General features: G+C 36.5%; 2 protein-coding genes and 1 pseudogene across 2 annotated transcripts in view; all 3 read right to left on the bottom strand.

Moving 5' to 3' along the window:
* Positions 1 to 45620: 45620 nt before the first annotated feature.
* Positions 45621 to 47288, bottom strand: LOC131611901 (uncharacterized). The gene is made up of 7 exons (XM_058883734.1): positions 47214 to 47288; positions 46800 to 46941; positions 46622 to 46690; positions 46428 to 46539; positions 46272 to 46323; positions 45790 to 45859; positions 45621 to 45702 (listed from the first exon to the last, which is right to left on the bottom strand). The coding sequence occupies exons 2-7, from the start codon at positions 46908 to 46910 to the stop codon at positions 45694 to 45696; spliced, it is 423 nt and encodes a 140-aa protein (XP_058739717.1). The 5' UTR covers positions 46911 to 46941; positions 47214 to 47288; the 3' UTR covers positions 45621 to 45693.
* A 2384-nt stretch (positions 47289 to 49672) lies between these two features.
* On the bottom strand, positions 49673 to 57870 carry LOC131614166 (cuscuta receptor 1-like; annotated as a pseudogene).
* A 13491-nt stretch (positions 57871 to 71361) lies between these two features.
* LOC131614165 (uncharacterized) overlaps positions 71362 to 72089 on the bottom strand; it is a 1265-nt gene continuing 537 nt past the window's right edge. The window contains exons 3-5 of the mRNA XM_058885790.1: positions 71816 to 71998; positions 71718 to 71741; positions 71362 to 71439 (exon numbers count right to left, since the gene is read on the bottom strand). Of these exons, the coding sequence (XP_058741773.1) occupies positions 71362 to 71439; positions 71718 to 71741; positions 71816 to 71998 (285 nt within the window). The remainder of the gene's footprint in view (positions 71440 to 71717; positions 71742 to 71815; positions 71999 to 72089) is intronic.

Genomic DNA, 72089 nt, shown 5'->3' with positions numbered 1-72089 from the left:
GAAGAATGTGGTTCTGGTTTTGTAGAAGCTCAAGATGAGGAAGATTCAAGGTTAGCTCCACTATTCCTTTTCTGATTTCTGTTATATCAGTTAGAATTCTGTTACAAAACGGTTAGGAATGGTTATGATTCTGTTATGCTGTTAAGAATGAGTTGGGAGTTAGTTAAGGGTAGGTTATTTCTGTTACAGGTAGTTACAAGTTAGGATAGGTTATATGATGTTATTATTTGGATGCTGCAGTTCTGTTTAATTTAGATGGCTGGGCATGAATGGTGTAAATATAACTTGCCCCTTTTCTGGTTTGATTTGCAGGTACAGTTTAGTTTATGGCTTGATGAATATATGTGTGCAGCTTGGTGAATTTCCCTATGGTTTGAAGCATGACTCAGAGGTAGGACCATGGAAGGCGAGACTCGAAGAAAGGAGAGCAGAGTGAAACCGAAGGAGACTTGGTAAAGGAAGATGAAGAGTAGGGCTATAGGTTTAATGTGTGTTCTGCACTGTATAATTTTGTACAGTATGTAACATGGCCCTTTTTTATGTACATGGCAATAATAGTTGAAATTTGAATGAATGTATGATTGTACCAAAATATGGAATTGCATAAATTTGTAATTTCCTTTGTAATCTCCCTGGCTTGTATCATAAACTTGGTCCAAAATCAAAGCTCTTTGTTTAAGTAGTCCCTTGAATCAAATCAACTATGTGCACCATGATTGCATAATATCTTGAATTAAATCCTTGTATGCCAACGAAACCACTGTTCAGTACTTGAATCTAACCTTTGAGTTAACTTGCGCTTCGAAGCCAAACATTTGACCAGTAAAGCTCCTTGACTTTGAAGTATTCAACCCACCCTTTCTTTTTTCGAATCTCCCATTCTTCTTTTGAATGTTATTTTCCAATTTTCTTTGACTTTTGTAAGAGGAGGTTTCCAAACCAATGAATAAACTATATTTGTATCTTGAAGAAACCTTGATCCCCGTGCCGCATTATTGATTAATGGATGCATGAGTTGTGTTAGATGACCTAAAATGCAAATGATGGGGCGATAATGCAGATGAAATGAAAAAACATAAACCAATTAGAAATGGAATTTAGATGAGCAAATTTTGGGGTGCAACAGCTGCCCCTATTTAATCGTCTTAAACCTGAAGGTGAGATTGGCGCTAGCCTTTCGATCATTCAAGGTTGAAGAAGATTAAATACCAAGAGAACCTTAAAATTTGCCTGATGAGATAAGATCCACCGGGGAAGAAATGGTGTCAACTCCATTAGGGAAGATTGTATCAACTCTGGATTGATCATATTAACTCTGGGTTAGAAATGAAATAATCGTCAACTCTGGGTTGAAAAAGAAACGTGGGTCAACTCTGGGTTGGAGGATGAAGGGAAGTCAACTCTGGGTTGGGGACAATAGGTAGACATCAACTCTGGATTGAGAGAAGGTAATTCAACTCTGGGTTAAAAGAGGAAAAATGATCAATTAGGAATAGTCATCAACTCTGGGTTGAATGGGAAAGAGAGGGGATAACCGTCAACTCTGGGTTGAGAAGGAAATAAGAAAAGGTAACCGTCAACTCTGGGTTGAGTGGAAAAGACAAAAGATGACCGTCAACTCTGGGTTGAGTGGAAAATTAGAAGAGATAACCGTCAACTCTGGGTTGAGAGAGAAACCAAAGATGACCGTCAACTCTGGGTTGAGTGGAGAAAGACAAATGATGACCGTCAACTCTGGGTTGAGAGGGAAAGAAAAATTAACAAGGAATAACCGTCAACTCTGGGTTGAGTGGGAAAAGGAATAGAAGTCAATTCTGAATTGAACAAAGGATGACCGTCAACTCTGGGTTGAGTGGGAAAGGAAACAATAAGAAATATCCGTCAACTCTGGGTGAGAGGGAAAGAAAAATTAACAAGGAATAACCGTCAACTCTGGGTTGAGTGGGAAAAGGAATAGAAGTCAATTCTGAATTGAACAAAGGATGACCGTCAACTCTGGGTTGAGTGGGAAAGGAAACAATAAGAAATATCCGTCAACTCTGGGTGAGAGGGAAAGAAAAATTAACAAGGAATAACCGTCAACTCTGGGTTGAGTGGGAAAAGGAATAGAAGTCAATTCTGAATTGAACAAAGGATGACCGTCAACTCTGGGTTGAGTGGGAAAGGAAACAATAAGAAATATCCGTCAACTCTGGGTGAGAGGGAAAGAAAAATTAACAAGGAATAACCGTCAACTCTGGGTTGAGTGGGAAAAGGAATAGAAGTCAATTCTGAATTGAACAAAGGATGACCGTCAACTCTGGGTTGAGTGGGAAAGGAAACAATAAGAAATATCCGTCAACTCTGGGTGAGAGGGAAATAGAAGGATCAACTCTGGGTTGAATAAAAGATAACCGTCAACTCTGGGTTGAGAGGGGAAAGATAATTAATTCGGGGTTAAAAGATGAAGGGAAATCAACTCTGGGTTGAACATAAAAACATCAACTCTGGGTTGAAGAAAGGTGAACATGATTGACTTTGGGAGATGACACCACAATGGTAACTCTGAGTGATCCAGTGGACTATTAGTTGATTGCTTGTAGGGACCTCATCTGATGAGAAACTTGGCTTATGCTTCACATGCAATGTTTGATTTATCTTATGCACTTCTGAAGATGCGATGCAATGATTTCTATATGCAGTGTACTGATTGATCAGGGTTTCTGCTTTGATGTGGAGTAGATCAGGTGGAGTTCTGACACTCTGTTTGAGATTCAAGGTGAGGTGGATGCCCCTGCTTTATTGATGATTGGGTTATGTGGGAGAAATGATAATGAGAATGCAATGATATGCATGATGTATGTATGATTATGAATGGAATGATTGTTCCCAAGATACAAGGAGTTGATGGAGGATGCCCTTGCGGAAAGGTTATTTCTTGAAGGATAGAATTTGTGAAGGCGAGGTGTTTGGCTTGACTCCTCGACACCTATCTTGATATCTGACACTTGATTGAAGATGAAGAAAGGAATTGTTACCAGCCTGCCCCAGCTTGTAAGATCTCTTAAGAAAGAACTTTGATATGCTTGAATCATGGAGATTTACAATGGTCTGCCCCAGTTTTGATCATGGAATGAATGCCCCAGATTGAAAGGAATTGTTCCACCAGATGGATGCTTCAAGTATTTGCCTTGTGGATGACCAAGCTTTGCCTTTGTAAGATCGCTCGATGGAATTTCAATGTTGAACTTTCCTTGGTATCAAGTACTTACTTTCAAGTTGGAGACAATTCTGTTTTGAAAAGGATAATTAGAATGCAATGCACATGTTAATCTCAAAGAAAAGTTTTATTTGTCAAAATGTTGTACTGATACTAACACAAGTGACAAGCAACATTAGGAGTCAGTTTGACATGATTTTACAGTTTGTATGCTTTCGGAACACACCCTGCTTCAATTAGGACTTTAGAGGGTTGTAACGTGGTCGGGTTCACGGTTTGAGAAACAAAGGATAAAGGCTCAAGTTCTACTTAACCCACCCCTTCTTCGTGATGTTCTCCAGTCCTACGTTCAGCTAGTTTGACACGAGTGTTCACCTTTCAGGAAGGATTGTAATGGATGAGGATCCTTTGCAACTTTGATGGAGGTGGCAGCCACCCTTTGGTGCTTTCGTTGATGTTTATAACAACTTGTCCCTTGGAGAATTTTTGTTCTTGTTTTTCTTTTGCTTTCCCTAACTTTTGCCTGGACAGAAAGTTTCTTTTGATTTTGGTTTTCGTTGTCCAGCGGGATATGCCCTAATTTTTGCCTAAGTCAATTGCTTCAAAGCTTTTCTTTTTTCTTTTTTTTTTTTTTGACTTAGCGGGCTTTTGTTTCTTTCCTTTTTTATCATGATTCATAACTTTCTTTTCATTCTTTTTTTTTGTCTCATTCGGGAACAAGTTGTATGACTTTTGTGATTGACTTGATGGAAAGGTTGTGACTGCCTTCTTCTTAATGAATGAGAGACATCTATTGTGGATTGTGCTCTTTCGCCTTGTTGTGAGATATGAGATATGATTGATCCTCTGAGGAGATACCTGAAAGTTGAGCGCTCGGTCACACTAACTGAAGACTACCCTGCCCCTGGTTAAGATCGAGGGTTTTGCATTTTTGAAAAGAAACTACTACTCCATAGGCTCAAAGGGGTTTACGAAGGTTTCACTCCCTTATAACTCCGGTGTTTAGGAATTGAAACAATGCCTGTACATCCTCAGCAGGATCTTGTTCCAAAAGCACACAATTAGTGATTCATGTGTTTTTGATTTTCATCATTCTCCTTTTTTAGTTGCTTAAGACAAACGAGTGAAGTATCAATGAACATAATGACAAAGATGAAATGATTTGAGAAAAACATGTATATTACATTATTTTTATTTATTCAAACAAAATGAGTTTCTTACAATGAGAAGTACTTGATAACAACAAAAGTAATACAATTGAAAATACTAAAGAAATCTATACAATGGCAAGCTTGGCCTTATTCTAATGCAAATGAAATGTTCTCTGACAAACATAAAAGTCTTCATGTTCCACTGGTGGAAGCTCCATTGTGAGGTGGCATGGGATTGTTGACCACATTAGGTGTCGCAGGTGTGAATGTAATCTCCTTTGCATCAAGCAGATCCTGAACCTTGTCTTTGAGAACTCTGCACTCTTCAGTGGTGTGACCAGATCCTCCAGAGTGGAATTCACACTTGGCATTAATCTTGTAATTTGGAGGGAGAGGATCAGGAGGAGGCCTCGCTTCAGCTAATTGAATCAGTTTTTGATCAAGCAAGGCGGCGAGAAGTTGGCTATAGGTCATTGGTACACGATCATACACCCTTTTAGGCCTATTCTGCCTCTGTTGACCTTGTCTCTGCTGATAACCTTGTTGTTGGAAACCTTGTTGTTGTTGTTGGACATATTGTTGATAAGGGACCCAAGGTTGTTGACCAATGGGCGCCACATAAGCTTGAGGGGCGGTGGCGGCCACTTGATAGCGAGGAGCTTGATCTTGAGCATAGGTGGCACTGGTCTCGCCTTCTTTCTTCTTGACAAAGTTACCCTGAGGTTTCTTGTACCCATATTGGTTTGCAGCAGCAGCATTGGCGGGATTCTGGATCTTACCAATTTTCAAACCATTCTCAATTCTTTCACCAATCCTGACTAGATCGGAGAAACCAGAAGAAACACTACCAACCATTTTCTCATAATAATGTCCTTGAAGAGTGTTCATGAACATGTCAACCAGTTCGGATTCAGAAAGTGGTGGATTCACTTGAGCAGCCATTTCTCTCCACCTTTGAGCATACTCTTTGAATGTCTCATTGGTCCTTTGCACTTGATTTTGAAGTTGCAACCTAGTCGGTGCCATGTCAATGTTATACTGATATTGCTTGAGGAAAGCATCAGACAAATCCTTCCAAGATCGGATTCTATTACGCTCCAGATTCATATACCAGTTCAGAGATGCCCCAGACAAGCTATCTTGAAAGCAATGGATGAGCAATGGTTCATTGTGAATGTGAGAAGCCATCTTACGACAATACATGATGATATGGCTCTTCGGACAGCTCAAACCCTTGTACTTCTGGAAGTCGGGAGTCTTGAACTTAGGAGGGACAACCAGATTAGGAACTAGACACATATCCTCAGCATCCATCCCATAGGCACTAAATCCTTCAATGGCTCGAATTCTTTCCTCAAGAATCTTATACTTCTCAGCAGATTTCTCAACGGGTCGAGCTCTTTCAGCGGTTGGTATTGTTTGCATTTCTGGATTAGCAAACTGAGTACCACAGAAAGCAGGAATAGGAATCTCTGTTTGAGAAGGTGGAGTAGGAAATGGGAAAACAGGCCCGTTCGTGGTTGGCACTCCAGAGGTTAAGGGCATGGACCCTCCTTGGTTTGAAGCTCCAAGAGTATCAGCAGTCATGAAGCTAAATGGCATTCCAAGAGTAGCATTAGTCCTTGCTTGGAACTCAAATGGAGTAGAAGAAGGTGGAATGACATCAGGTTGACTAGCAGCAGCTTGATTAACAACAACAGGAATCTCTTGCGCAACAGGAACTCTTTCAGCCCTTAAAGCTTGGATAGCTTCCAAAATAGCATCAACCTTAGTTTTCATTTGATCCATCTCTTCTCTAATGGCAGCTTGATCTTGTTCATAGTTCTCCATGATTCTTCTTCTGTGAGCTCTTGTCAGATATCGGTGTGGAGGAATCGTCTTGATTGATCTGATGGAGAGGAAGAGTGGTAAGAGTCTTGGTAACCATGGATGCACATGCATGAATGCAAAAATGTTAATGAAGATGCAAATGTATCAGGATCAAGGATCAAGGCTTCTTGGATAACAACTTCTCATGGCCAATAAGATATGGTCGAACCCTCCAGATTCAGAGGTTCGACGTTGCTTTCTGGATAAACAGCTTGTGCACAAGTCAAAGGTGGTCGAACCCTCCAGATTCAGAGGTTCGACGTTGATTCTGATAGATAACCTTTGCATAAGTCACATAAGGTCAAACCTCCAGATTCAGAGGTTCGACGTTGATTATGATAGATAACTGATGTATAGCTTCTGTATAAGTCAAATGTCCCAGGATCAAAGGTTCGACGCCTTTTTAAATACCAGGAGAACCAATAGTCACCAACGGTACCTGTCATGTATATCCCTCCCCACTCACGGGTGTAGTCTAGGTCAGGGTAGGTCAAAATGGCAACCAGCGTTATCAGTTCTCCTGAGATACCACCATTGTTGCATCTACATGCCAACGATGATACCCCATTTGAACCTCGACTGGGCGTGGGTCTCATGATCGCACTAGACAAGACCTGACATCTCATCGGCGTCATGACTATCCACTCTATCCTAGGTATCCTATGTGTCACTCTGGCCTGGGTATTGGGCCTTTTACCTCATAGAAACAACCCACCCAACCTGCAAGCAGAGAAAATATGCGGCCCCCACGGGGACCCATAATATAGTCCAGAATGCGAGAAAATAAACATGATATGCGAGCAGTAAATAGTCATGATATGCAAGGCGTAAAGAAATAAAGCAATAAAGCAGTAAAGCAATAAAGCAATAAATCAATAAATGAACACCCAAAGAAAAGAAAACAAACACAAGCTAGGATCGACTCGCTAAGAATGGACCAGCACAGGTCTATCACATCCCCAGCAGAGTCGCCAGCTGTCGCACGCTCGCGAAATGATGAACAGAGTCGCCACCAATATATTTATCCCAAAGAGGGAAAGGAATATCAGAAAACCTAGAATAAGAAATGGATAAGAAAGAGGTCTTTCGACCAGAGATAGGGTACGGAAGTCGGTTACGCAAGGGGAAGGTATTAGCACCCCTCACGTCTGTGGTACTCCACAGGATCCACTTATGTTTGTTCTATTCTAAGGGTGTATAAATCTAAAGCTTAATGCTAAGGGAATGCATGCAAATGAAAGAAAAGAAACACGGGGAAAATAAGGTTTATAAATAGTTGTGCTCGTTCAAGCCCCGCGACTTGATGCCTACGTATCCCTTTCGGGAATCAGAGCGCCGTAGTTCGGCTCTTTAGTTTTTGTTTGTTTTTGTGTTTTTAGTTGAACAGTTACATTCACACTCCGCTGCTCGACCTCTGGAGTCTTAAGCTGGGAATGGAGCGGAAATAACGTGTCCGATTAGGAGAAAGAATGCCATGTAGGCAAGAGAAAGAATGCCTCGGAGGCAAGAGAGAGAAGAGAGAAAATTGGTTTGTGTCTTTTATGTGTGATTCCATGATGGATGAAAACCTACTACAAGGCATCGCATCACTTCCTCACTTTGATTAGCTCTGAGCCTTTATTAGATATTTTGAAATGTTTTTGGTTAGGTGTCTTTTAAGGGAAATTAATTTGTGACTTAGATCATACCAAAAAGAGTTTTGTTTTGCATATTTAGAGAATGCACATCGAGGCCTACACCACGATCGTTTCTCTAAATAACGGTTAAGAAATACATCGAGGCTTCACACCTCAATCATTTCTTCTCCGCTAAGTAAAGGAGATACGAAAAGAGTTCTTTTGTGAATATTTAGAGAATGCACATCGAGGCCTACACCACGATCGTTTCTCTAAACAATGGTTAAGAAATACATCGAGGCTTCACACCTCAATCATTTCTTCTCCGCTAAGTAGGAAAGAACATACATCAAGGCCTACGCCTCAATCATTTCTTTCTTACTATGAAATATAGTAACGGTATGATCTTCATCGATATTTATTAAGTATTTTAAAAGTTGAAAACAAAAGAAGGAAAACTAGCCTAAGATGAAAACTAGCCTAATATGATGGGAGCCTCTAAATCCTAAAGTTGTCATGGTTTCTACCTAATGGTTAGGAGCAAAAAAGCGGCATGAAAGTATAAGCATAGGCGGAGATCGAAATTACAAGTAAAAATTACAAGTAAATAACGATACAAAAATTAGTGTAAAATGGCTAACGTAAACACTTGAAAATATGGTACAAAACATAGAAGCAAATGATGCAAAATATAGTACCAAAAGTGAATTAGAGGACTATTATTTTTATTGATTTTTATATGACAAAGAGCAAGAATTCTAATCAAGCAAAAGAATTAGAATAAAAGCCTAAACTAATATTTTCATGTACATCTTTATGTGTCAAAAATTGGATTAAAGTTTAAAAATGATAGTGAAGATTAGTATTTTTATTACCTAAAAGGAATAGAAAAGAAATCTAATTACAACCTAAATCTAACAATGATGGAAACAGGGGGTGTGAGATGAATACAGTAGTGTGATTAGCAAACAGGGCGCAGGGCCCAAAGAACCAGCCCACACAGATTGTTTTTATTACAGACTTATTCTTATGTGCCAAAAATGATGCAATGGGCCACAGGGGGTGGTGTTTACAGCAATTCGGGAGAAAGCCCAATGCAATCAGATTATTGATCCATTTAATTATTGATTCAAGAATAAATAAAATAGAAAAGAAATAATTGAATAATAATAATTAAACAAAAGACTCAGATTGGGAATTAGGGTTCGGAAAAGTGTGACCTTTGGGATTTTTGAAGGTCAGACCTTCTTCTTCACGCACTAAACACGGCGGCGGCTCCTTCTTCGCTTTTTCCGGTGAGCTCTCTCCGATCACGCTATTCCTCTTCTTTTCGACTCAATTGCTTCACGCTCTTGTTCAAACATAACTCCGACGAAGTTTAACGGCGCACCGATCTCTTTTTCTTCTGTTTCTGCGTTTTTGTTGTTGCTAACTCAAAGGAGATGATGTGGTGATTCGGTTATTCTCCTCTTTCCCTTGAACATGACTCAGACGTGGCGAAGAGATACTGAAGGCCTTTGTGGTTGCTTGTTGAAGGTTGTGGTGGTGCTGCGTGAAACTCTTCAGAGCGCAAGGTGGAGAAGATTCAAAGATGTCGTTGGTGGTGATTTTCTGTGAATCGTGATGTGATGAAGAAGATGATGCGAAGAAGATTAAAGTGATACAATTCAGTGGTGAATGATATTGAAGTATGAGCTTCTTTTACGTGAATTTGTGAATCCGGTTCTTGATTTTTTTTGTTCTTTTGTATTTGCAGATTGAAGGTGATCATGAGGTGAGGCTTTAATCTGAAGTGAAAAAGATGGAGAAGAATTGAAGGAGATGGAAGATGAATTCTGTGTAAATGGTTCAGAGGGAGAGACTGTGAGCAATGAATGGGGATGATGATGATTGATGATGATGATTGAATCGTAGAGGTGAAGAGAATTGAAGGTGAGGTGAAAGTGAAGAATCGAAGAAGATTATTGAAGAATGTGGTTCTGGTTTTGTAGAAGCTCAAGATGAGGAAGATTCAAGGTTAGCTCCACTATTCCTTTTCTGATTTCTGTTATATCAGTTAGAATTCTGTTACAAAACGGTTAGGAATGGTTATGATTCTGTTATGCTGTTAAGAATGAGTTGGGAGTTAGTTAAGGGTAGGTTATTTCTGTTACAGGTAGTTACAAGTTAGGATAGGTTATATGATGTTATTATTTGGATGCTGCAGTTCTGTTTAATTTAGATGGCTGGGCATGAATGGTGTAAATATAACTTGCCCCTTTTCTGGTTTGATTTGCAGGTACAGTTTAGTTTATGGCTTGATGAATATATGTGTGCAGCTTGGTGAATTTCCCTATGGTTTGAAGCATGACTCAGAGGTAGGACCATGGAAGGCGAGACTCGAAGAAAGGAGAGCAGAGTGAAACCGAAGGAGACTTGGTAAAGGAAGATGAAGAGTAGGGCTATAGGTTTAATGTGTGTTCTGCACTGTATAATTTTGTACAGTATGTAACATGGCCCTTTTTTATGTACATGGCAATAATAGTTGAAATTTGAATGAATGTATGATTGTACCAAAATATGGAATTGCATAAATTTGTAATTTCCTTTGTAATCTCCCTGGCTTGTATCATAAACTTGGTCCAAAATCAAAGCTCTTTGTTTAAGTAGTCCCTTGAATCAAATCAACTATGTGCACCATGATTGCATAATATCTTGAATTAAATCCTTGTATGCCAACGAAACCACTGTTCAGTACTTGAATCTAACCTTTGAGTTAACTTGCGCTTCGAAGCCAAACATTTGACCAGTAAAGCTCCTTGACTTTGAAGTATTCAACCCACCCTTTCTTTTTTCGAATCTCCCATTCTTCTTTTGAATGTTATTTTCCAATTTTCTTTGACTTTTGTAAGAGGAGGTTTCCAAACCAATGAATAAACTATATTTGTATCTTGAAGAAACCTTGATCCCCGTGCCGCATTATTGATTAATGGATGCATGAGTTGTGTTAGATGACCTAAAATGCAAATGATGGGGCGATAATGCAGATGAAATGAAAAAACATAAACCAATTAGAAATGGAATTTAGATGAGCAAATTTTGGGGTGCAACAGCCTTTAAGAGCGCTTTTTTAGGAAAAAGCGCTCTTAAAGCCCACCCTATAAGAGCGCTTTTAGAGAAGCGCTTTCGTATGTTGCGTTTTTTTTTTTTTTAATTCTTTTTTATTAATCTTTGGCAGCGCTTTTACTTAGAAGCGCTTTAGTAGGTTTGTGAGGTTTTTTAATGTGCAGCCTGTAATTTAATCCTCCCAGTCGACCTGTAATATTTTCGACCTGTAATATTTTCGACCTGTAATTTATTTTCGACCTGTAATTTATTTTCGACGATATTATTTCAGCCATCAGTAAGACAATATATATACCAAAATAATATCCAAAATTATATATATACATCATATATTACAACATCAATAATGTTATATAAAATTGTAAGTAAATCGACACAAATCCTACATGAAAAAGTGCTTAATGTAAAAATGACTCAAATCCTCTTTTATTTCTTCCAACTTAAGTTTCGGGTATGAAGCGGCACGGAATTCGTCAAGGTACTACAAAAAAAAAATATGAATGATACATTTAGTTAAATGTAATAAGTTATATGAAATTATCTTAAGTTATAAATTCATACCGTGAGCGGAATCTCTAATTGATTTGCCTGAAGGATTTCTTTTATATACCGCAATACAAAGTATCCGCAATCGTAACTGTTTCGCTGTTGCGGACACTACATAGAAAAACAAATAAGATTCTATAGTTGTGCATTGTTTTATCAAGTAGCATAAATATATTATAAGCAACATTGTGAAAAATAATGTACCTGCACTTGGATCCAAGTAATGTTGCTAGATTTAGTTCGGGATACCTGTGCGTCCCGTTGACTTCGGAACACTTGTATTGATCTAATTAACAAATATATAAAAGCATATGTTTAGATCAATCCCACAAATAAGTAAATATATATATATATATATAAATATACACGAATATATATTTAGAACGATCCCACTTACAAATCAACGATGTCCTTCATGGCCTGATAATTGGTCCATTCACCGTTTACCGAATTCAGATAATACACGACTTCCCTTATAGGGTTGATAGCAAGCAGCAACCAGTGTGCTCTATAAATAAAAACAATAGGTTATATGAAAATTTTGCTATACACAAAAGAAACAGAGATTAGATGAACAAAGAATGAGAAACTAACCCTACTGGTCGGGTATTATACGCCCAAAGATGCAGACTTTCTGTGTTGCCGGTGGACATGAATCTATCGACTAAGTGCTGTCTAACTGATTCCGGTTCCGAAGCAATTGCCATTCCGCTGCAGTGGGCGGAAGACACGAAACGGAATCTGTTAGACAACGGAGTCCCGCGCAACACTCTGTCATACAACAACCTTAAATAAAAACATAACAAACATTAGATTATTTTCATTGAAATGTGTAAATAAATTATATTGTGAGACTAATTAAATAATATATCGGATGAGGGAATATTACCGGATGTATGAGTGCATGTTATTGACGCCTAGTTGATCATGCTTAAAAATCTCCTCCAAGTCATCAAGTTCAATAAGTGACTTGAATTCAATACCGAAGACACTCTCATCCATAACGATTTCACGTAAAGCACCGTCCTTCAAATCGGACATATCAACCATTGTTGCGAGCGTCGACCGGTACCGAGGCACAAAAGCACCGCCTTTTTTTCCCGCTGGCTTCGGAGGACCAGTGGGTGGTACGGTACGAACATGCTGCGTCACTTGTTGTGACTCCCGAGCGGATGCCTAAAAATCATATAAGTTAGGTAAAATATAAAATCATGCAGATTTAGATTCAGATTAATTATTAACACTTTAAATGTACCTCTTTTAGTGATGCAACAGACTCCTCCTCCTGTAAAATCCCTTTACCCTTATTTGCGGGTTTTATAGGAGCAATCTAAAATTAAAATGTAAAAAATAGTTAATAAACGGTTTAGAATTGACATTCGAAAACTAAATGATTTCTTAATCGTTTTCAATATACCTCATCACTAATGACAATGAGCTCCGAGGGCCATGCAACAAATGATCCTATTGCATCTCGCAGCAATGTCGTCTCTGAGACCAAGTCAGGTACCGGTAGCATCGCATCATGATCTACTACAACATCCACCGATACTTTCAGGTGTCCATCCGGGAGCGGTCTATGGTGAAGTAAATCTCCCACAGTGTTGTGCACTTTTCCCTTGCCAACTAGGCGATAACACGGTGCCGATAAGAATAGTTGGCAAGAAGAAATGCCCTAAACCAATAGTAAATATAAAGTCATTATCGTTAACAAAATAGAACAATTTGTAAGGAAATAGAACAATTTGTAAGAAATACCTCGGGAAATTTTCTTTGACCGTTGAAACTAGCTTTATCACTAGTTTCTCTCACCGATGCAGTATTGCACTTTTCTCTCATATACAAATCTTTATCTTTTTGCAATGCAGAGACTTGTGCTTGCAATTCCGCCAACTTTTGCAACACTTCTTCATTTGAAGGATTTCTTCTCCTAGGATTCTTGTAATAAGAGGTTGGAGTCACACCATGACCCTTACCCCTCACCCGACCGGGATACTCAGGAGCATGCAGGGCTCTACTAAGTACGCTCCTATCATCATGATCCTCACCGGTGGACACCGATTGCGACAAGGTCTCCTGTAATTCATTTATATTTCAATAATTATTAGTGGAGATAAAAAATCATTTATATATTAAAAAACATTTGATTTAAATAAAGACACAGTATTATACTTACACATTCAGTATACACTCTCTGAACTTCGGGATCGACGGCTTGATTCTTGCCCACCCGAGCTTCCCTCCACAACACATGTACAGGAAGTGAGGTTTCCTCACTTTTAGACTCCTCCAACTATGCATTGACACAAATCGCAAAATCGTCAAATATAACACATTTAGACAATTAATTAAAACGCATTTCTATTTACTTACGATTTTATCCTCCAAGCGTGCATATCCCATACGCCCTTTTTTGTATGGATATGCGGGTTTTGATGCTCTCGCGCTATTTGTGACACTCCTTTTCCGAAAAGCTTCATCTCTTTGATTTACAAACTTAACCCAATCTTCTTCATCAATGAAGATCTTATACTTTAGTGGTCTTCCCGGCGCCTCTTCAAGAAAGTTTCCATCTTTATCCTTAAGATAGTTATTTGTCAAAAAAGCTTTCCACCCTCTATATCTTTTTCCGGCCAAACTAAGTATGTACTTTTTACGCTCATCTGGTATGTCAAAGGTCCTCTGCAAAAAAACATACGCATAGTGTGTTAGTATAAGTAATGTAAACAATTTATCGTCAATATAATAACAACAACCATATATGGTATATACCTGAAGCTCTTCCCAAATCGCCTTTTTTTTATTATCCAAGTCGTCACTCTTCATATTCCATTTAGCTACGGAGATTGGAATATGCATACGAACAAGTGTACCAATGTAACTTGTCAACTTTGCAGAATTAGGACCAATTGGTTGGTTTTCAGAATTCCATTCCAAAGGGTATACTAATCCTTGGTCTCTATGTCGTATGATTCCCTTCATAATCGTGATGCCTCGTGCAACTTCTTTTGCTTCAGTATCAGGTGGAGCATTTGTATCCGGAGCATCTCTTTCTTGTGAGTTTTCTTGTGAGTTTGTAGGTGGAGCATCTTTATCTGAAGCCATTGAACCTGTATCAAACAAAGTAAAGCACATTAGTAAAGCACTATAGACCTGTATCTGAAGCCATTGAACCTGTATCAAACAAAGTAAAGCATTCAACGGAAAGTTGTCGGAATTGAACGAAATTTACATGGCTATGGTAAAACGTCCCCACGGACTCAAAAATAAAGTCGGTTTTCCGAAATTCAGACCCTAAGCCCGACTTTTGATTACGGGCAGAAGCAAAACCGATAAAAAAACAGTCCCGAAATGTAAAGATAAGTGCATGAGCAGATCCGGAATCGTCAAAATAGTATATTTACATGTAAAGAAGTCGACAAACGGATACATGGTTCAAAACAAATTAGTCGGTAAAAATTGAATAAAATAATCGGTACAAATTGAATAAAACAATCGGTACAAATTGAATAAAACAAATTGAATAAGTACTATACTATTGAATAAAACAATCGGTACAAAGTGAATAAAACTATTACCTTTATCACTAACGTCTCTTTCTTTTCTTGGTAGGATTGTGTTCAACGCGTCTCTTAACAACGCGGACGGTTGGATTAATCCAAATACCCTCATTATGATCATTTCTAGTACAAGATTCATTCTCATTTTGATCGCTTCTTGTACAAGAATCAATGCCAACACCAATATCACCTTGATCTTCAATGTTTTCATCAACTATTTTGTTAGATAAAAGCACTATAGACCATTTCGTACTTGAAGGATCATTGACATAGAACACTTGTTTAGCTTGAGAGGCTAGAATGAAAGGCTCATCTTTGTACCCTACCCTATTGAGATCCACTTGCAAAAATCCTGACTTATCCATTCGTATGCCACTATTATTTTCAACCCACTTGCAACCAAATACAGGAATCTGAAACTTCGCGTAATCAAACACCAAAATGCGCTCGATAACCCCAAAATATGACAAATTTGCAAATTTCGGATTTAAGTCATTCGCACTTGATATGTGCATTGCTTCAGCCACCAAGGTAACACCACTATTTTGCATAGTACTTTTATCATCCTGTTCTTTGGTATAAAATGTGTATCCATTAATTGCGTATGCGCTATAAGAAAGCACAATTACAGTTGGACCATAGGCTAAGCATCTCAACCTTTCTGTTACTGAAGCAGGATCTGAACGATACTTTGAATAAATATGATCCCTAAACCACGGTATGAAACTTCGATTGTGCTCTCGTACTATCCAGTTCTCATTTCTATTTGGATTTAAATCTCGGAGAACAATCTTGTGCATTTCAACATACGGCTCAACCTCAATCTCATTGTGCAGAACATACAAGTGCGCTTGATCCCGTTCGACCATTGATACTGTCACAACTTTATTTCCAATTAGCCTTTTTCCTTCTTTTTTTTCGACAATATGAGACTTAGGGAGTCCAATAGATTGAACATTTGACAGATATTCAGTACAAAACTCAACCGCTTCTTCAACAACGTATCGTTCCGCAATACAGCCCTCCGGTCGACTTCTGTTTTTCACGTACCCTTTTAATATTTTCATATAACGTTCAGCAGGGTACATCCATCTCATATAAGCTGGTCCGCACAATTGTGTCTCTTTCACAAGATGCACGACTAGATGAACCATTATGTCAAAAAACGAGGGAGGAAAATACATTTCAAGATCACATAAAGTAACAACTATCTCTTTTTGCAATGTTGGTAAGATCGCGGGATCGACCACCTTACTGCAAATTGACCTGAAGAAGAAACACAACTTAGTTATTGCGCTTCTTACTTTTTCTGGAAGAATAGAACGTATACCTATTGGTAAAAAATGTTCCATTATAACATGACAATCATGCGTCTTCAAACTCTTTAACTTGAGGTCTTTCATGGACACAAGTCTTCTAATATCTGAAGAGTAGCCTTCTGGAACTTTAACTTCACTGAGAAACTTACACAATGTTTTCTTCTCCTTTCTAGATAGAGTGTAAACAGCAGGTGGCAGATATGTTCGTCTTCCTTTCGTCACGGGTCCCAATTCAGTTCTCATTCCCATGTTTACCATGTCCTTCCTTATGTTAAGGCCATCCTTAGACTTTCCTTGTATATTGAGTAACGTACCTATGACGCTGTCAAATACATTTTTTTCAATATGCATAACATCCAGGAAATGTCTTACGTACAACGACTTCCAATATGGAAGTTCAAAAAAAATTGACTTCTTCTTCCACCCACCCTTGACAAGTGAATGTGCAAAAGGCTTGCCAAACTGAGTGCTCACATCTTTCACCTTTTCAAAAATTTGATCACCTGACAAAAAAGGCGGGGCTGTACCGTGTTCGGCCTTTCCGTTGAATGCTTTTCTCCACCCACGGTAGTGATGATTAGAATTTAAGAATCTACGATGGCCGAGAAAGACATTCTTCTGACAAAGCTCCAATCGTGTCGTATCGGTTTCATCTTCACAAACGGGACACGCCTTTTGACCTTTATTGCTGTACCCGGATAGATTTCCGTATGCTGGAAAATCATTAATTGTTCCAAACAACATCGCCCTCAAGTTGAAACTTTCCTTCCTATACCCATCGTAAACCTCCACACCGTTCTCCCACAAAAACTTTAAATCTTCGATTAAGGGTGCCAAGTATACATCTATGTCATTCCCTGGTTGTTTAGGCCCAGAAATTAGCATAGATAACATCATGTACTTACGCTTCATACATAGCCACGGAGGTAGGTTATAGATCATAAGAATCACAGGCCATGTGCTATGCGAGATACTTTGAATACCATGCGGGTTCATTCCATCAGTAGACAATGACAACCGAAGGTTTCTTGCTTCTTTTCCAAATTCAGGATATTCAGTATCAACTTTCATCCATTGTGGTGAGTCTGCCGGATGTCGCAACTTTCCATCAATAATTCTTTCATCTGCATGCCAAGTCAAGTGTCTTGAATCGGTCTCACTACGATACATGCGTCTAAATCTCGGAATTATAGGAAAATACCATAAGACTTTAGCAGGAGACAACTTTTTCTTATATCGAGGGGCACCACATTTAGGACACTCATTCAACGCTGCATACTCGTTTCGAAACAAAACGCAATCGTTTGGACATGCATGTATCTTATCATAGCTCATGCCAATAGAGGACAACATCTTTTTGGCTTCATACGTTCGATTGGGAAGAACATTATCCTCTGGTAGCATATCTTTCATAAGGGCTAATAACTCTGTGAAACTTTTATCCGACCATCCATTGTCCGCCTTTAAGTTGTACAACTTTAACACCGCAGACAATCTTGTGAATTTTGAACAACCATCATACAACGGTTTCTCTGCATCGCTTACCAACCTCTCAAACATTTTGGGACAATCCGCAAGATCTTCTTCAAGCGCTTCTGCAATCTCTTCGACTCGATCGCAATCGTATGTGTCTGTGCAATCGTCGTTTGAAGCATACTTCCTATTACAACTCGACCCAGCATTCCCGTTACTTTTCTCACCATGCATTGTCCAACATGTATAACTTCTATCAATTCCAAACCGTAGTAAATGGGATCCCAACTTTTTCCCGTCAACCTTATCCCCATAACAGCAACCCAAGCAAGGACACGGCATTCGAAGCGGGTCTTCGGAGTGCGCAACCGCAAACTCAACGAATTCCCATACCCCTTTCTCGTACTCTTTCGACAATCGGTTTGATCTCATCCATGTCTTATCCATGACTTAATTAAGCTAAACAAATGCTTCTTGGTTTCTCTATCAGGTACTAAGGAATTCTGTCAAGATAATAAATAGCTATCATCATTATGTTTTGATCAGAATACTTAATGAGATCCTATAAAGTGTGAATAATAGAATACCTAATCAGAATACCTAATTAGAATACCCGATTTCTTAAAGAAGACATTACCTTATTTCAAGGTAATATAAGTCCACAAACCAAAAAATGGATTGAGAGACACTAAATTGAAATTAAATAGAACCATAAACAATAAACTACAAGCAGAAAACAACAAACTATAAGCAAGAAGAAAGGGATAGTAACCTGAGTTAGACTTGATGTGGGAGACGGGTAGGTTTGAATCGGCGTTGTACGAGTAGAAACCAAAGCCTTCAAAGTAACTGTAAAATTAAACACACACGATGCAGTTAAATACACCACTACTAACACAATATCAAAAAAACCCCAATCTAAATTGAACATATTAAAGTTAGTTTCTATACTGCAAAATTCATCATAATACCAGTAATTTGAGAAAGAAATTTACTAATAAGCCAGATTCAACAATTTAGGAATTTACTGAATAAACTATTTAGGAACTCCTAACATTTGCAACACAAAAGTAAAACAATAAGGGAGACCACATGTACCTATATCAAATGGTTAAACCAATGAAACCAGTATGACACATCCAAGGCAGATAAGTTGGTAACTATTGTTTTTCACTTCTAACTCTTCTTTTTTATTGATATTCAACTCTACTTGTTTGTGATTTTTTCTTTTTGGTAAACTTTTTAATTAAATTATTTACTTTTGATAACTTCAGCAGAATGAATGCATAAAGAAAGTTAAGATTATATCCCTTTCTTTTGTATATCTCTCAACTCTCAAGTATATTCCAAGTTAATATGACAACTCATCATTTAAAATTATCTAACAAATTCTACAAGAGATAAAATAGTAATGAAGAAAATCTATTTAACATACTTTCATCAAACAAAATCTATTTAACAAATTCTACAAGAGATAAAATTATCTAAATTCTAACAAAATCTAACAAATTATCTAACAAATTCCTCAAACAAACTTTCATTTTCAAATTGATATCAAACAACACAGCAGGAAGTAGTTTTCAACATACATAGTTACCTTGATCCATTCTATTTCAACAAACTTTCTTCATTACTATTTTATCTCTATCATAAATTTTTCTACTGCAAATTAAATGTGACAAATAACAATCATCCGTATCAGAAAGCAACAATGTGCAGTTCAAATTTCGCAACACTATAGCTCTGTACCATTGCTATTTGACAAACCCTAACGCCAATTGCAATGACTGATAAAACCTTTGCTGATTAAACAAACCCTAATGCCAATTGCAATGACTGTATTCAAAATCAAAGTCGAGCATATATAAAACCCAGCTATGCAGAATCAAAATCAAAGATACCTGTGAAAATCAGAGTCGATTCGAGGAGACGAAGATGCCTTCGCGTATGAACTTTGTTGCTGAGCTACGGTGGCGAAGAGAAGAAGATGATTGTAGGATGAATGTGGTTGCAGTGAAGAGAAGGAGATGAACGTATGGCTCTACGGCGGCGATTTCGCGTGGAACAGTAGCAGAGCGAAGGGAGATATGGGTTTCGTTATTAGCTTAGAGAAGAACAGTACTGAAGGCAAATAGCGTCTTTTGTTAATTTTGTTTTAGAAATTTTAATTTTAAATTAGCTACTAGAGCGCTTTTCAAAAGCGCCTTTGTAACCCCATCTACACCAGCGCTTTTTGAATAAAAGCGCTTTCGTATCCCCCCCCTTTACCAGCGCTTTTGAAAGCGCTTTCGTACCCCCCCCCCCTTTACCAGCGCTTTTTGAAAGCGCTCTCGTACCCCCACCCTTTACCAGCGCTTTCTAGAAAGCGCTCTCGTACCCCCACCATTTACCAGCGCTTTTTTCCCTTGTTTTTTTTTTGTTTTTAGCGAAATCTTTAAGAGCGCTTTTTCCTAAAAGCGCTCTCGTAGGGGTGCTGCTAAAGATTATATTTGTTGTAGTGCCTAACATAAAACCTATGTTTAACAACATAACTCTGGAGCTTATATGAATGGGAAAAATCAGAATTAGGGCATGTTTCCCATCCAAAAATCTTGTCAAGGTGATTCAAGGCTACGATAAACCTTGTGTTCCGTGTTTGTAAAAGATTGATGGATTGAATTGTTTGATTAGGTTGTAATTTAATAGTAATGTCAAGAACCAAGATTGCAATATCATAATCAATGTGTTAGATGGAGATTTTGACTGGAGAATATGTTTCTCGAAGGATTAGAGTTCGAAGAAACAAAAATGGCTTTCAATGGCCATTTCCGAGAATGTTATTTGTGGTGAAGATGGCTGAAATCAAAGCTGAATCGAGATAGGTTATCTTCCAGACTTAAGTGTTTTCCTGAAATACGAGAGTACTGAAACTTGTAGTATTTCGTTGCATTCTCACTAAAGAACGCGTTGCCACGTATCGAAAGAGGATTCAGGCGGGAGGATTTGAAATTCGAAATATTCTGTATAACCCAACGAGGACAGATGGCGCCACAGGGATTCGAAATGCATGCATGTAGGCAACGTGGCATTTCGTTAGTGTAGGACCGTTAGGGTCGAATTAGTATAAATAAGAATCTTAGTATCAGGATCTAGGATGTTCATTTTGTACAAATCACTCACAAATCACTCAAGTATCAAGTGTTAAGAGAAAGAGTTCGCTAAGAAATGTACGTATGACACCAACACTTTAAATATGTTTGTATTTCTATTTATAGAATCGAAATGTCTTTAAATTTCCTTTACTTTTTCGTCTAGTCTTTCCTTTGTTTCAAGTTTCTTTATTTTTTCCGACAAGTTGTTACATTCTTGCACTTTACATTTCTAAAGTTTACGTTTCTTTTATATCCTCGTCAAAGTCCCATTTACGTTTATCACCAGTTTATTTTCGGTTGTGTATTTTGTTAGGTGGATTTTGATATTGCTCAATGATGGAACTTGTGAAACTTTTGTTATTTTCAAATTGATCACCCCATTCAGTTGGGGTAATGTCTTCCATAGCAATAAAATAACTCTGAGGTGCGGTATACTGAAAATTATACCCGCCGCTTGGTTCTCCCAAAGTATCCCAAACTCCCATGGGAAGGGGTGGAACTTCATTTGGATATGGCTGAATGATATGGTTCAAGAACACTCCATCGTCTTCAATAGCATTTACTCCTTGGCTGATGAAATGTGACATTAATCCTCCAGAACAAGGACTTTGATCGTTCTTTTGATTTCCATTAGCATAGCCCAGGCCTAGCTTGTCGGACTTGTAAGGTATATCGAGGAGTTGTCCCCATACTGTGCAACCACCTTTTTCGATCACAGCTTTGGCATCTTTGAGAGAAGCCATAGTTGTAGTTGGAGTAGCAGAAATATGCTTGGTAGTAGAGATGTCTGGAGAGACCACCTCAAAAGATTGGCAGGGAGTTTCGATGAATTCGTCATCCAACTCAACATACTTGGAGTTACTCAGGTGGCTAACCACATATTCTTCTTCGCCGTAAACAGTGACAATCTTTCCTTTTACTGGATACTTCAACTTCTGATGTAGGGTAGAAGTTACAGCATTTGCCCCATGTATCCAAGGGCGTCCCAGTAAACAGGAATATGCTGGGTGAATTTCCATTACGTAAAAGGTAGAATCAAAGATCTGAGAGCCCACTCTGATTGGGAGATTCACCTTTCCGTACACTGTTCTTGTTGACCCGTCGAAGGCTCTTACCACAACATCGCTTGGTTGTAACACAATTCCTTCAAAGTCAAGCTTTTCTAGTACTGTTTTTGGTAACACGTTCAAAGAAGAACCGTTATCTACCAGCACATGAGATAGAGTGGTGCCATTACATTCAATGGAGATGTGTAGGGCTTTATTGTGATTCTTTCTAGCAGGGGTTAAATCAGCATCAGAGAAACCGAGGCCATTATTTACTGTTAGAATGGCGACACAATTTTCAAATTGATCGATTGAAATCTCTTGTGGCACATGTGCAGCTTTTAGGAACTTCATCAGGGCCTTGGCATGAGCCTCTGAATACTTTAGCAGAGACAGCATTGAGATTTTTGAAGCAGTGTGCCCCAGTTGTTCGACAATATTGTAATCACTCTTGCAGATGATTTTCAATATTTCCTCCATTTCTTGTTTTGATGGATCCTCAACAGTGACTTCCACCGGTATTTGAACTGGTTCAACTTGTGGCTCTTTGCCTCGAGCGTTGATATCTTGATTAGGAACTGGGACCTGGACTAGATTAGTAGCAACATTTGGAGAAATTTCTGGTGAAAAGATCCTTCCACTTCTCGTAATCTTACTGGTACCCACAATATTATCAACAGTTGGAGTAGTAAAATTCATGGCCTCTTCGGCCAAGGTATCCTGTTTAACTCCATGGACATAAACCTTAGTGTCATAACTCCACGGGACAACTTTGTCTGAGGAGTATGGAAATGGAGTCGGACTGGTAATGATTACCGATGCCACTTTGGGTGTAGCAGAAATTTTGAAAGGAGCTTTGGTAGGGATTTTCAAGGGTATGTTAGAAACCACTGAAACGTCCTCTATTCTCATCCCGTTTGCAAAAACTTCGCATAAAACATCCATGGAAGGTAGCCTTTCAAAGATAATGATACGGCGATCCATCCACTTTTGAATTCCCATTTTCAAATTCTCACAACCATTGGGTAGGTGTGCACAATAAGAGCAATCAGGGTCACAACCTGGAAAGTAACCAGCGTGGATTAGCTTTCCTTTGACTTCAAGGAGCGGAGTTGACAATTCCGTCACATCATAGATGTAAACAGTGTCTATGATAGCATTGACGGTTTTGTCGTGCTTCGGCATAGGTGCCGTGATGACATTTGGAGTCTCTGGAGGATCGAACTCAATTTCCCCAGCATCTATCATGTCTTGTATTTTATTTTTCAGGGCCCAACAGTGATCTGCGTCATGTCCTGGACAGTTAGAGTGATACGCACATGTTGCATCGAGGCGATAACTTGGAGAGGAAGTGTTGACATTCTTTGGAGGGTCTTTCAATGTGATCAGATCTGCTTTTAACAAATGCTGCAATGCTTGAGAGACTGGCATATTGATTCTGGTGAAATTTCTTCTTGGTGCATCTAGTCGACGCGTATATTTTGGCGGTTGATCTTTTTGAGGCGCAGATGCGGAGATCAGAACTGCCCCTACAGATTGGTGATGCTCATTTTTGCGACCTTTCAGACTGTGCATTGTGTTGACTTCATTTCTCCCACTGATGGGCCTTTTTGTACTACCAGAGGAAGAGCCTATTTGAATTTTTCCATTTTTAATGCCGCTTTCGACACGCTCTCCAGTCAATATCAGGTCAGTGAAACCTAATGATGAGCTTTCCAGCAAATGGCTATAGAAAGGGCCAATTAAAGTGCCCATGAACATGTCGACCAGCTCGCGATCAGATAAGGGTGGTTGAACCCTTCCAGCCAGATCTCTCCACTTTTGTGCATATCCTTTGAAACTTTCTTTTGGTGCCATGGACATGCCCCTTAGTTGAGTACGGGTTGGTGCAAGGTCACCATTGTATTGATACTGTTTGTAAAAAGCAGCAGCTAAATCTTCCCAGGTATGAACTTTTGTACTTTCCAGTTGGTAGTACCACTCGAGTTGTGTACCCGACAGACTTTCTTGGAAGAAGTGAATCCACAATTTGTTATCTGCTGTATGAGGTTGTATCTTCCTTACATAGGACCTCAGATGTAGTTTTGGACAAGAGACTCCATCATACTTTGCAAAGACAGGAACTTTGAACTTTGGAGAAATAACAACATCTGAGACGAGTCCCAGATCATCGAAATCTAAACCAGGTATTTTTTGTATCTCCATAGCTTTCATGCGTTCTTCCAACTGCTGGTATTTGTCATCATCTTGTTCGTCTCCAGAGTGATAATCTTCTTCATTAGAAGAGAGAGAGGGTTTGGCAGAACCTTGGTTGCTGTGATTGTCTTCTTGATCACCATCACCGACTATTTCAGGGATCGGTGGTTTTTTGGGCTTTTTGACTGGGATTTTGATCTTCCTTTTCAGGTGAATCAAGCCTACAGATCCTTTGGGATTCTTTTTCTTCTTGATCATCAGGGCCTTCAGTTCTTGTTGCCCCTTTGCTAGTTCCAGAATTGCTACCTGAACTTGGGCGTTCTGTGCTTCGAGATTCTTGATGCTTGTTTCAGATTCCATCTCTTCTAACTGAAATAAACAGCGAGGAGATGAGAAATCCGTCATGTGAACCTGTTATGCAATGTGTATGAATGAAATGCATATGCAATGTTTATGAATGAAATGTATATGCAATGAAATGTATATGCAATGTTTTACAGGACCTTATAATTTAGATTTGTTAAAACAAAAGAAAAACAAACATTTGTTAGTCAAACAATTTATTTCTTTTTTTTTCTTTTTTTTTCTTTTTTTTCCTTTGCCTTATTCGGGCTTACAAAACAGAAAATAAAGAAAATGAAGGATCCCTCAGGTCTCCCATGGACGCTTTCTCTTTGCACCCAGGAATGTGTTGATCTGCTGTTCTTCTTGGAGTTGTCCGGTGAGCTCCAATAATCTCCTCTCATAGTCTTGACAGTGTGCTTTGAAGGTGTCTCTTTCCTCTTTTAGTTGAACCCAAGATTTCTGCAACTCTTCCAGACCAGTTGGCATATCCGGATGTAGAATAACTCGAGGTTCGTCTCCTTCGACTTCTGGTTCAATAGTCACAGGTAGAATAGCGGGATATGGCATGATGAACTTCTGAGCATGAGTACGCACCCATCTGAGGTAAGGTTCCATAGGAATAGAATTCCATTGCCCTAAAGTTTTGCTTTCTATTCTATAGACACTGCCCCACGCATGTATGAACCTTCGTCGGTGTCTGTGTGAATCATCCTTGTAGTCAAACACAATGTCACGGATAATCATGTCATGAGGACCGTTACTTCGTGCATATCCGAATTGGCGTAAAGCTAAAGAGGGGTTGTAGGTGATGCCTCCCCTGATGCCAAGGAGTGGCACATTAGGGTACTCTCCACAATGGTCAATGATAGTAATGTCTCTTTGAAAGAAGTTGTTCCACCAGATATCTGAATGAGATAAAGACATAATCCTGCGAGACCATTGCATTCTTTGTTCATTTCTCAACACTGATCGGGGAAGGTGAAATGTAAACCATCTAGCCAATAGTGGTAACACAGCATATAAGAGTTCCTCGTTTCTTCATGGTACGAGTGTGTAGAGAATGTAGAATGTCTCCCCGCAAGGTCGATACCGGGTTACGGGTTAAGAAAAGGTTGATAATGTGTACACTTATGAACTGGTCGGGATTAGGGAATAAAACCAACCCATAGATCAAAAGAGCCATAACCTCCTCAAAAGCTGGGTAACTTTTGTTTTTTAGTAGTAATCGAGCCTTTTCCATTAAGAACTTAGCAAGCAAACCCTTGATTCCACTCTTTGTTTCCCAATTGGACTTGATTTCTGACTTTCGCAAATGTAAGGCAGCAGCAATGATTTCAGGTTTTGGAATCCTTTCTAAACCAGTGAAAGGTAATTGATCTCGAACAGGTAATCCAATTAGTTCAGAAAACTCTTCCAAGGTGGGTACTAACTGGTAATCAGGAAAGGTAAAGCAATGATGTTCGGGATCAAAGAACTGGAACAGGACCCGTATCATGTCTTCTTCAAATTTTGAGGTAACCAAATGGAGTAGGTGACCGTTGTAACAGCCCGAGCCTTCGGCGTTCCCGGCACTATTACCTCACGATCTTCTCTACCCCCCTCACTAGTAGAGTTTTTGCCTTTCGTGGGAATCGAACCCTGTACCCTGGGGTTCAAGTACATGTTCATTCCATTCCCACTACCAATTGAGCTAAGTAGCTCAATTGGTAGTGGGAATGGAATGAACATGTACTTGAACCCCAGGGTACAGGGTTCGATTCCCACGAAAGGCAAAAACTCTACTAGTGAGGGGGGTAGAGAAGATCGTGAGGTAATAGTGCCGGGAACGCCGAAGGCTCGGGCTGTTACATAAAAGGCACCTTTTTAATGTAACACCCCGATATCCGCTGCACGCATCAACCGTGTCGGCCAACCGAGCATGTTACCGGCTTAATCAATAATCCCCCCTAGGTCCGCTTATCGGTTGCCCAGGAAATATTGTTTTTGCCTCCCGCAGGAATCGAACCATGTACCTAGGGGTTAAGTACATATTCATAGCAATTCATGCTACCAATTGAGCTACTTAGCTCAAGTGGTAGCAGGAATTGCTATGAATATGTACTTAACCCCTAGGTACATGGTTCGATTCCTGCGGGAGGCAAAAACAATATTTCCTGGGCAGCCGATAAGCGGACCTAGGGGGGATTATTGATTAAGCCGGTAACATGCTCGGTTGGCCGACACGGTTGATGCGTGCAGCGGATATCGGGGTGTTACAACCGTGCTTTTCGGTGAATTGAGCATTCCTGGGAAATTCTGATATTAAGTCCTTTAGTTTAGATGGAACTGTTGAGATGTTGATTCGGATGTAATCTCTGGTGGCGGGAGCCATTACCTACAATAACAAAACAAAGGTAAACTCTTTGATCCTTGAAATGATTAGTGAGAAAATGATATGCTTATGATGCTTATGATGTTATGATGTCAAACATGTGGCACACACAATCAAATCAAACAATAGCCTTAGGTTTAAAGGCTTGCATGAAGTTCATAGGTGATACCCTCCCCACTGAAGTTGAGTTGGTTAAAACCTGTCCTAGAATAGTATTCGGGTTCTATGATCCTTGGAGACAACATCTCAATATGGCGCTCGGACGGCCGATCAAAAATATTCCTCGAGGATAACTAACTTCGATCAATTTCAAAGCTAGCCACTTAATAGGCCACAAGTCAAGTTCAACTAAAAGGTTCTAAGACAAATTAGTGTTTAATGACATTTCGGAAGCCTAATATACTCCTTGATCGTTTTCAAGGGACATCAGTATAAACCAAAGTATCGCACTAACGGTGACTACCAGATCAACCATATCGGTACATGCCGTACAGTTTCCTTGGTCTATTGTCACATACTTAAGGTATCTCGAGATTCGGGTTAGAATCTTTCACACAAGAAAAATACCCAAACAAACCTTTTGAAAAATAGAGCAATCAAGTCAAGCAATTGAAAACATCGAAGTGGTCTAAACTATAAAGGTAACCCCTTTTGAAAACATTTTGTTTTTAGAAATTAAGTCCCCAGTAGAGTCGCCAGTTCTGGCATGCACTCGGTTTTTCACCGTACTTCTCGTGTGAGAGATACGCGAACTGACTCTTTTCTTTCTGCTTTTGTGTTTTTGAAAATCAGAGAGTCGCCACCGACTTTTATTTTATCCAATTAAGGAAAGGTTTATAAAAGAAACAGAAAAAGACCTTTAAGAAATTCTGGGTAAGGGGGTAGGTTATACAAAGGGAAGGTATTAGCACCCTTTGTATCCATGGTTATCCATGGGCTCTTTAATTTGCTTAGCTCACTTCTTTTGAATCACTTTTCTATTGCCTTGAAATGCTTGTATGTGGTTTCAAATACCTTTGTAAATTGACTTTGTAATGATCCTTGTGCGGATGTATACAAAGTGTTTTTATCTTTCAAAAGATGTTTTTGAAAAAAGAACGTTAACTTCGTAATGATCCCCGTTTGGATATACACAAAGTATTGTCTTTTTGAAAGTTTTATTTTGAAAAACAATGATATATGAGAGATTTGTTTGTTTTGATCTGAGCAAGCAAATTAGGAGGTCTACCCTAAGTTGTAAGGTCTTTTCCTATTTCCTTTAAAAAACTATCCTTTTACCGGATGAAAACGAAAGTTCGATTTTGCATTTGAAACAGTAGAATTTGATTTTGATTTTGAAAAGAGTAAAAGAGGGATTACCCTAGGAGGTGCAAGTGTGATTGTGTTTTGATTCAGATATTTTATCTTTTGAAGTTAGTGATCTAACGATTCATTAATCTTTGGCATACACGCATTTTTATATGTACTGAAAATTAAAATGCGGAAATGTAAAATGCGGAAAGTAAATCTACGCTATTACATCGATTTTGCGGGAATGTAAACTACGCTATTTACATGAATTTGACAACCTATACACTTGATCTATGAATTTAAATTGCAAGAAAATAAAAGAAATATTTTTGGATTTTTTGATGATTGATTTTAATTGGAATTAATGCATGATTAATTTAATTAAAATGAGAAAAAGATGGAAATAAAATTTAAACCTAAAAATTAAGTTTAAAATATGTTCACAATACTTGTTAATTAATTTTAAAACAGAACTAATTTTTTTTGGAATTTTTGAAATTGTTTTGAAATTATTAAGTTAAATAATCATATAATTATACAAATAATTACACAAATAATTAAAACTTAAAGAGAAAATTATTCTAAATATGTACAAAATTAGCCTATAATATATAAACTATATTTAATATAAAGAACAATTTTTTTTATGATTTTTTGATTGGTTAAAATAATTAAAAGATAAATATATACATATTATCTAATTAATTATACAAAATATTTAAATTATGAAGAAAAATAAAATATTTTTATATCAGAAAATAAAGTATTATTTTATAAACTTAAAAATATTTTTTGTGTATTTTTTGGATTTTTAGAACTATTTAAAAATTGATTTTGCAAAGAAAATAAAATAAAATGAAAATATTAAAAATATGATCCTGTGTGAAAATCAGTGGAGTCCATGGTATGGACCAGCGTATGAGATGCGTTGGATGGAATGGAAAATTGATCTGATGGTGGGAAGCCTGAAGGCGCATGACACATAAGACACCTGCAACACACTTGATTAGAAAAATTTGAAGAAAAAAAACGCGCGCGCGCAAGCCAATGGGGTGAGGACACGTCTTCGTCTTCAACCTCCAGACACCACTTTTAACAGCGCTTTTATGCAAAAAGCGCTGTAATTGATGAACCCTAAATCTGCAAAAATAGCGAATAGGGGTAAACCACAACATAAATTTTTCGCGATATGCTCTTTTGACTGGGTTTTCTCCCCTGAATTCGAATATGGCCTTAGTTTCTTCTAATTTTGCTTGTAACGAAAATCCCTAAATAGGATCTAAGAACCCTAAAAATGGTAACCTCGTATACAAGCATCCAAAACTCAATTAAACTTCCAGAAATGATCAACACATTAAACTAAACTCAAATATATGTCTACATCTTGCTAAGCATGCGTGTATGATCAAATACGAATTGATTTATGTTTGAAAAAACCGTGGCTTGTGGGGCTCGATTTGTGAGGCTTTGATGCTTAAAATTTATTTGGACAGGTTCAATGAAGTTCAGAGATGATGTTTGAATGCTTAGTTTGTATTGAAAATGACTTAAACTTAAAATTCGAATTTCAAGTTTCTTTGAATTTTACAAGTTGTTACAAGAGTGATATATGCCTATGGAAGCTTCTAAATTCGTCTCTCTCTTGATTGATGAAGTGTTATACTTCATTTATAGGCAAAGCAAGTGCTTAAAAACTAAGCTAAGAAGCATTTATGTCTTTGTTGAATTCTTGATTTCTTTAATATATCAAGCTTGAATTTTAAGCAACCATGGCTTGATTTTTCCACACCTCTTGCCCTAGGCCTGCTGTACTTGCTTCTTGCTGCAGAATTGAGTCAATTGTGGAGGCTTTAGCTTAAGATTAAAGCTACATCATTATCCTTTACCATTTCTTTTTCAATTTAATTTCAAATGTGATAAAATTAAACCAAAAATGAAATAAAAATTTTATGGGCCTTAGGTTGGTCGTGGGAGTCCCTTCACATTATGGGAAACATGTATGGATCATGAAAACTTGGCCCCATTTGTAAAAAACACATTTTTGATCAATGTTGATTTTATGCATTTTCCCAAAAAATGGTCAACTTCAACAAGGCATAAATCCCTCAATTTTTATCATATGAAGGAGATCTTGTACTTTTTGGAAACCTCAAAGAGTCCTCTAACCAATGCCTTTGGTCTCATATCAAAATGATTTTCCATGCTCCTTGTGTATCCTTTTGAAAAAAGTGACTTTTTGTTGACTTTGAAAATGACCTGTAATGTCTTTGTCCATATTTTTCAAATGGTGAATCTAATGACCATGGGACCAATTGAATTTGAAAGATAATTGAATTCAATTCAACATGAGCTTTGGTTTGAATTTTTTGGATGAAGGATGAGAGAGTTATGACCAGTCAAAGTTCAGTTAACTTTTTAGGAGAAAACCCTAGTTTTGAAACTTAGGGTTTTGTTGATTTTTAATCTTTCCTTGATGAATTATGATCAATCAATGATCAAATTATGAATACTTTGACAAAATATGGATGTTGACAAAAAAAATTCATTTTTGACTGTCTGTTGACTTTTTGGTCAAACGGGTCGTCTGTTGACTGTTTGGGCTGCTGACTGTGCGTCTGAGCGAATTGAAGTTTGAAAATTTGTATGATGGTACTTTGAGATATATGGAGGTCCATGAAATCCATTTGAGGTCTCAAAAACTTGTTCTCTTGAAAAAACAAGAAACCCTAGTTAGGGACTGTTTGTATAGGAGACAGTTAAGCGTACCTGATTTTTGTGCAGTGTTGAGTCTCTGCTAATCATGTGATATTCAGAAGAATTCTAGGACAAAAATCTTGGAATTTTGAAATGCAAAAGATTGATTTGATTGATGGTACAAAACACGGAGAATTGCACTGTCAGCGGTTTGACTGTCAACTGACTGTTCAGGCATGTAGCAGTTAAAGTGAAAATTCAACCGTCAAAGTTAATATTTTTGTTGTTTTTGTTTTTGGTTTTGTTTTGTGTTAATGATGAAAATTTATTTACATGACTTGTTAGAAAAACACAAACGTAATAAATAAATAATATGTACTGTATGCGAGCAAAATTACCGATAATAACCCTGAAAATCATTTAATGCACAGAAAAATAAATATTTAACTGGCAGAAAACACACAAAAATATTATCTGGATAATTAAGCAACAATATGACAAATAGTACGACATTTAATACTAACAGTACAAATATTACATACTATAATGAACAGTACGACGAGTAAACGGTACATTAAGAAAAAATAAAAGATACGACAAATATTAAGAATGACGATTAATAGCCCAAGCTACAAATAATAACATGTAGATGATTGGGAGTGTCAACATCCCAGGTCCACATTTTTCAGGGCTATGCAGACAGAAGAAGGACATGATTACCACCACGACGGTGATGATCATAAGAAAACACGTCTCTATCCGCTTCGCCATTTTTGCCGGGGGAAGAAGAGAGAATGAATATGAAGTAGAAATTTGAGAGATGAGTTAAAATTTGATGTGAGATTTTATGGAAAAAATGAAAGGTATTTATAGAATGAAAAGAAGGATAGAGACGTTGGGGAATGAAGTGATTCCGTACAAAAGGAAAATTTGAGTGGAAGTAGGATTTGAAAGAAAGTGTATGATAGTGTTGGGAAAAAGAGAGATGTATAGAATAAAGTTAGGATTTGATTTTGAAAGAAGAGATTTGAAAAGAAAGGAAAAGATTTTGAAAAATAATAGAGTATAGTACAAAAATTAGTGGAAAACAAAAGTTAATAATAATTTACTTGTTACCAGTACAGTCTGAATCCCCGGACTTTGCGCCTGCAAAAGATTTAACTCTGTACCAATTGTGTCAGTACTATTTATCTGTAAATAAATCTCAAATAAACAGCGTGTGTGAAGTAATAAACAGTACTTGGCGTTTGCGTAAGAATAAATCCAACAGCGAGCCAAAATACCGTATAAGAAAAATTCTAAAAACCAAGTATTCATAAATCAGGATATAAAAATCAAAGATTATATGAAGCTCTTAATTTTTAGATTGAAGTTTTCTTGAAAAAAGATGCGGGCAAATTTTGGGGTATAACAAGTATCATCAATGTATTTTGGTAGTAATGTGATTTACTATAGGCCAATGCAATTATGCGTTAAGTTTGAAACGAGTTAGGGTAGTGCGGAGTGCACGCTCGTCGAGCCAAACGTGTAATTGAATATGAATAATAGAAACGAGGTTCCAAGGGGCGTAGCCCCTGGCGGGGTGCGGAGCAGCGCCCCGTTCGGAAAATTCGTTTGAATAGTTGCACCCTTTCCCAACGGACATAACAATTCGTTTGAATAGTTGCACCCGTTCCAACATACATAACTGTTTTTCTGAAAAGGTGTGTCTGTTCGTTTCTATTATTGGTCTCCTATATAAGGAGTCTTTTGGTCTCGATTTGGAACACGAAAAACATACTTCCTCTACATTCTGATCTGTTCTCCATTGTCAGAAACAGATTGATTCTTCAAGAATTATCCCCGCAAAGATTTCGTGAACCCAGACAAGAATAGGGTCGAAATACTTTGTTCGAAAAGTGAACGAACACGATTCTTGAAGATATCCAGGATTATCATACCTATATCCAACATTATAGAGAATCAAGCAATCTATACTTGATCAAGGAAATAATTAGTCATTTCTTCACCTTAATTGTTCTTATAAATTGGTTGAGACCATTCGTTAAAGCAGATGTTGAAATTAAGGAAGCTTTTAGAATGTTGAGACCCTGCAACATGTAACAAAAAAGTAAGTATAATGTTAAAAATTAAAATAAATTGTAGTATTGAAGTATGAACATTTGCTTACGTACCTCCTTGACACCGATTTTGATAACTCTTTCCTCCAAATCAGAAAGAGGGACTTTAGACTTTTTTAGATATGACATAGTAGAAATGGACGACATTGGACGAACAAATAAGTCATCTGTCACCATGTACATTGACGGTCCCTGGGCAAATGATGATTTTGCAGTAGAGGACTTGGGATCAACCAATTTAAATCGTATAAATTTTTGTTCGCAACTTCTATTCGAGTTGAAGTATACCATTTCCTTTGTAAGTTCAGTAACATATCTCCGATTTATACAATCATAGTAACTATGACAATAATTCATTGGTATGGAAGCTCCATCAATTGGCAATATCTGGTTGCTGAGCTCATATTGTGCAGCAATGAGAGGATTAGTTAGTTTGTGTTTGAGTTCATGTGACATCAAATATATGTCTGGACTCAACTCGGACAAGCTCTTGTATAAGTTATCAATGCAGCTTAAAGAAGAGAACCCTTGAAGCATATTCAACACTCCTCCCGAGGGGAAGGTAAGAAGACTAAAAACAAAGTCAATAAAATCATCCTCAGCTTCAACAAACAGAATTTGTTCATTTGATTTTCTTAACGTAACTTTCACAGACATCTGCCTAGCATCATCAGATGTCAGCTCTCCAATCAGAAACTCAGTATTGTTGTTTAGGTTAGAATCATCAACGGATTGGTTCTTAAAAATAAAATCAGTCAAAGGGGTCTTTGAGATTAGTGATAATTTAAGAAGATCAAGTACCTATACAAAAGGAATATAAAATACTCAATTAGAAGAAATCATCAAATACTTAAAGATAAAATACAGAAGGTGAAAAAAACATGCCTCTTTCTTGTTGATAACAACAGTTTGTTCTTCAATTGCATCCACACTATCAACTCCAAGCTTTTGAAGTTGTGAGATATTGGATCGAACTCTAGTATTATCGAAGGGTAGCTTCTTGGTTCGACAGAGTTAAGCATGAAGTCGAAGGATTGTTCACATGTTGGTGTCGAAGTGTGCATGCTGTAGTCGAAGATGGGTCTAGCATGCAGATGTCGAAGATGCTAGAGTTGTTAGCATGTTAAATTAGGTTTTAGTGTTTAAACCCTAATTTGTTAAGTTAGCTTGTTTATTAAGTTGACTTGTGTAATGGGCCTTGCTGAAAAAGTCCATTAGTTAGTATGTTAGGTTTTATTATAAATAGCATACTAGTCTCTCATCATTGCTAAGCTGCAAATCCTAATTTAGGGTGAGAGAGGTTATTTGTTATTCTTGTAAACTTGTAATCTTGTTTTAAGAGAAAGTAAAAGAAATAGCAGTTATAACCAATTCTTGTGTTCTTATTCTCTTCCCTAATTCCCTATTATACTTTGTTATTGGTATCGTTTTTCACAACAGAAGTAGTTAAAGACTTGCTCCGAAAACATTAGGCATCACATAAAGATCCTCACAAATGATAAAAGTTGCATTCTCCTTTACAAAACCATCTTCTAGATTTAAATAATTAGGGAGTACTTCCCTATTCAATATTTCCCCACAATAACATTTTTGGTTCTTGAATGTACTCAAAAGGCAACCACTCTTCCTTCTACAATTCCCATACATGCACAGGAAGTATTGCATCGGTTCTGTGTCATCTATATTCAGTTTGAGCTTGTGGCAATAAGCTTCCATGACCATAGAGATCAGACACACTTTAATGCAGTGAGGTAATGCTGCCAAATTTAACTGCTTCAATGTTTGACTCTTTAGCTACGAGTCTGGCAATAGTACCTAAAGGCAGTGTTAAGAAGCTGAAGAGAACATCAACAAAATCCTTGCCAGCCTCAGCATAGACAACTCTATTCCTTTGTTTATCAACCAAAACTCTAAGATGAACATTATCAACTTGTTCAATTGATTCGGCTTCAATAGAAGCCAGTGCCATAGTATGTCAATGTAAGATCGCACAAGATAGTATGAAAAATGCTTATGAAGAGTTTTTGTTTTTAAATGGAGTACTACTAAAACGTTTTATCTAGTTTCTAGAAGACTTTGAAAAGGGAAAGCATTAATCATATTTGATAACGAAACAATTAAGAGCTTCGGTTATCCAAACGAAATATTGTTTGTTTTTATTACGTTTCATTAAAACTATACAAATAATAATCGATTTGGGATTATCCAAAAGAATGTGTTAGGGCAAGTTGGATGGTTAGGATAATTATTATACTAATATTTATTTACTAACTCAATGTTTTATGAAACAATTTTATATAATATGTTAGATCTAAAATTTATCTTATCTTTTTTTATTTATTTAAACTTTTATCTTGAATATTAACTAACATCCTTGAGTCAAGAATAGAAGTAGGAGGAATGTCATCTTAGCCTCACTACAGAAAAAAAAGGCCTCCTACCACGCCCAGAAAATCGAGGATTTATGCAAAATAACCGTGGCGTAACGCTGAGGCCACGGTTTGACCACGGAAATCCAACGGTGGAGTATACGGCCGTGGCCAAAAGTAAAGTCCACGGTTTTTTGGTATAGACCACGCCTTTTTGACAACCGTGGCTTTTTTAAGCCACGGTTTAGGTAACTTGATTAAGGTCGCGATTTGTATTTGTCATGACTGCAAAACTATGGCTATATGGTAAAGCCACGGTTTCAATTTAACGCTTACGATACAGTTTTGGTTCAAGATATAGCAACAGTTTAGTTATGACCACAGAGTTAAAACCGTGGTTATATGTTATGCATTCTAAACCATTAATCTTGCCACGCTTTATTTTTGTATCATTACATAAATATGTCATTATATATATATATATATATATATATATATATATATATATATATATATATATATATATATATATATATATATATATATATATATATATATATATATATATATATGCACATGCATTAATAATCAAAAACCAATAATTATTACCAGTTGCATCAAATGATACAAATATCTATTATTGACAATTGTTTTGAATGAGTTTTGGTAATGTTGAACAAACACAAGTAGGTTCATGACAGAATTCAAACATTTTTTTATGACATTGATTGGTTCATGATTAGCTAAACTGTAAATATATACTTCACAACAATGTTCGGTGTTTTTGTTAACTTGATGAATCACCACAATATAGTTCATTCTTCTTATGGCTGCTTTGGACAATTAACATTCATCAGCATATCCCTGCAATGTCATGAATGGAAAACCATTAGTATAATAAACTAGAAATAAATCAAAAGAAGTTAATTAATTATATAATGACACCTAAAGAATCGGACACATGTTGAAAGGAAACACCTTTGCAAATATTACATCGTATTAAATGGCTTGAGCCTTCTTAAAAATTTCTCATAAATGTACTTAGCCCATTTAACAATAGGCGCAATTGAGATTTAACTGAATTAACAATGAATCACATTCCATTCAGTGTGTTGTGAAGGGTTATGCTATTGTAAGAATTATACTTTCCAGATGTTAAATTTATGAACTAAAGTTTGAAATGCACTACCATGTATCTGCCAAAAGAAATCTTACACAGACTAGTCAAATCTATTACACAATCAATTGTGCCAAGAAAATCCTACACAGACTAGTAAAACCTAATTCGGAATAATTTATGCCAAGCAAGTTCAATTAACATGCTTATTCATAACATTGCCAAAATAATAAACAAGGAAAACCCAAAGCTAAAATTTGTATCTTTCAAATTTCAGATCTAGCTTAAGTTCCCACTGATTAATTGAGATATCAAAATCAAATGCGGTGTGAAAATTAACATCAGCATAGTGAAAGATAAGCTCAGTCTTCCCCCATTAAAGAGGTTGACATAAAATTGTTCAGAAGCTTTCGACTACAGGACAAGAATCCAAACCCAACACTAACAACATGTTGACCAATGACCATTTAACACAAGATTCATAGGTTTGTATCAAATCATCAAAAAACTTGAGACCTAGATTTATTTCCAAACCCAAGTATAGATGATATATCAAAAAATGTTATATGTTCCTATGGCATCTAATTCTTCAACAAGAGATCAAAAAATGTTATCTGTTCCTATGGCATCTAATTCTTCAACATAAATATATGGTGAAATAATTAGAGTGACATGAAAAATGGACATGAAACAGGACCAAGCAACAGAACCTGCAACTTATGTGTTCTGTCTTGACAAGTTTGAACTACTCGAATTGCTCCGGGTTCAAGATACCTATAAGCACATGCATGACATGATTGAATGTTTAAACTATATACAAAAACAACAAAACCCAACAAAATAACAAGAAAAAATTTTATTTTTGAAACAAAATAGATAATCAAGAGAAAACCAGCTGTAAATATACACACACAAAACACCAATAAAATAGCAAGGTACACACCATAGAGTAAATAAATATATAAAAAGCAATGTATAAAGTGTTAGACGCTGGCCTTAGGATCTAGAGGGGGGGTGAATAGATCGTTCACAGTTTTACGGAGTTAAACGACTTTTCAGCGGAAGTGATTCTGAATCGACTCGCGTCTATTCCGAACCACTATCGAAACGATTGTATATGTGTTTAAAAAACCAGTCAAAAACTTGAGATAAGTGATAAGAGTATACGTTGCAGAATCAAAGCGTTGCTCTTATTGAAAATCAGATTAACTTCTTGTGTGATGGACAATGTTTGCAATGCAGTAAAAGTGATAGAAACAAATATACAAACACTTGGTGATAATGATCAAATTGAAGGTGATTCAATATGTGATGGATTGTGATGTTTATATAAGTTTTTAATGCACAATCTTAACACTCGAATCGTTGATCAATTTGCTATTATAACCAAATATGAACAGAATGTAAATGAAAAAGTAAAAGCGGCAAGAACACAATATTTGGTTAGGCAGTTCGTCGATCGTCCTCGCTACGACTACGTCTGCCCCCAATTCCAAACTGAAATTGGGTAATCTTTCATTAATGTTGAAAGTAGTATATACAAAGAAGATAACAAAGCGATAAACCATAAACCAATTATGTCGATCCTTTGAATCTTCTTCCCCCTTAATCTTGAGTCAGATCAAGGTTATCCAAGAGCTTCACTTTGATCCCTTTCTGCAGTGTCTTCAATTCCCTCGAACCCTTGTTCTTCAATCTTCACACTCAGCCGGATCCTCGATGAAGCCTCTTGATAAAAACCCCCAAGAAACACCTATCTTGGAGGACAAAACCCGCAGATTTTATTCACCAAAAACCCCACAAATCTTCACCCACTAGGAATCTTCAATTCCGTTCCATGGACGTTATCGAACTCGATCACTAACCCTCAACGCAAGAATGATTATGTGTAATTGTGTTGGAGATGACGAAGAACGAAGATGAGAAGCCTTTGTGTATCTTTCAGTCGTTGGTGTTACTTTCAATAATGAACCTTGGAAAATATATATAATAGCTTAACAGTTGGAGATGAGAGAAACAAAATTTTTGGCATTCTTGATCAGTTAGGTCGACCTCTTGTAGTGCTTAGGTCGACCTAGCAGAGCTTGCAGAATTTTGCTCCCAGTTAGGTCGACCTGTTTTAAGGAGTAGGTCGACCAGAATCCTCTTTAAATGCATTCTGGGGACATTTTCTCAGATTAGGTCGACCTAGTTGTTGTGTAGGTCGACCTAGCAGGCTGGTATGTAACTTTCATCAATTTAGGTCGACCTAGATGATGTGTGAGTCGACCTAGCAGAAGTATATGGATTTTTCTCCATTTTAGGTCGACATGGGTTGACAGTAGGTCGACCTAACTGCTGGTTTTCTGCATTCTTCTTGTTCTGCTTGTGTTGGGTCGACCTATAAGCATAATAGATCAACCTGTACTATTATGAGTGATCAATGCTTGCTTTTCTTTGAGTTTCCTGCTTCCGCCTTGTTGTTTGAATGCTTATTTGAGTTTGCCATGAATCAAAAACATCTTTGAGTGTAATCTTGTATTCACATACTCCCCCTTTTTGATGATGGCAAACCATTAGTCGAAGCTTTGGTAGTAAGTGATAAAGACTCAACAAAGCTCCCCCGTACATCCAGCATTTATCTCTCAACCAGGCAATCTCTCAACAAAGCTCCCCCGTACACTCAGCATCTATCTCCCCCTTTGACAATATCAAAAAAAATACGACGAAAATAGAAGAGTAACAAGAGAAACATAGATAAAATGCTAGCATTCATAAAAAGGTAGCTAGTGATAGCATGAGAGTCAAATGAGCAAGAGCGATATATGCATGAAGTCACTATAAGCATGTTAATTGATAGCATATTATAGTATCAATAATATTTTTGGAAGTGAACAATAATAACGTTACCGCTTTCTCAACTTTAATGGCAGCCTTTAATCAATGTGGAATGACGCCTGGCTAGATGATGAACTACCTTTCCGCTAAGAGAAATGTTAGCAAAAAAAATATATATATATAAAGTAAAGGAATAAAATTAAGAGAGAACAAACGTAATTAGCCCAAATTAGAGATATCGAGTATCCCTAATTCCCTACGAATGTTGAAGTATTTCTCTGTTGCTAGAGGTTTGGTGAAGATGTCAGCTAGTTGCTTCTTGCTTTCTATATGTTCAAATGTAACGTCTCCTTTCTCTACATGATCTCGTAGAAAGTGATGTCTTATTTCAATATGCTTGGAACGTGAGTGTAAGACAGGATTTTTACTCAAGTTTATGGCACTTGTGTTGTCGCACATGATAGGTATGTGATCAAGCTTAATACCAAAGTCAAGAAGTTGTTGCTTGAGCCATAATATTTGTGCACAGCAGCTTCCAGCAGCTACATATTCTGCCTCAGCAGTAGATAATGCAACCGATACTTGTTTCTTGCTATGCCAACTTATCAATGAATTTGAGAATAGATGACATGTTCCACTGGTGCTTTTTCTATCGGATTTGCAGCCAGCAAAATCTGAATCGGAGAATCCTACCAAATGGCACTCATTTCCCTTTGGATACCATAGGCCATATGTAGTAGTTCCACGTAAGTATCGCAGAATTCTTTTGACAGCTTTCAAGTTAGATTCTTTTGGACAAGATTGATATCTTGCACACATACACACACTAAACATAATGTCTGGTCTTGAGGCAGTAAGATACAATAGTGAACCTATCATACCTCGGTATAATTTCACGTCAACCTCTTTACCTTTCTCATCTTTGTCTAGATTAGTATTTGTTGCCATAGGTGTGTCAATTTCCTTTGCTTCACTCATTCCAAATCTTTTGAGCAGCTCCGTACAGTATTTAGTTTGATTCACAAACGTTCCATGACTGAGTTGCTTGATTTGTAGGCCAAGGAAGAAATTTTGCTCACCCATGAGACTCATCTCAAATTCACTCTGCATAAGCTTAGAAAAGTCTTTGACAAGTTTTGCATTAGTCGACCCAAATATAATATCATCTACATAAATTTGGACTAAGAGAATATCTTTATCTTTTCTTTTAATAAAGAGAGTAGTATCAACTTTACCCCTAGAGTACCCTTGACTAAGAAGAAATTTGCTCAAACGTTCGTACCAAGCCCGAGGGGCTTGTTTAAGACCGTATAGAGCACGTTTCAGCTTATAGACATGAGTTGGATACATGTAATTCTCAAAGCCGGGTGGCTGAGCAACATAGACTTCTTCATTTATATAGCCATTTAGAAAGGCACTCTTAACATCCATTTGGAATAGTTTGAAGTCTTTAGAACAAGCATAAGCAAGTAGGAGACGAATAGCTTCGAGACGTGCTACAGGAGCGTATGTCTCTTCATAATCAATACCTTCCTCTTGATTATAACCTTAGGCAACTAATCTAGCTCTGTTTCTAGTAATAACGCCGTTTTCATCAAGTTTGTTACGAAAAACCCATCTAGTGCCTATTACTTGATGATCTCCCGGATGAGGGACTAAGTCCCAAACATCATTCCGTTTGAATTGGTTTAATTCTTCTTGCATGGCCATTAGCCAATGCTCATCAAGCAATGCATCCTTAGCGTTTTTCGGCTCAACTTGTGAAACAAAAGCAAAATGATGACAGAAGTTACTTATCTTTGAGCGTGTTGTAACGCCCCTTGAGATGTCTCCTATTATATTGTCAATTGGATGGTCTTTCACATTTGTCCAGGCCTTGGGAAGTTCTTCATTGTTTGAGATGCTTTCTTTTTCATTTTCATCGTGAGACTTATCTTTCTCTCTCTCAGCATCTTTCTTTACAAAACTTTCATTTTCGTCTTCCTTATCCTTGACAATGTCTTCAGTGGATGGACCTGCACCATTAAACGAAAGACCTTTCTCGACATATTTTGCATAAGATTCATCAAAAGACACGTGTACGGACTCTTCTACTATAAGTAATCTCTTATTATATACCCGATATGCTTTGCTAGATTGTGAGTAACCAAGGAATATGCCCTCATCAGCTTTAGCATCAAATTTACCAAGATTATCCTTACCATTATTCAAGACAAGACACTTGCAACCGAATACATGGAGATGAGATACATTTGGTTTTCTACCTTTTAGTAATTCATAGGGGGTTTTGTTCAGTATAGGACGTATTATTATCCTATTCAAAACATAACATGCGGTACTAGATACCTCATCCAAATTTAGCATGTAGATGTTGTTTACTCTTAAGCCCTTAAACATAATGTCTCTTTTCTTAGTATGTTCTATTGTGCAGCCAGAATTTGTAAACATTACTTTAAAATCTTTGTCACACAATTGACTTATACTTAAAAGATTATGTTTAAGACCTTCTACTAGCAGCACATCAGTTATAGTAGTGGTAGAAGGGTTACCTAAACTTCCTTTACCAAGTATGGCTCCCCGATTGTTATCTCCATAGGTGACATACCCCTTTTTCTTTGCTTGAAACTCAACGAAAAGAGATAGGTCTCCAGTCATGTGTCTTGAACATCCGCTATCAAGGAACCACAACCTTTCGGCAATGTCAAGACACTTTTCCTGCAAGATTAATTTAAAGAGGGAGGTCCCCAATTTTCATTGGGTCCTTGGTAGTGAGTACACAATTTGTTGCACTTAGGCAACCATTGAAATACTCCTTTAGGAACTAAAATTCTCCTAAATTTGCATTTTTCAATGGTATGTCCCTTTTTGCAACAATAATGACAGGTAATATGATGAGAATATGGAGTTTTGCTAGTTGATACTTTTGGTACAAAAGTGTATTTACTATATAAAGGAGTATACGATCTTTTGAACTTATTTGGATCAACCGCAAAAGTCACTTTTGGATGTAGAGCCTTGTCTAACTTGGCTTTTAGATCTCTTACTTCTTTTTGCCAAATGTGACATGTCTCACAACCAAACCATGATGTAGGATCTATTTCAACTGTATCCTTTTGAATGTCTAGCATAGATTGTTTTAAAGCTTCCATATGCTTTTCGGTTTTCTCAACTTTTGATTCAAGATATGAAAATATTTTCTTATTTGAGGCCAAAAGTTTGAAAGCTTTAATTGCATCTCTATGTAATTCTTCAAAAGCAAGTTTTAGTTGAGAATGAGATACCTTATCTACGAGTTCAGGTTTAAGATGACTTACAGCTTTCTTTTTCTTGTTTTGATGAGCCATGAAACATAGGTTTGTTGATTCTTCTTCATCGCTTGATGAGCTTTCACTAGATGAATCACTTTCCCATGCTATGTAGGCTCTTTTAGATTTGTTATGACCTTTGCTTTGGTTCTTCTCCTTTTCTTTCTTAAGGTATGGACAATCCGGTTTGTAGTGACCGGCTTTCCCACAATTGAAGCAAAGACCTTTGATTTTTCCTTTGTTGTCGTCATCTTGTTTGAACTTGTTTGATTGCTTTCTATAGTTGATCAAGCCTTTGTCAGAATGTTTTTCTCCATTTTTCTTTAGATATTTGTTGTATCTTCGCACAAACAGTCCCATTTCCTCATCATCGGAGTCTTCGTCATCACTTGTATCACTATCCTTTGGCTCTTGTCTTGAGGTCTTGGAGCTTGAAGCTTTTAGAGCTATTGACTTCTTCTCTACCTCTTTCTCCATGTTCTTTTCTTTCTTTGCCCTTTTCTCATGCATGTCAAGGCATTTAAGGTGTTGTTCATGTTCCTCTAGTTTACCAAAGAGAGTGGTAATGTCTAAGGTTTTTAGATCATTTGCTTCCTTTATTGCTGTAACCTTGGGTTACCATTCCCTGTTCAAGCATCTTAAGATTTTGTTAGTAGAAACTGCATTGGAAACAGGTCTATCAAGAGAATTTAACCGATTTTTCAGGTGAATGAATCTCTTCTGCATGTTTTCGATGGATTCACCATCTTCCATGTGGAAGAGTTCGAACTCTTGAGTTAACGTATTGATCCTAGCTAGTTTGACATCATCCGTTCCCTCGTGGGCAACTTGCAATGTGTCCCACATAGCTTTAGCGGATCTACAATGGGAAACGCGATAGTATTCATCAACTCCTAGAGCTGAGATTAGAATGTTTCTCGCTTTCCAATCGTATGCATATCTCTTTTCATCTTCAGCATCCCAAGTATTTTCTGGTTTTGGAACAACTGCACCAGCTGCATTTGTCATGGTGATCTGAAAGGGACCATTGACAATAGCTGTCCAGATGTTCCTATCAATTGCATTGATGTGGACACACATACAATCCTTCCAATAGCCATAGTTTTCACCGTTGAAAACTGGAGCTCTATTGTGAGCCCCTTTAGGTCCGGAAGCCATCTTTCCAATAAGTGTTTCACGTAGCACGGAATAAACCAGAGCTCTTGATGCCACTTGTTAGACGCTGGCCTTAGGATCTAGAGGGGGGGTGAATAGATCGTTCACAGTTTTACGGAGTTAAACGACTTTTCAGCGGAAGTGATTCTGAATCGACTCGCGTCTATTCCGAACCACTATTGAAACGATTGTATATGTGTTTAAAAAACCAGTCAAAAACTTGAGATAAGTGATAAGAGTATACGTTGCAGAATCAAAGCGTTGCTCTTATTGAAAATCAGATTAACTTCTTGTATGATGGACAATGTTTGCAATGCAGTAAAAGTGATAGAAACAAATATACAAACACTTGGTGATAATGATCAAATTGAAGGTGATTCAATATGTGATGGATTGTGATGTTTATATAAGTTTTTAATTCACAATCTTAACACTCGAATCGTTGATCAATTTGCTATTATAACCAAATATGAACAGAATGTAAATGAAAAAGTAAAAGCGACAAGAACACGATATTTGGTTAGGCAGTTCGTCGATCGTCCTCGCTACGACTACGTCTGCCCCCAATTCCAAACTGAAATTGGGTAATCTTTCATTAATGTTGAAAGTAGTATATACAAAGAAGATAACAAAGCGATAAACCATAAACCAATTATGTCGATCCTTTGAATCTTCTTCCCCCTTAATCTTGAGTCAGATCAAGGTTATCCAAGAGCTTCACTTTGATCCCTTTCTGCAGTGTCTTCAATTCCCTCGAACCCTTGTTCTTCAATCTTCACACTCAGCCGGATCCTCGATGAAGCCTCTTGATAAAAACCCCCAAGAAACACCTATCTTGGAGGACAAAACCCGCAGATTTTATTCACCAAAAACCCCACAAATCTTCACCCACTAGGAATCTTCAATTCCGTTCCATGGACGTTATCGAACTCGATCACTAACCCTCAACGCAAGAATGATTATGTGTAATTGTGTTGGAGATGACGAAGAACGAAGATGAGAAGCCTTTGTGTATCTTTCAGTCGTTGGTGTTACTTTCAATAATGAACCTTGGAAAATATATATAATAGCTTAACAGTTGGAGATGAGAGAAACAAAATTTTTGGCATTCTTGATCAGTTAGGTCGACCTCTTGTAGTGCTTAGGTCGACCTAGCAGAGCTTGCAGAATTTTGCTCCCAGTTAGGTCGACCTGTTTTAAGGAGTAGGTCGACCAGAATCCTCTTTAAATGCATTCTGGGGACATTTTCTCAGATTAGGTCGACCTAGTTGCTGTGTAGGTCGACCTAGCAGGCTGGTATGTAACTTTCATCAATTTAGGTCGACCTAGATGATGTGTGAGTCGACCTAGCAGAAGTATATGGATTTTTCTCCATTTTAGGTCGACCTGGGTTGACAGTAGGTCGACCTAACTGCTGGTTTTCTGCATTCTTCTTGTTCTGCTTGTGTTGGGTCGACCTATAAGCATAATAGATCAACCTGTACTATCATGAGTGATCAATGCTTGCTTTTCTTTGAGTTTTCTGCTTCCGCCTTGTTGTTTGAATGCTTATTTGAGTTTGCCATGAATCAAAAACATCTTTGAGTGTAATCTTGTATTCACATAAAGATATATTAGATACCTCCAGCTGTGCGAAGGGTTATAAACTGAGTACCATGGCATCATTGATTGTAGCCTCTCGAACTTCGGCTTTGTTTCGGTCCACGCTGAAGTGTTTCAAATACTTCTTTCTGTTTGTTGTCATCTGCATCATAACAGTGTTCCAAAGCATGTATGTGCTAGTTCAAATATAATCCAAGACAAAAACAGAACAGAGCCATTCAAATAACCTGATAGGCAAAAACAATTCTTTGATCCCTTTCTGGATCTGCCTCAGGCTCTATAGCTTCCTTATTCTCCCTAAGTCTCCTGCAACTCACATTAAAATATAGCCATTACATGTATAGAAAAGTTCAGCAAATTCTATGTGACAGAAGAAATAAAAATCAAGCTTACCATATCCAATCTTTTCCAACTTAGAGGCAGCTGTAGTAAATGCCTTTTGAATATAATAAAGTGACCATCCCTACAAGACCAACATCACATGTCAGTTTCTTACATGTATGTATCTTACAAAAACACAACACCAATGCATACACATTTGATTATATTGATTACTTTCATTTTCTTAAAATTATTATTGGTGCATATACGTATCAGTATTAGATACGTGTTTCCACTTCATAATCCTACAAGGTTTATACAAAGCACCGAATTTCAAATTATTACAAGTGTCGAGGTGTCGACATATCAGTGTCGGTGTCGTGTTTCTTGTGTCCGTGCTTCATAGATAGGCTTTATAGATAGAGAAACAAAACTTACACCTCCACTGTCATGAATTTATTTGAATTCTGTATAGAAGCTCTCCAAACATAACAAAACAATGATTTGCAATCTGCACATTCAAGTATCGATTTTGTATATATATATATATATACCTTTGGAGCAGCTTTAGCACTCTTCCACAAGATTGCAGCACACGCCTCCGGACTATATCATGTAATAAATAAAGGTTAAACTAGTAGAACAGATCACAACATCTTCAATTGGTAGAAAATAAAGGTTAACCTTTACATTTTCCTTCCCAGACGCACTTATAAACCTCGGCTTCTTGGCAGAAAATACATCATCAAGCTGTGTGTCATTGTATCTCGGGGCCTTAAACAATCCTGGTTTTTTAAATCTATTACCCACCTCAGCAGCTTTGCAAACATAAAGTGACAAATCAAGTAAATCCTCAACAAACTATAAAACAATGAATTGAGTAAGAAGCTATTGAAACTAACTTCGAGGAACCAGCCGAGGTCGGAGATTCATCAGTATAGTCCACAAAAATATCCCGCTTCAACTGCTCTCCCTGCCAAGAATTTATGCATAAACATCAACAAAAAACTCCTCTACCAGAATTAAATGTCAGTTATAAATACTAGAATAAATAAACTAGGGTTGGGAGCCCGAAAACTAACCCTAAGTTCTGAAGGCGTCTTTCTTTTAGCAATAGAAGCACCTTTTAGAGGTACCGATGAAATTCCACGAGAACTCGGAGGCATGGCACTTGGTGTAGCTACTTTCTCCATTCAGCATTCACCACACATGCTCCAGATAGATCTACACTAGTTAAAATCAAATCAACAAAATCGCAATCAGCGAAACTAAAGAACACACTAAAATCTTGAACTGAAATAGTCATGAAATGAAAATTGATGAATAGAAAGAATTGAGAAACAGAATCAAGAGAAACAACGAAGAAATAAAGAAGAGCATGTGAAGTAAAGAAAATGAAAAATACAAACACAAACCAAAACCAGATCTCAGAACACACAATTAGATCAAAACCTCCCTCCAAGAGAGGAAAATGAAAATTTTCGGAAGAAGTATACCTGGATTCGTGAGTATGTGAGATTCTTCGAGCTTATTCCATGGCCGCCGTGAGAAGTCGAGAGAGAGATTTTTCTGTTATTGTCGTCGTTTTCGCAAGAGAGAGAGAACCGAAGACCATAGTTGTTGTTTTCGCTCGCAAGAGAGATGATGATGAGAACAAAAAGCTACCATGGTTGAGCTTTATTAAGCGCCGCTGATGTTGCTGTTCGTCGCGGAAGAGAGAGCGGAGAGCGTGAGGACGGGAGAGAGAGGCTCCTCCTCTTTTCTTTTCCTTCTAGGTTTTCAGAATCCAAACTTTGAGTTAAGAGAATGTAAACATATTGTATTTACGTTTTGAAAATTTTCTCCTTTTTTGTAATTAAAAAAAATTTAAAAAGAAAATAATTAATTAGAGAAGCTAAATAAATTAGAAAAGAAAATAATTAATGAGAGGGAAACAAAAAAAAAGAGGGAAATTTTGGAGGGGTATGTGTTTTTGGGCTTGAGTCACATTTTGAAGTGAAAATTATAATGGAAAAGAAAATATTAAAAGATAGAGGGAAACAAAAAAAAAAGAGATAACTTTTGGAGGGTTTTTTTTTTGGGGTTTTGGCCACAGTTTGAACTGAAAATTATAGGCCTCGGTTTTTTAGTTGCGGTTTAAAATATCTACCGTTATATAACCGTGGCAATTGAAGTACAGGCCACAGTTTTACACTCCGGAATCAATATTCTATAACATACGTCTACGCTTTGATAACCATGGCCAAATCATATATGTGGCCACAGTTTTTGAGCTGTGGAAAATTTTAGCGTGGTCGTAGGCCAAATTTCTAGTAGTGCCTTTAGTATGGGTGATGGTTGGGTCACTGGAGTTTAAGTGATATATGTTATGGAGCCGTTAGTTTTTTGTCCGATAATATTAGGGAACCTCTCGATGATCGATCGTCGTTGGATGGGGTTTCCTTTCGTATCATTTTTAAACACTACTGCAAAAAGTATCTTTCATAACGCTATTGAATTTGAGTTCACCACAGTCAAAGGATCCACCATGGTTGAATCTATTCAATTAGGCGCTTTTCTTTTATTTGCATTTTTAAGCCTACTTTTCACATCGGCTGGAACTTACAACCGTGGTGAAAAGTGGCGTTTGATCATGAGTTTGAATCTTACTGTTGTTAATTAAAAGACATACAACTGCGGCTGTTTAATATAGTCGTGGTTGTATGTAGTGCGCTATCCAATTTACTACCACGCGCAACATACCGTGACTGTAAATAACTCACTTACAACCACACTCTACCTAACAACGATTGTTCAACCATTATTATAGGTCTTTCGCGACCATTGTTAGTGGAAGAGGATAATGTTGTTCTCACTGCTATTTCTCTTCTCTATGAGATAGACAAGGAAGTTGCTCACTGCTTTTAGGAAATTTTAGTACCTTCTTAACGAAGATATGAGTGTCATGTTTGATTGGTTTCATTGTTTTGCCTTTCTAACTTGTTTTTTTCTCATTTTTTGTCACGTTAATTCTTAAGGATGAATCCCTTACTCATCTAGGTTATATTCGACTTATTTTCTTGGTGAATTCTCTTGAAAAGCTTGTTGTTGATGGTTGGTGATACTGGGCTTAGACCTTTCTACTAATATATCAGGTTGGAGTGTCTCTTGTATTACCTTATAGTATTATTAAAGGGAAGAAGTTCTCTCATTTGCAAGGACTCTTTTAAAAACATCATTTTTCTTCTTCTTTATATTAGTTGCACATTACACTTCTGCATGTAAGAATTTTTGTGGAAAAAAATTCAAAAAAATTACACTAGATCTTATTTTGGTTTGAAGTTTCTTGAGTTTGGTCGATTTAATTCTTTTGGAGGTCGGATTTGAAAAATTAAATCTCTAGACCAAGTTATGTTCTTAAACATTGTTTTCAAGATAAGGAATCTTTTCGGGGTTAAGAGCGTTGTTTTAGAAGATGATATACATTTTGTTTTCCCTCTTCTATTTTAAAATTTGCTTAGATTTATAACTTATAAAAGAATGCTAGTGAGGATGTGTTGTATCATTCATTTGTAATTTTTTTTATCAATTTATGAAGTAATATGAATCATAGTCAAACACAATAGTATTTTATATTGAGTGAAGTTGATTACACTATTTTTATTGTTTCTCAAGTTTTATGGACATGTTATTATTCTATTATAGTATAGTTTTTGAATTAGTAAATTTATATACATTATTTTTCTCCAAACTTTTTTAATGATGCATTGTCAATATTTGAGAAATATCGCAAGATATCAACACATTAAAAGAAATAATAGTTTGCACATAAAAAACCTATTTTAAATTGAATTGACAGTAAAATTTTAAATCATTGTCCATACAATACTAATATGATTTTTTTATTGAATTACAAATAGCAGAAACAAAATACATATTCATGTCATGCAACTTCACATATTATATATTATAATAATTAGAACACACATAAATTGTCTTCTAAGAAGTAGAAGCAATTCATACACACCATTCCTATATAGTAAAACCATGCTTGCCTCCAATAAGGATTGATGAACAGAACAATTGCAATTACCAACAATACTGATGTGTATGCCACCACAAAGCTCACACGGAAAACATACATGTCCACCCAACTATCATTATCTCCATCCATGTTCACGTCATTTGGTAATGTATTAGGTGCTTCTCCACTAGAATTGCAACTTGTTGGCAGTGGAGGTCCACAGAGAAATTGATTACCTTCATAGCTGCTTTCATCAAAGGTAATAAATTGTCCTTTCCTTTCTGGTGTCGTGCCTGATAAATTGTTGTGTGCAACACTGAATACTTCAAGGGAAGTCAATCCACTTAGTTGAGGAGGAATTTGGCCACATAACATGTTGAAAGAAAGATCTAAACTCTCCACTTGCACCAAATTGGAGAATGTTGCTGGAATTTTTCCAGTGAAAAAATTGTTGGACAAATTCAGTGCTAGAATTCTTCTCAAGTGTCCAAACTCTGATGGAATACTCCCATTTAGTTGATTGTGAGATAAGTCAATCCCAGACATATAAATAAGGACATTTGTGGTATAGGTTTCTATTCTTTTTTTTGATGTAAAGTTATCTCTCTCTTTCCCAAATCGATAATTAATATCTTCACTATTATTGACGGCACCATTGAATTTCTCCCTTAATCCCTCTGGATCACTGTTTTCAAAAGGCATTTTACCCAAACAACTAGGTATTTCCCCAACAAAATTGTTATATGAAAGGTCTAATATATTTAAATTTGTCAGGTGGCATAATTGCTTTGGTATACTTCCTGTGATGTGATTACCTTTCATAAGGAGGATGCTTAACTCTGTGTAGCGAAGATTGTGTATTAGATCATGGATTCCATTTGTTATTTCATTGTTGCTAAGGTCTAGTGCCACCAAAGGAGATCCTTTTTTAAACATATTTTTGGACAAACAACTGAATTTGTTGTCACTCAAATGGATAAGAGTGGTAGAATAACTTTCAAAAGATGGGACACAACCTACCAAATTATTTTGTGAAAGATCTAGAAAAGCAAGAGTTTCAAGTTGTGCTAATTCTGATGGGATAGATCCTTCAAAATTGTTATTGGACATTGAAAGCTCAATCAAGCTAGAACAATTTTTTATATGACTTGGAATTTTTCCAATGAATTTATTATTGCTTATGTCCAAATTTTCGAGGTTAAATAAGTTAGAAAAGTTACTTGGGATGTTTCCTGAAAGACTATTACCATCCAACAATAAATACTCTAAAAAACTGGACATAAACAACATATGAGGTATTTCACCAGACAATTCATTATCAGATAGATCCAATTCATATAGAGTGCTTAAGTAACTTACCTCATTAGGAACAGAACCATGAATTGAATTTCTAGACATGTTTAGACTACGCAAGTTTGGAAAAATTGAACTGATGTTATTGCTCAACATTTGACTAGTTATAATATTGCTAGATACATCAATTTTTGCCATGTTGAGATGAGGACGAGACGGAAGCTGGAAATCTCCATTAAGGGAACAATTCCTAAGAACAAGACTTTCCAATTTCGTGTTGTTTTCTAATAAAGAATTTGGGAACTCTCCTCTTAGTTTACAGTTAGTGAAATCAACATCAGTCAAATTATTTTGGTAAAGAAGTTTGGAAGTGGAATGGAATTAGCCTCAGTTGTTGAAGACAATTGAAGCACTTGCAATTGAAATTTGGGAACCCATGTTTTCAAAGATGAGTGTGAGTCGGGGATGACTTTATTCTTATTAGGAAGATCCTAAAGTCCCACATTGGCTAGAGATAGAGCTTTCAAAGAATATATATAGAGGGACACTCCTCACCTTACCAACCGGTTTTGTAAGGATGAGTTAGGTCAAACTCTAATATGGTATCAGAGCCTATCGATCGGACCATGGGCCGCCCACCATTAATATCCACGCACCAAGCCCAAAAGAGTGCTGGGCGTGAGGGGGTGTATTAGGAAGATCCTAAAGTCCCACATTGGCTAGAGATAGAGCTTTCAAAGAATATATATAGAGGGACACTCCTCACCTTACCAAATTCTCGTTGCCATAGATAAACTTTAGGTTAATTTGAATGATTGGAAAATAATGTAAATGAAATAGGAAATTCAAGTTGGTTTCTTTCGAAATTAAGATATTCAAGTGATGTAAAAGTAGCAAGATTAGGACCAATATTACCAATAAAGTGATTATTAGTAAGTGTCAAAGTTCGAAGTGATGTCATGTTCACAAAAGATGAGGGGAGCTTCCCCACAAAATTATTGTTGGAGAGATCTAAAATTTCCAATTTCTTAAGCTTCCACCAATCTGAAAATGAAAGGTTGACACAAATTCCAGTTACATTTGGGTTGTGATGCATACGTAAAAGTTGTTCTATAAAAATAATTACCTGCAATTGGAAGGGTGCCGTTTATCCCACAATATTTTGCGGACAAAACTTTCAAAGAAGGCACGTCTCCAATACTTTTGAAAAACTCATTTTTCAAGTTACTGAAGTCTAATGTCAAGTATTCCAAATTACTTAGGCCATGAAAAACTACACAAGGAAAAAAATAGAAGTACCAAAAATAAATTAATAATTTAGTTTATAAAAAATATTTTTCAATATCCATCCAATCAAGTATTACAATATCAATATTTTTGGATATGTTTTAGACTATGTACAATGGTTTAGTTATTCAACACCCTACTTTTTCACTTTTTATGTTCCACATCATCTTCTCTCTCTTCCACCTCATCATTCAACACACATTCAAATTTTACTCACTACAATGGTTTTGTTTAATAAAATTCAACACCCTACCCCACTACTTTTATTTCTTATTCTTATTTTCTTTTATATATTTGTTTTTATGATTATATATTTCTACATCTCAATTATCAATTGAAACTAAATTAAAATAATTAAGATTTTAATATTTTATTTTAATTTTTTCTAATTTAGTAATTTATTTAATTTTTTTCTTCCAATTTTATATTTTTAATTTTTTTTGGGTAGTTGAAAGGATAATTAGTAGAATTTTGGGTGTTAAAAGGATTATTATTGGGATCCATTTCACTACAAAGATGTCTAGAACTACAAACAAGAATTTTTTGAAGGCTAAATAGAAAAAATTGAGAGAAAAAAGTGAATTTTTTTGTGTGTCCAAATCAAATAAAACAAGTCTCTATTTATAGACAAAAAAAATTATGAATTTTGGTGAAAATAAAAATAAATAAAAAATTGATTTACTAAAAAATAATTTACATTAAATAATTATTATGAAATAAAAATCTAAACATACACAACAACCAATAATATTTTGTCACATACTTTAGGTGGCCCCCACTCTTTTCTTATTCAACATGTTGAAAGTATTCAACACCAATTAATCCACATCACATTAAACACATAATTCAACACACCATTGTAGCTATTCAACTATTGAATAAATTATTCAACAACCCCATTGTAAATGGTCTTAGAAACTAACAAACTAAGTAGCATAATAGTTATAAAAATTGGTTGCGTTAATCATTCAAAAGTAAACTTTTGTGTCTAATTAATATCTATAAATGATGGGGTCACATACAAAAACTATGAAAATTATTTTCAAAAGATATTAGCAAAAGATGAATTTCAAAAATAATAAAAATAGCAATACTCACCACTGATATCAAACGATCCATTCAAGTCGATATCGGTTAAGTCAAGAATCTCCAAATTCCTCAGTTTTGATATATCTAGCAATATATAAACATACATGATTGATTAGAGGCCCATATATTATTTAAGTAAAAAATAATAATGAATATGTAAAACATGACATACTGTGAATTGTTTTTCGAGTAATTTCACTCCTCGCTAAACTTAAACTCTTGAGAGAAGAAAGTCCACTAAGAGCAGATGTAATATCAGTGTCATTGAAGCGGTTGCCGGAAATATCAAGAATCTCAAGATTCTTCAATATGTCCCACAGTTCTACGCATTAAATTTATATAATTTGCATCAGTCTTAATTAAAAACCACCAATTAGCTATCCTAATAAAATGAAAGAGTGATTGTTACCTTGTATATGGAGATCTGAGTCCAATCCAATGTTACCCAAATGCAGTTCCTTCATAGATGTGAATCCCTTTAGTGAAGGCAGGATTTCATTTGTCAAATTGTATGCACTTATGTCAAGGACCTCCAGATGCGGCAGCTTTGATGGAATTGTTTTCAAAACTGTCTGAAAAGCTATGATAAAAATAATTTGTTAAAAATTGCTGATTTCCTTTAACTATGTAATTTTTTTAATAAAGAAAACTATATTATTTGCCCTCACTGTGTAAAGGAGTGTTCTCAAAGTAGGACCCGTAGTCTCCAGCTGCTAATGATAGAGATTTAAGAGATGAAAGTCCATCCAGACAAGACAGAATGCTCATAGCATTTTCGAAAGGATTTTGACTCAAGTCAAGAACTTCCAAATATTTCAACCCTGCATAATAATATATGTAAATGAAATTGTGAAGATAGGTTCATATTCCCTTAGTAATTGAGATAATTAATAACGATGATATAGAAAATTGAATTAATATAACCTTGATCAGTTCTTATACAATTGGATATTTGGGTACGTGAGAGTTCCAGAGTCTTTAAATCTTGGAAGATTAGAAAATCAGAGTAGTTAAGTTGCCAATATTGTTCTGGATTGAATTGCATGAGATTCAGTTTCGCTACTCTTCCCGAAGTGGTATTGCATTCAACTCCTTCCAACAGCCTTCACAGCACATTAGTACTAACAAACTCTTCAATTTCATCTTCACAGGTTTGTATGATCATAAAAATTATTTTGCCATTTAAATAAAGAAAGGATAGTACACTTGACTCAGTTGTCAATTTTATTTAGGGTTAAATATGTTAGAGGTCCCTATAAATATGGCAACCTTCAATTTTAGTCCCTATAAAATTTTTCTTCAAACAATGGTCCTCGCAATATTTTCCGTCCCTATTTTTGGTCCCTCCCGTTAGATTGCACTAACGGAGGCTTACGTGGCACGCCAAGTGTCGCGCCACGTCACTTAAAGTCAATATTAAAGAAAAAGAGATAGATTGCGGGGGTTTTAAACCCCCTTTAATTAACATAAAAAATAATAAATTTTCACAAACAATTAATCAAATAGTTGGTAGGAAAATCTTTGAATTGTGTTTGAGTCATCTATGCATAAAATATTTGACATGTTTCAAATATTTTAACCATATATGTATAAAGATCGGCCATTTAAATCCCTTTTAATCATTTGACATATAATTTATTTTGACTCCATTCTACTTTAGATTATTGGAATATCCTTCATTTGCTTAACCCTTCTAATCGATGCTTCTATGAGGTCTTTTAACACATGTTCAAACGACCTAAGGAAAAAAACTACAATAAAACCTACTTCAACTTTCTTTTTAATGATTTTATTTCTGCATAAAAAATAAAAAAATATTGGCTATTTTCCATCTTACTTTAACAGAATATTGCATCTCTTATAGTAGTTGGGTGGTGAATTTTTCTTTATGCTCAAGTGACACTATTCTATCCATATTCCAAGCATTCCTTAATTTCATCTATCTTGCTTTGATCTTATGGTTGATGTCTTTGTCTATCTCCCATCATTTTATATGATGGACTAAAACCATGAGACTTATTATATGGTATCCTGTCTAATTTCCACCTCTATACTAAAATTTTGGTACCTACGGCTTAACTTGCATCTCATTTTTTTCCTAGACAAAATTTGTGCTTAGTTGGACTGGAGCTGTGGTGCAATTATTATAGTTTCTACCATGTGATTGGAGGCCAGGAGTGTGAGTCATGGAATCCACCTATCGCCCATGCAAGGTTAGAGTGCCTACAAAAAATCTATAAATGTGTCTGACCTTTACTTGATAATCTAACATTTTTTAATCAATGGATATACATCCTTACTTTTCCTTTGAAAGTGACTCCCTCAGGCCTCGTGTAAAGAAGCCAAATCCAAAGAAAAGAATTTGAATAAAGGGTAATGTGCATTAACAAAGAGAGAGGAACAACATAAAATGGTAAAACTACATAAGGGACTAACTCAATGCAAAAATCATCCAAGGAATAACTGAATGAAAAATTCATGCTCGATGAATATGCATATGCATGCATTAAAAAGTTTTACAAGATTCAGCCGACGCGAAAAAATTACTATAAAACACACACCATGAACATGTTTTGGAAAACTGCTAGAAGCACCACTACCAAAAGGACAGACAATTGATGTTGGATCTCGAGATGATGTGTCAGCTGTGAAGAAATCTGGATGTTGCTCTTCATGAGCTTGCAGTAAAAGTTTATGTATTTTTTTAAGAGTGATTCTTAAAGACTATAGATGATATTTTGAAGAAGATTTTGGAATGGTATAGAATATCATTTCAATATGGTGATATGAATTCTACTATGAATTGGTACAGAATATCATTTCAATCTAGTACTCTTGGTAGCTTCCGATGGAAGATTATTTAAATTAAATAATGATACACTATGATGAACATATGTGCATGTATCTTTTTGGGTTAATTTCATTCTTGGATTGAAGAATGATGCAGGTTTCTTAATGAACAATACAAATTCAATGAAGACATTCTCAATCAATGGTAAAAGAAACCAAAACAAGCTCTGGTTTAACCATTCAATGAAGGTCCTATTTGTGGGAAATATGCCATTGTAAAGGAAAATGACCATCGTGAGAAAGACAAAGCGCAACTATTCATATTTGTTGAGACTAATGTTTCTACAGGTGCATGGAATTGAGCTCGTCTAAACCGTAATACTTTCACTTCATCAACAATTCAAATGCCAGCACCATCAAAACACATATATTGTCAATGACAAAATCTTGGAGCTTTCTTCAATTTCTTGCCGAGTTGCTAGGCCAAAGCCGCGCTCATATGCCCCATAGTTCAATTAGTAAAAATCTGGTATAATAGTTGGTCTTTAGTCTAATAGCATACAATCCTGTGATTGGGAAGAATGTTGTTGGTGAAACAACTCTGATTGGGAACAATGTTACAATTTTGAACAGTGGCAGTGTTTGAAGGACTAAATATTTGATTAATTGTTTGTGAGAAATTATCATTTTTTCAGTTATTTAAAGGGGGTTTAAAACCCCCGCAATCTGCCTCTTTTTCTTTAATTCTGTCTTTGCCTGACGTGGCGAGACATGTGGCATGCCACATAAGCCTCCGTTAGAGCAATCTAACAGGAGGGACCAAAATTCGTGACGGAAAATTTTATGAGGACCAAAATTCGACGAAATTTTTTGTAAGGACTAAAAGTGAAAAGTGCAATATTTATAGGGACTAAAAACTTATTTAACCCTTTTATTTATTGTACTCAACTACTCACCGTGTTGAATATGTCTATCCGGTGCTAAACCAAATCACACGTAGTCAACTTTATTTATTTCAAGTTTACTTTATTGGAACAAACGTAAATAAACAAACTCCTTTAAATCAATGTTTTAAAAACCGGATTGCCGATCGAACTGATAATATCATTGAATTAAAGGATCAGAGGTCAAACTAGAAATGTATTGATTAAATCGCATAATTGACTCAAATAAAGTTGTATAACGGAAAATAAGAGATGTCAATTGTATGAGCTCTTTTGGTGCTGCGTCGGAGAGCTTCATATACAACAGCGAAGTGTATCGTGGTGCGAAAAATATCATAGTGTATTGAATGCTCGGAATACAACAGAGTCGCCATCGAAGTTTATTTATTTCAAAAAAAAAATGTTGATAAAACCCTCGAAACTAAAGAAAATGGTCGGTGCAACGAAATTTGAGTTTGGGAGACGGTTGTGCAAGGGAAGGTATTGACACCCATCACATTTGTTCGTTGTACTCAACCGAAATCATTTAGGATTATTATTTTTATTATTACTAAAAAATTTACCTAACTTTTTTAAAAGAAGCATGGAGATCTCATCTTTTTCCGGATTATCTTCTTTTTCAACTTTCTTAAAAAGAACCTTTGGTGCAATAATTTTGGATGTCTTCTCTTAATTCTCACACTTTTCTAGTCTTCCAAGGTCTGTCTCATATTCTTGAAGTTTTCTAAACAACGTTGCAGAAGTCATTTTGGATATTGCAGTCACTTTTGGTTGTCATTCTCTAGATAAAGATCTAAGCACTTTAAGATTAAGTTCACCGCTAGTAAGAGTCTTACCAAGTGCTTTCAAGTGATTTGTCAAATGCACAAATCTTTTCTGCAAATCAAAGAATGACTCTCGGAGTTGCATTCTAAATAGTTCGTACTCTTGACTCAACGTGTTCAATCTTGATCTTTTAACTTCAACGGTTCGTTCATGTGTATCTACCAATGTATCCCATTTTTTTCTATTGTGCATGTCATAGTACGAAAGAACTCATCTAGGCTAAGTGCACCTTGAAGATGATTTATTGCTTTCTTGTCCTAGAGGACTTTTTTCTCATCATCTTCGTCACATGCACTTTCGAGCTTAGGGGTGCCAACACCATTAACAACACTAGTAGGAACAAAAGGGCCATTTTCAACTACTTTCCATACTTCTTTTTCTTGAGATTCTAGATGTGTCTCCATGCAAATCTTCCAAAAATCAAAGTATTCACCACAAAACAATGGAGGCTTGTTATTGCTACCACTGTATTTGAAAATCAGATTTGTATTTGCGGAAGTCATTCCGGATCTTTAGGAACAGGTTACCTATAACTTGATATGATGCCAATTATAAGTACGAAGTTTGCCTACGAAGGGGGTGAATTAGGACTTAAAAAAAACTTTATTAGGTTTATATGAATGTTGGTTCTATCTTTTCTGGTTATGCTAGGCGATGAAAGCAATAAAGTGTGGAAAGTAAAGAACATCGAGAATTTATCCTAGTTTCCCTCATAATCCAAGAGTACGTCTAGTCCCATTACCACATGTAAGAGATTTTATTATTGTTAGATCTTCCTAAACAAGACTCTAACCAAGTTATCAAGAACAATCCTCTTGAAACTTGTTCTACAAGAAAAAAATAATCCTTCCTTTCCTTGCACACACTTGTTTTCGACATTCTTGGAAAAAAAAGACAATACACTTCACACAATCTTATTTCAAACAATCCTGGAAAAATAAGATGTTGATACAACAAGATATTTTTTAGTAGATAAGTTTGTACTACAAAAATCCTATGAAAGAACTTCTTCTATTTCAAGTATGAAAAACAAGAACAAATATTCTCTTAAGTGCTCAAGATACTTTATTGAATATGATATGAAAGTATGATAAAAAAAGTATCTAACTATGAAAATTGTGTTGGAGAACTTATGTAGAGAGCTTTTGATAATTTGTTTGAAAGAGGTAAATAAAAATTGAGACTTTGAGTTTAATTTATAGTAGTGTTAACAACCATTAAAAAACATGGCAATGGTTGAAAGAAATTCTGAATTTTTATTCTTGAAAAGATATAATGATTGCCATGAAAAGAGATGATGAGTGGGTGCAATAAAACAAGGTGTTTTTCACTTATGGTACAGGTGTAATCGATTGCACTAAAACAACAATCGATTGCACAACCTGGCAATGTTAAAAAAATTGAAAACTGGATTGATGGAAATCGATTGCATAAAAGCAACAACCGATTGTCATATGTGAAAAATGGAAATTTAGCGCATGTAGAAGGTATTACAATCAATTGTACCAATACTGCAACTGATTGCACTCTAAAAAAATTTGAAAATTTTCTAAGTTAAAAATTATAAACATGCAAGTCTTTTTAACCAAGGTCATCAACCTAACTTCAAAAACATATTTCACATGTTATATGCATGAATGAAAAGATTGATCACTTACATTGTATGTGTTAAGAGTTTATATACCTTAACACTTGATTGACCAAAGCTTTGCAATTTATAACATGTCTTCAATTTTTTTCTTTCTTCTTCTTTTTGATAGCATCATTGTGGAGCTTTTCTTCATCAAAACATATTGGAAGGCTTGTCTTCCCAATTTGGTCATGTGCAAACGGTCAAGTTTGTTCCACACGTCTACCATCGTCTTTTCCTTCAAGACCTACCAAAGAACCTTTTCACCAAGACTCAATAGGATGGCACCGTGGGCTTTCTCGATCATCGTCTTCGTCTCCTTCTACGTTAGGGCAGTATCCATGTTTTCTTATCCTTTCAATGTTTCTAACAAACCCTGCTGACAAGAATAGTTTGCATCTTCAAGCGCCATAAATCGAAATCATTCACTTTCGTGAATTTCTCAATCTCATACTTTGTTGATGGCATCTCGTCCCCACCCACCGCACCAATTTGTTCTGACAAATATTGTTTTCAACAAGGCAAATCGGAGAGAAAGAGAAAGTTCTTGAACAAACAAAAGAAACTGTTCAAAACATGATGAGAGAGAAGAGAGAGAAACACAGTTGGTTATAACTGTTTTGCTTTTCACTTTCTCAATTAAGATTTACAAATTACAACTGAATAACAACAACCAATATCTCTCAACAAACTAAAAAAGCACCTTATTTATAGGTTATTAGATATGTATCTTATATATGATGATAACAGTCATACATGAAATGCATAGCTAGTGCATGATAAAAAACGTGTTGTGAATTCAATGCCAAGAACAAAGTATAAAACAAGGGAATACTAAAGGATAAGGAAGAAGAAGAACACATGAATTGGTTATAACTGCTATTCTTTTACTTTCTCTTTGAAAACAAGATTACAAGTTTACAAGAATAACAAATAACCTCTCTCACCCTAAATCAGGATTTGCAGCTATGCAATGATGAGAGACTAGTATGCTATTTATAATAAAACCTAACATACTAACTAATGGGCTTTTTCCACAAGGCCCATTACACAAGTCAACTTAATAAACAAGCTAACTTAACAAATTAGGGTTTAAACACTAAAACCTAATTTAACATGCTATCAACCCTAGCATCTTCGATACAAGCATGTGAACAACCTTCGACTTCATGCTTAATCCTGTCGAACCAAGAAGCTACCCTTCGACAATACTAGAGTTTGATCCAGTATCTCACAAATCTCCACCTTGGACCTAACTCTACAATGTCAAGGGAACAAACTAGCTTTCTTCATGCAGCTTTATCAACTGCATACAGTGGAAAAACTTGCAACTTGACAATGTCTTTGTGATCATATCAGCAACATTGTCCTCAGTCGAAACCTTCAGCACTTGGACTTCTCCATGCTTGATTACTCCTCTGACGAAATGCAGCCTCACATCAATGTGCTTAGTTCTCTCATGATAGGTTGAGTTCTTTGACAGTTTTATTGCACTTTGACTATCACATTTAACAGTGATACCTTTACCTTGAAGTTTCAGCTCCTTAGCAAAACCTTCAAGCCACAATGCTTCTTTCACAGCTTTAGTTAGGGAAATATACTCCACTTTAGTGGTTGATAGAGCAACAACCTCCTGAAGTGTTGCTTTCCAACTAGTTGTTGTGCCAAACATGGTGAAAACATATCCAGAAATAGAATTTCTAGAATCCATACAACCTGCATAATCAGAGTCGACATATCCTTCGATTACTGCTTTACTATCTTCACCCAAGGCTCCAACATAAATTAGGACCCTGTTCAGAGACCCATTTATGTACCTTAAAATCCACTTCAATGCTTGCCAGTGAACCTTTCCAAGATTCGCCATGTACCTGCTTACAAGACTTGCTGCATATGCTATGTCGGGTCTAGTACAGATCATAGCATACATCAAAGAACCAACTATATTAGCATATGGGATTTTGTTCATATAGGCTCTTTCGACATCAGTACAGGGACACTGATCAATACTCAGCTTGAATTGAGGGTTTGTCGGAGTCACAACTGGCTTCGAATTCGACATACTAAACCTTTCGAGAATCTTTCGTAGATATGCCTCTTGAGATAAGCTTAACTTAGACTTCTTTCTATCTCTTCGAATATCAATTCCAAGAATCCTAGAAGAAGCTCGCAGATCCTTCATATCGAACTCCTTATTGAGTTCAGCCTTCACCCTCTTTACATCTTCGACGTTTTTGCTTGCTATGAGAATATCATCCACATAAAGCAACAAAATAACAAATGAATTTCCATGTCGAAATCTGAAGTAAACACAGTGGTCGAACTGACTTCTAATGAAACTTATGCATGCCATGAACTTGTCGAATCTCCATAACACTGTCGAGGAGATTGTTTCAGCCCATATAAAGATCTCTTTAGCTTGCACACATAATCTTCCTTCCCCTTTTCGACATACCCTTCAGGTTGCCTCATCAGGATCGTTTCATCTAGATCATCATACAAGAAAGCAGTCTTCACATCCATTTGTTCCAGTTCTAGGTCGAACTGTGCCACCATGGCAAGCAACATTCGAATGGACCTATGCTTCACATCAAGAGAAAGCACATCATTGAAGTCGACACCTTCTTTCTGAGTGAAACCCCTTGCAACTAACCTTGCCTTGTATCTTTTCGACGTCACTCCTTCAATTCCTTCCTTAACTTTGAAAATCCATTTACAGCTAACTAACCTTGCCCCAGCAGGTTTCTTGATCAATTCCCAAGTGTGATTATCATGAAGAGATTTCATCTCATCATTCATGGCCTTCAGCCATTCAGACTTATTTCGACTCCTCATAACTTCCTTATAGTCTCTAGGTTTTTCGTCTAGAACCTTGTCATACCCCAATTTTTGACCTAAGATACCACCTCATATCATTGCATATGCATCATTTGCATCTCTAACAAATTGCATAGCTTGTGTTTGCTACTTGTGACTCAGCAGGGTTTAATCAAGAAATCACTCATCAGTACAAGTAACAATCAATTAGGGTTTTGTTCTCCCTTCATCTCAAATGAACCATCTTCATCAATAATCAACATTTGGTCCTCAAAGATTCATTTCAACAAGCTCAAAGGCTTTGAATCAACCAGATTAGGGTTTTGACTGAAGACAACATATTCCTGACTTTTGCTCAGAATTTGACCTAATGGCTTGGGACATGACCTCAAGACCCCAAGTACATCATCTTGACCTAATCTATTAGCTCAAGACATCTTCCACACAAGGATTGATCAACAGTGAAATTTCAGGTCATCACACTAGGGTTTTGAACTATCAGGGACTGAAATCAGGGATCGCATTTGGGAAACCCTAAAAAGCTCCAGGGAATCACTCAAAATTTTCAATCATCTTCAAATAATCCCTATGACAATATCCAATGGAAATTGTACTTCAATTCAAGATCCACAGTCATCAATTTCATTTGGTCGACAATTAGGGTTTTTGATCTAATTCACCTGAACAACTGACTTTTTAATCAGGACATGATGCCACAATTTAAACTATGGCTCAAGGTCCTCCAATAATTCAATATGATCCATTCATACCATCCATTTGGTGAGGATAGCTTGGTTCATTTGAAATATCCAGAAACACGATTCGTTTGAAAAAGTCAACTATACAAGATCACCATTGACTTTTTGAAAATTTTGGTCAACCATGACTTTTGGAGTTTTAAATCATCAATATATGATATTTGAAGTCATTTGATCAAGGAAAATCAAGAAAATCAATCAAGAATCAAAAAGTCAAAAGTTTGACTTTTCATACTTAGAAAAATTTCTAAGTGTTTTCAATGGTTTTTTCCAAACTTTGGAAGGAAATATCTCAAAATTTCACCTACAAACTGAAAAAAACTTCCAACATGAAAGTTGTAGATTTTGATCCAATAAACAACTTTGTCACATATAATTTGTTTCCATAAGATCAACCATTTAAGAGATATGGAGCTTCAAAGTTGGTATCTTTTGACAAATTCACTTAAAACCTCATTTTCTTCAAAGTTCATGGATCTTTTTCACCCATTTCCTTAAAGGTCTTGAAGAAACTTTCAACTAGGGTTTTGAAGTACATAACAAGAGTTTTCTATAATGTCCAAGAGCATGAAAAAATATGGAGCATAGCTATGGTTTTGAATTTTGCCATTAGTGATCATTTCACTTGAAATTTCAAGTCATTTTTCACAAAGTTATGAACTATTTTACCTTATGATGCAAGCAATGACATAAACAAGCAATAATTGGAAGATATTTCTGGTTTGTGATCAGATTGGAAAGAGATAAGAAGCATAGAAGATTTTAACCATGGTTAGTCTTTTTAACCATTTGCATTTAATGTGAAAGATTCTATTTTATCTCTTAATGCCAAATCACCAAAGCTATCTCAACTAGCAAAGCTTGGAGTTCAGAATCCATGGCCTATAAATAGAGGTCATTTCCTCATTCAAAATTACACCAAAACCTCCAAAGCATAGGTTTTCTCTTCTTTCTTGAATTGCAAGTTTTCTATAGTTTTCAAAGAGGTAGAAATCTCAACCTCTAAACTATTGAAGTTCTGGCCAAGATGATGGTTCTAACAACTCATAAACATTATATGGGATGTGTTTGATCCACTCATACACCCCAAAAACACTTAAACCTCAAAATCACTACCTCACTTTCATATATGCACATAATGAGCCTTATCATGCCAAAATTCATTCAAGCTCATTTTTGTCCAAACTAACACTTCAAACACCATCCATATACTTCATATGAACTATCCCAACACTCATTATCAGCCTGAAACCTCAGAATCATCAAGCTCGATTCACACTTGGTCCTACTGCAGATCGGGTTCCATGAAGTGATCCAGATGAATTCAATCCATTCCAAGCATCTAGACACCTTCCATAAGGTCCATTGAAGCTATCTAGATCATCAAACAGCATCTGTAACACCTCTTTTGCAGAATTCAATTCTCAGTTTTTCCGTTTTTGAAGGTAAGTGCTATGAACTTCAAACTCCATCATACATGCATCATAAATGGAATATTGCTTTGCCATCTTGTTTCTGCACCATCACTGAATAATAACCCTCAATCAATTGCATCATATCATGATCATACACGATTTCACAATGATTTGTCATATTAGGGTTCTTCGTGTTCATCACAAAATTGATCACCTTAGAGCAAAAATAAATGAATTATGAGGACACCATCATGATCCTCGTGAAAAAACGAGTGAGATAGACCCTTCACTTGATCAATTTGGTTCAGTTTTGAAGATTTTCAAATTCAAATGAGGATGGTGTTCTTGGTGCCATTTTTTGCGAAGGAAATTTGGAAATTGAGTTTGAAATATAATCAATTCGTTGCAAGGGTTAAGCAGACCACGCGCGTGGTCCAGTTGGCTAAGTTTTTGAGTGGCAACCTCCAGGTCGTGGGTTCAACACCCTGAGGGATCAAAACCTCTTTTTTTTAACACTATTTTTCTTCATTTTTTACACAACTTTGATTAATTAATTAACCAATAAAATTAATTCATTTTTACTTCTTTTTTTGTACACTTCTCATTTAACATATATATTTTATGAATATAAAAAAAAATCACAAAAATATTTATTATTTGGTATGTTTTTATTAGGTTTAAAATGACATATTTTTAAGTATTTTTATTACTTTAAATATTGTTTTTCATTTGATTTTCAAATTTAATCACTTGTAATTATTCTTGTGATCAAACCCTAATCTCTTAGGTCTTAATTAAGCACAAAATTTGTTTTTATCTTAATTAAGTTGACTTTTGTCAAAATTCAAACTGTTTTAAAACAAACGATCAAAGTTTTTCAAACGACGAAACTTCGCGTCTTTTTTACAAATCAATTAACCATGTTTTATAAAATAAAACATGGGCATCCCTTAAGGTGTAAGCCCCACTCCTTTGTATAAAATTAGGTTTTTCTTTATATATATGCCTATCTTTTTTATACCTCGATCAATTTGATTTAAACCTTTGAATAACAAATCAAAAATTAGGGTTTTCTTCAAAATCTTCATTGGGCCTCCCTTAAAGTATAAGTCCCAAACCCCTTTTTGTAAATATTTGTTTACATGGCTTTGAATAAACTCATTGAGCCTTTCCCCGAGTATAAGTCCCGAGCCCCGTGTATACAAACTGATCATCCTTATATGTATATTTCCTTCATAAACTCCATTGTACACACACACCTTGTCATATATAACTGTTCATACTTGTTCATATTTGTTCATGTACTTGTTCATATTTGTTCGTACTTGTTCATATTTGTGATCATGTTATATATACTTGTTCAACTTAGTACAACACTAGGTTCCCCATAGCGTCCTATTGGGCTTCGTGCAAAGAATCTCCTTAGTTTAGGTTAGGACATAGAGTATGGTTTCCCGGTGAAATCGCTCTAAGAGCTCAAACCAACTATACCATGCCTCCTCTTGGGCTTCATACAAACGACATGTCCCTCCCATAGCCCCCTCTTTGGCTTACAATTCAAGGACCTTCGATTGTCCCTCCCATAGCCTCCTCTTGGGCTTACAATGCAAGGACCCTCGGATAGCCTCCTCTTGGGCTTCGTACAAGGACCCACGGGCTTCTTATAAGCATCCCCATAATCCAAAACAAATACCCTAGGAGATTAGACACATATCATCTCTATGATAGGAGTATCTCTTCTATATCATCACAATCAATCAATCAAACTTCTTTTTGCCACAAGGCTGGCTAATCAATCAAATCTTTTGCCACAAGGCTGGATGATTAATCAAAGTTTTTGCCACAAGGCTGGCTTCGTCGAAACTTTTGCCACAAGGCTGGCTGATTAATCAAAACTTTTTGTCACAAGGCTGACTTATCAAAATTTTTTGCCATAAGGCTGGCTAATCAAACTTGTTTTTGCCACAAGGCTGGCTAAACAAAAACATCTTTATCATTCTAAGCACCATAAGTGGCACAGCCCAGGTCTTATAATGAAAAGATTCAAACAAAAATCAAACAGATGTATGTGATGATATAGATTAGATACATCGAGCATTAAGATGACATTTGTCTCTTATCCTTTGCTTCCACTAGCATTAGTGGGAACTACGATTGCTCTGACTTTCTCAACATCCCTTTGAGAATACGTAGGCACAAGGTCGTATCCTTGGCGAGCAAAATTTCTATCTCCCTCAAACCACTCAAACCTTAGCACCCATAGACCTCGAGCTACATATGCTCTGATTCCCTCTAAGGGATGTGTATGCAGAGGATTGCGACGATCTTTGCGAGCATAATCAAACAAACACCTTAGTTTCCCACCTATCTCACAACAGAACCTCCTCAATAGCATAGAAATGAACATAACAAAGAAACCTATAGAGTACTATAGATACGTTGGGTGCTAATACCTTCCCTTCGTATAACCAACCCTCTTACCCGGAATCTCTCCCCCACTTTTGCATTGCTTTTAATTTTGTGTTATTTGCTTTGCATATCTTTTAAGGTTATTGCAACTTTTTTCCTTTTCCTACTTTGGAAATAATAAAAAGTTTGGTCGTGACAAAAACTAAAAAAAAATCATTTTCTTGAGACAAACCTCACTTGCAGAGATTAAGGCATAAGCTATAAGATCTTCATACCCAAGTCTATGAGGTGGCTTGATGACTCTTCTCGACCTATTTCTCGATAATAGGTAGTCATCGACAGTTTCCTCAACTTCCTCAGCATCTTCTGCTTCTTCTTCGACTTCATCTGGAATATGCAATTCAGCATCAACTTCCTCCATCTCAACAGGAATCTCTACCTGTTCCAGCTCTTCTGCACTTCGACCATCATCATCACCAGTTTTCTTGAAATCCATCTCAACTTCATTGAAAACTACATCTCGAGTGGTGATACACAGTCTGTGACCTGGCTCTAGGCACCATAGCCTATAAGCTTTGACTCCTTTAGAGTATCACATGAACATGCATTTAAGAGCTCTAGGTTCGACCTTGTCTTGCCTAATATGAGCATAGGCTACGCAGCCAAATACTCTCAGTTTGTCGAGATCTGGTGGATGTCCCGACCAAACTTCTTCAGGTGTCTTCATATCTAATGCTGTCGAAGGACATCTATTTATCAGATATGTTACTGTCGAAACAGCCTCAGCCCAAAACACCTTCTTTAATCCAGCACTAGTCAACATGCATCTGACTCTCTCCAAAATAGTTCAATTAAACCTTCCAGCCAAACCATTTTGTTGTGGAGTACCTGCAGTAGTTCTATGCCTTGCAATATCAGAGGCAGCACAAAAACGGTCGAACGCCGCATTGAAAAATTCAAGGCCATTATCGGTTTTCAACCTCTTGACCTTCCTGCTAGTCTGATTTTCTACCAGAGTCTTCCAACTTTCGAAATTCTCAAAAGTTTCATCCTTAGTCTTCTGAATGAATACCCATAACTTTCTGGAATAATCGTCAACTATGGATGAAAATATCTTGCTCCTGAATGTGATGGACACCTTGCAGGCCCCCAAAGATCAACATGGATGTAATCAAGGGACCCATGTGCTCTTTGTTTGCCTTTGTTGAACTTCACTCTGCAAGATTTTCCAAGTACACAGGGTTCACAAAACTTCAGCTTTTCGACTTTGTCTCCACCAAGCATATTTTGTTTCCCTAATTCGACCAGACCCCTTTCACTGACATGGCCCAATCTCATGTGCCTGATTTCTATCTTCGACAATGGTTTCATGGATGCAACATTTGTCGAACCACTTACAACCTTAGCCTCAAGGGTATACAAGTCTTGTTTCTTCATGCCTCTCAAGACTTCCTTCGACCCCTTCATGACTCTTAGAATACTTTTCTCTCCTTGGAAAACATATCCTTTCTTGTCGAATTCACCAAGAGAAAGCAGATTTCTCTTCAAATCAGGAACGTACCTGACTTCAGTCAACAACCTTATTGACTCATCATGGAGCTTGAATCTCACAGATCCAACACCTGCAATCTTGCAAGCTTTGTTGTTTCCCAGCAGTACTGATCCACCATCTTGATCACATAATTCCTCGAACAAGTCTTTGTTTGGAGTCATGTGTCAGGTGCAACCTGAATCCATAATCAACTCCTTCCTAGAGTCACTGCTCGAAACCACAAGGACATCAGATGATTCGAAATCATCTTGAACAATGGTTGCATTGCCGTTATCTTTACCTCAATGATTTTTCAGGCGTTCAGAGCACACCTTTCTTGTGTGACCCTCCTTCTTGCAATGATAGCATCGAATGCCAGATGCTTCGCCGCTGTAAGGCTTCGACTGGGTTTTTCCCTTCTTCTTGTCGAACTTTCAATCCTTTCGCAAGAATTTGTCCTTAATAGCCAAACCTTCATCAACAGTCGAAGGTTTATGCTCCTTTCGTTCGTTCAAGTCCTTAGAATACAGGGCTGATTGAACTTCTTCAAAGGCTAGAGACTCCCTTCCATACAAGAGAGTTTCTTTGAAGTGAGCATGTGATCGAGGAAAAGCGCACAATAGTAACAGCGCTTGATCTTCATCATTGATCTTCACATCAATATTTTCAAGATCAAGAATGAGCTTATTAAACATATTCAACTGCTCAGCCAACACTTTGTCTTCAATCATCTTGAATGAATACAAAGCTTGCTTCAGGTAGAGTCGATTTACCAGCGATTTGGTCATGTACAAACTTTCAAGTTTCGCCCATAACCCTGATGTCGTGTCCTTTGATACCTGTCGAAGAACATTATCACCAAGGCTCAACAGAACTATGATGTGTGCTTTCTCGATCATAGTCGTCTTCTCCGATGCCGTTAATGCAGCATTCATGGCTGCCTCTCCCTTCAACGCTTCCAAGAAACTCTGTTGAACCAGTAGGGCTTTCATCTTCAAGCGCCACAGGCCGAAATCATTCACTCCAGTGAACTTTTCAATCTCATACTTTGTTGAAGGCATCTTCTCCACGCTCACAGCACCAATTTGTTGTGAATTCAATGCCAAGAACAAAGTATGAAACAAGGGAATAATAAAGGACAAGGAAGAAGAAGAACACATGAATTGGTTATAAGTGTTATTCTTTTACTTTCTATTTGAAAACAAGATTACAAGTTTACAAAAATAACAAATAACCTCTCTCACCCTAAATCAGGATTTGCAGCTATGCAATGATGAGAGACTAGTATGCTATTTATAATAAAACCTAACATACTAACTAATGGGCTTTTTCCACAAGGCCCATTACACAAGTCAACTTAATAAACAAGCTAACTTAACAAATTAGGTTTAAACACTAAAACCTAATTTAACATGCTATCAACCCTAGCATCTTCGACACAAGCATGTGAACAACCTTCGACTTCATGCTTAATCATGTCGAACCAAGAAACTACCCTTCGACCATACTAGAGTTCGATCCAATATCTCACACAATACGCAAGTTAACTTCGAGTAATACATGCTAGAACAAGTTTCAACTACAGTATGCACATCCCAATCGAACCATCAAATACCCTTGTTGACATTAGAGTTCAATCTAAATACTACATGAAGTATGAGTCAACATTAATTGCAGCTGGTAGTTAGTTTGGGAGTTTAATTTATTAGGATTTAGTTGGTGGCCACAATTGAATTATATTTCTATTTATTTTTCTTTTAAGTTAGTTTGCCTAACAAACTAGTTGTTACTGCTACAACTATATATAGTGCTATAGTAGCAGGCACTAAAATCAGTATTTGAAATCAGTTTTAACAAGCAGTTGTAAGGTAAGTTAGGAGAGGTCTATGCAATCCTCAAGATTCATATCAATTCTAATATATAGAGAGATCATAGGCAGAGAGAAAATCAGAAAAACTGTGAGTAGGTAAAAGACTTGTATAGTTTTCTTCTCAACAATATGAGAAACTAGGATAGAAACCATTCCAATTGTAAATGCGTTGATCCTGTAACTCCATATACATATGGAATTGTCTTGCTCCTCTGTCCATGACATAGGTCTCAAGAAATTGAGTCTGAATGTGTATATTTTGGTGACTTTCTTTCCTTCATCTACTTTAAGTTCATTTGATTTTAAACAGTTTTTATAGTTTATGGTGACTTTCTTACCATCATATTTCTTTGTAGTTTTTATTGGTTTTTTCATTGTTAGTTTAATCTCTATTTATTATTTTTTAAACAATAGAATTCAACAGTTTAGATATTTTAAAACTAAGAGTAGAATGAAAATGAACAATTTAATGGAGCCGAATGGAACAAAGCGGACTAGGGATTTCATTCTGCTTTTTGGATGTTTAACGACAGAAAAATGATAGAAAAATGATGGTAAGTGGTAGAATGAAAAGGATAATATTACTATATCACGCAATTATATTCCATCAATTCTGATAAAGTCTAAAGTCTAAAGGTCATATATAAGTTCAAGGAGAGCAGCCAAAAATTCAAGCTACACAGTCTTTATGCAATATCAAAACTGAGTTTGCTCATATTACAAAATATTAGCCAACACCCCCTGCTAATTTGAACCCAATACATGACAGATTGTTACCAAGTAACAAGTTTTTGAAGCTCACAATTAAGTTGCATGATTGAGGCCAGTTGCTAACCATGCCAATTCTTTTACATTATCATAGATTTCTAGTCTATATAAACCAAAATACATTTGCAATTAACTCAAACACATTCTTAGAGAACTATTTAATCAAAGTCCTAACAAACCACCATTTGTAACATGCTTTTGTATCATGAGCCCCATTAAGCTTGACCTCCACCCTTACGTTTCCTAGCTGACCTTCGCAATGTCGATACTGCAGGAGCCGTGTTCTCATTCTCCTGAACTCAAAAGAGGGCGAAGAAAACTTAAAATCTTAAACCTTGGTCATTAGTTATCATAAGATATGTCAAAACATGTGTAAAAAGTTTATATAAGACAGGAAGACACGCCAAACTCAGAGGTATATGTATAGGAAACAATTTGCTGTGTTCGCCCGTGTAGATAAATATAACACAAATGTGTCTACGAAAGAAATGTAAAAAATTTAAGCAGAGACAATAGGACTTCAACATATATCTACATTGGATCATTTTATGAAATAAGTGACAAAACTGACCTTTTTGGCAGTAATTTGTGGTTCCTGCAAAAAGAGAATTTGATTCAGCAATTGATACACTACCAAAGATGCTACTAGTAAATAACTCATATTGCTACCTGTATGTTAGGAGGTGGGGGCAATTCTTCCAACAAAGGAGCTCCTGGAAGCTGCAAGTCTTGAGTACAGCTAGAACCTTCCGGAAACTGAACACTCAAACTTGGAGTATTATCTATCCCTAATGCCTCAACAATAAATTCTGGTCTCGCAACATGTGGAGCAGAAAAGGCAGAGGTCGGGGCCTGTACGTCCTTATTAAAAAAATTAAGTTGATTAGGTTTTCCATCTTTATCTTACAAGACAATACAATTATTATTGAGAATCAAGCAATAT

This window comes from Vicia villosa, linkage group LG6 (genome assembly GCF_029867415.1).
Source record: "Vicia villosa cultivar HV-30 ecotype Madison, WI linkage group LG6, Vvil1.0, whole genome shotgun sequence".
Classification (NCBI taxonomy): Eukaryota; Viridiplantae; Streptophyta; class Magnoliopsida; order Fabales; family Fabaceae; genus Vicia; species Vicia villosa.
Note: the sequence above shows the minus strand (reverse complement) of the source record. Positions and strands in the feature narration are given on the sequence as shown.

Bases quoted from the DNA above. Each gene is read 5' to 3' on its own strand.
- LOC131611901 (XM_058883734.1), bottom strand. From the start codon at position 46,910: ATGGAGAAAGTAGCTACACCAAGTGCCATGCCTCCGAGTTCTCGTGGA. The intron at 46,324-46,427 runs GTGCGTCTGGGA...TACATGATATAG, and splicing joins CAAGAAGCCGAGGTTTATAA to TCCGGAGGCGTGTGCTGCAA. The intron at 45,860-46,271 runs GTATATATATAT...TTGGTCTTGTAG, and splicing joins GTGCTAAAGCTGCTCCAAAG to GGATGGTCACTTTATTATAT.